Source organism: Carassius carassius, chromosome 3 (assembly GCF_963082965.1).
Source record: "Carassius carassius chromosome 3, fCarCar2.1, whole genome shotgun sequence".
NCBI classification, from domain to species: domain Eukaryota; kingdom Metazoa; phylum Chordata; class Actinopteri; order Cypriniformes; family Cyprinidae; genus Carassius; species Carassius carassius.
In genome coordinates, this window is record NC_081757.1 from 18494435 (window position 1) to 18555382 (window position 60948).

Genomic DNA, 60948 nt, shown 5'->3' on the forward strand with positions numbered 1-60948 from the left:
TTTTTGAAGTACATTCAACTTCTGTTGTACGTTTTTATAATTATGGTGAAGTACTTAATAAAGCAAATAATGATTTAAATTTTATTGTTTGGCTTTAAAAGACTATAGCACATGTGTCTTGAAAAGGCTTTCCTATAGCTCCAACAATATAACTTGGTGCTATGCCAAAGTCATGGGTTCGATTTCCAGTTAATGGATTAACTCATGATGCCAAATGTGTTAAACTAACTGAAGTTACATTTACTTTAATTTAATGGAAATTATGCCTTTTTTTCCTGCAAAAATTCTAATTTTGTGTTCCACAGAACAAAAAAACAGTAAAAAAAATTATGTTTCTCTGGCTACTAATATAAGCTAATAATAGGTACAGAAATATATTAGTATATACATGTATTTTTTTTTGTAGTGGTCAACAGTTTCATTCAAAAAATGAAAACGTTTGCTATGGGAGAATACTGTATGGAAGCCTGCAAAGCAGATTTTAGTAGAAATATGTAGGCAATTGGCATGGTACAGTGCATTACAATATATTAATATTGTATTAACACTAAGCCTGATGCAGGGGAGGAAATCAGATTTTTTGTTCACAGCTTGGGTACGGAATAGTGTTGCTGTAATGAATCTCTCTGCAAGTTTAATCCACTATCATTTGATTTGGAACAAATTAAAGATAGCTTCTGCTGGAGCAGAGTCAAGGTAAACTAAGTCTTCACCGAGCAGAGCTCTAAGATTTCACGTCAGCAGAGACAGATAATGGGTGCACTTGATGAAGGAGTCTGTCTCTCTGCGAGCTTAAGAGTACCAGACACAGACAGTTACAGTCCTAAGCAGAACCAGAACCCTAGCTTTAACCTGCCAGGCTAAAACAAATCGCTATAAATCTAAAGCCAAGGTGAGCAGACCCACAGTTACCTCAGGCTGGACTTCAAGACTTCAAAGAACACCTGGCCAAGAATCCTAGAAATCCGTCTGAGGCAAATCCAGATTTTATTCCGTTCACTTATGGAACATGTCCAACATACAAAATTAGGAGTCATTCCCCCCAAAAAAACTTTTAGCAGATATTTGGAAAATACACAGATACATGGAAAATAGAAAGCAAATGCTGAATCATGCAAATATATTTGAACAAGTCAAATGAATCACAGAACCAGTTCTTAAGAAACCAGCTAAGTAAACAGAGCAAATGGGTTTCACAGTTTAGGGATTTGTGAGAGATGATTGCGTATATTCTGGTGCGTGAGTGTAAATGATACATAATTTGTGCCATGTCATCCTTCTGGGTCCCTTTCATGTCCAGAGTTGAGTGGAAATCAAGACCAGCTCTGTGTTAGATATTAATGGTAAAATGAATCACCAGAACAAATGTGATGATTGTCCCCATGGGTTTGTGGCTGCATTAAAGGGACGGTTTTCAAAAGACTTTGAAAGTCATAGGCTTGTTGAAGTAAATTAAACTGATCCACCTCATTATGCTTCTTTGCTTTTGGATCCAACTCTTCAGAGTATGGCCAATATGGTGGCCAGAGTCCATTTGTTTTTGAGCCATAAATGTAGCACAAGAGAGCAGAGCTCCATGGTATCACTACATGTTCATAAATCCTGGAATATAATTCAAGGAATTAAGACCATTTCTGTTTTTATAGAACAACCTGTAGATATGAAGGAATGATTTGTATTTAGATTTCAGTTTTATTGTTACTAATTATAGCAATTCAATTTACTAAATTTCAGTAAGCTGGCAATGCAAAATTTTTGTATGTATATATATATATATATATTTTTTTAGGAAAAAAATTTATATTTTAATTTTAACTATGAAGACGATTTTTACTGAAACAATTTTTTATAGTTTTAGTTTACAATAACAACACTGGAAGGAGAGAATGATAATTTCTTCACAAGCATATTTAACAGTCTTTCGTTTTAGTTACACAATGCACACTTTATAAGACAAGCGAATGAATCAAACGTGCCATGGCTTAGGTCTGATTACATGACAGGATTTATTTCTAACAGTGATTGCTGTAATATTACTTAAAAGTTATTTAAATGGTGCAAAGCATGTATGGAGCCAGTGTGAAATGGCATTACAAAAAGTATGTGATGGAAAAGAAGATTAAGTCCAACATGTCTATTCAAACAGGGATAGCTTCCCTCAGGTTTAAGGCCTGTTGCAAATAGATACAGCACAGCTTATATGGCCATTAAGTCAGTGTGTGTGTCAGTGAGAGTGTGTGGCTTTATATGAGAGATAAGAGCAAAGTATATGAGACGGTTTGAGATGAGTTAAATCACATCACAGACTGCCTGAAGAACAGCCTGAGGGTATTCCAGTTTAGAGATAATGGCAGCTTTTGGAAAGCCTATGCCATAGCAGAGAAGGACAGATTGAAGGGTCATGGGTCATTTTATACATAATATGCAGATCTGAATAAAGTTAGTGTTCAAATATATCAGCTACAAGTGAATATAAATGGCTACATTAAGTCAATTAAAAATGGAGCATTTTTTTTAATCATATATGATGTCATTGTAATCCAGATAAATACTCTGCAGTGTGCACTGTTCCGTTTAATACACAGGCCTAAACTTTATCATAAACTGGCACTTAACAAAGACCATAATAGGTAGGCTATATTTTGCTGTCCTGTATGCTTTTTTGCTTACTTATAACTACAAACTTAATTCAAACTTCGGCACCCAGTACTGGCTTTGGAAATGCAAGGAATGTACACAATGAATGTACGACGATAGAAGCTGAAACATTGTGTTATAATTGGTAAAATAGGGAAGTGCAGTTTATGTACATTTGTTCTCCGCATTTCCTGCATGCAGTTCAGATGAAAAGAATTGAGTTAGATTTAGTTATTTGAGTCTTACTGTTTTGGTATTGGGACTTTCCAGAAATCCATGCATAATCTGCCACAAAAAGACAACAAACACACATAGTGACTTGTCTACACTGTGTGTTACTGTGGTACATTATGTAAAACTAAACTCGTTTTGTTTGTTGCTCTTTACCATTTTAAATTATAATGGAGCAACACATGGATATGAAAATGTCCCTGCTCTATTAGTTGCCACAGAATTAAAAATGGTTTTACAAGTCTTGGAGTTTTGCATTATGGGACGCTAATATTCTGAATGCTTAACCATGGTGCCTCTTAGTGGTATTAAGTAGTATTTCGATAGCTATTTTCCTTTGTTTATTTATATATATATGTATATGTATATATGTATATATATGTTTCCCTTTCGAGAGTACTCTCGTACTGCGTAAGCTAGCTTACGCTATGGGAAAAGGTCCCCTTTTCTCGAGAATATGAAGCCAAAAATTATCCTTAATTTTTAAATAATGTAAAACGCAGTGCTGCAGCACAGCAGACCCAAGCGAAGCGGCTCACGCGCTTATTGGCTGTGCTGCGGCAACTGCAGCAACCTATGGTGAGGCGGCGGAGAGGAACGAACCAATGGGGGCGCTTCGCGCCCATTGGACGTCAGAGCGCGCCAAAATAGGCGTGGCTGGAACTATATAAGCCACCGCTTCACCATAGGGATCAGATTTCATCTCCTTCAGCGATCTCACCTGCACTTCGCTGTCTTCTCCGGAGAAGCCTCTACACGCCGTCGAAAAGCCTCTCAGCGGGATAGCACTGCAACACAGATCTGAGGACGCCGGCTCGTGCTTCATCTCGACGCCACCTTCAGCACTCGCTTCCTGCTGCGCCATCCGGCGTGACTATATCCTTTACAAAGCTAGTGTGTTTGCCGCTACATCACACTTTTTTCTCCAGAATTCGAGGCGTTGTTTCAAATGCCTCGGGCCTGCGCTTCCTGCCGAGGCCCTCTGCCCAGCGAGGACCGCCACATCATCTGTGTCTCCTGCCTGGGCCGCGAGCATGCTGAGAGCGCACTCTCCAAGGGCGGCTGCCCTGAGTGCGACAACATGGCTATATCGACCCTGCGGGCTCGATTAGCTCAAACCAGCCATGATGCTCCACCCGCTCCGCCTCTTCTCTCTCAAGTGCCGCGTAAGAAACGCCGCGATCAGAGAATGCCTGAGCACACTGCTACACGCGAGCTCACGCCGGAACACTCCCCGCGTGCCTCGCCCGCTCTCTCTCCTTCGCCTGTCCTCTTCGTGGACGAGCAGCGCCAGTCCCTGCTCACCAGCGCCCCCTTCTCCTTCGGAGCGCCTGAGGCGGAAGAGGACAGACACGACAGCCTTTCTCTCGCCGCGTCCAGTAGTGAGGAATGGTCGGGCTCCATTGCGGACCCCCCCCCCCCCTCTACAGCACCCAGCTGCACCGGACAACGCGCTGATATCGACGCGGAGCTTACTCGCGTGCTTACAAGGGCTGTCAGCGACCTTCAGCTCGACTGGTCTCCTCCAGACGAGCCCGCTAAAAGCAGGCTGGACGAATGGTTCTTGCAGGGGCGCCCTTCGGCCCCTCCGCAAAGAAACGCCCCCTTCTTCCCGGAAGTTCACGATGAACTCACGAAGTCGTGGAAAGCCCCATTCTCCGCACGCTTGAAGACTTCTGTCTCGTCAGCGCTCTCCTCTGTCGACGGCGCCCGAGACCACGGTTACGAGAGCCTCCCCCCTCTCGAGGAGGCTATTGCTGCACACCTCTGCCCGCCCTCAGCCGCAGGATGGCGGTCGAAGCCTGTGCATCCGTCCAAGCCGTGCCGCACCACCTCAGCTATCGCTGGCCGAGCTTACACCTCCGCTGGTCAAGCTGCTTCGGCTCTACACACCATGGCTGTGCTGCAGGTTTTTCAGGCCAGACTTCTCCGTAACCTGGACGAGTCTGCCCCAGATACCTAGGACTTTAAAGATCTCCGCAGCGCTACTGATCTAGCCCTGCGTGCGACAAAGACCACAGCACAAGCGATCGGCCGAAGCATGGCAAGCCTCGCTGTTTTAGAGCGACACCTCTGGCTCACGCTCACGGAGATGAAAGACGCCGACAAATCCGCCTTTCTTGACTCTCCTATCTCGCCTTCCGGCCTCTTTGGCCAGTCGGTTAAGGGTTTCGCTGAATGCTTCACTGAGGCTCAGAAAACGTCACAGGCAATGAGACACTTCCTGCCGAAACGCTCTAGCTCTGCTGCGGGACGCCGTAGAAATGCGCCGCCCCCTCAGACCTCGAAGCCATCGCAGCCAGACTTACAGTCTCGCCCAGTGACCAAAACCCAGCACCGCTCTCGCTCTACGAGCCGCAAACCGCCAGAGAGACGGGGACCTCGGCCCAGGATTGTGCTGAACCCCGAGCCTCCGAAGCCCTCCTGACCTTCGGGCTGAAAAGACCGTGGTTAAGTCCCGCTGCGGCCGGACCACCACACAAGAAACCTCACATGCTTCCTCCAATCCCCTCACTAAAGGCGGTTGGAGATGTCTATACTGCAGTAAACGAGCCTGTTACAATGCACGCACGCCTGCACACAAACGCCGTTTTCACGGCGACCTCAATAAAGCACAAAAAGAGCTTTTTCTATGTAGGCAGTGTGCCCACTACACAGTACGCACCCCTACATGTATACACACTCCCCCAAGTGTCACAAAGACACACTCGGGTCTCCTTTCATGCCCACCTTCCCGCTCGCGCCGGAGGTGCTCTAAATGTAGCGCGCGTGCCCACTTCTCAGTGCGCAACCCTACAAATAAGCGCTGTCACCACAGTGTCACAAGCACAGCATACTCGAGCTACTGGTCCCCTCATAACAGGCGGCCAGTGCCCGAAGCACATTCAACCCATAGCCGCACAAGCCGCTGCATGGCAAGCCATCCCCGGCATATCAAATTGGGTTTTGAATATAATAAAACGAGGTTACTCGCTCCAGTTCGCTCGCAGACCGCCGCGCTTTCGCGCCGTGGTCGAAACGAAAGTGAAAAGCGAAATGACACACGTCCTTCGCGCCGAACTGATAAACCTTCTTGCAAAAGGGGCGATAGAAACTGTCCCCCCTGCGCAGCGTGAGTCAGGCTTTTACAGCCGCTACTTCCTCGTACCAAAAAAGGATGGCGGTCTCAGACCCATCCTAGGTCTCAGACGTTTGAACAAAGCGCTTATGACGCGATCGTTCAAAATGTTAACTACCAAACAAATACTCGCGCAAATTCGCCCGAGGGATTGGTTTTTCTCAGTGGATCTGAAAGATGCTTACTTTCACATTCAAATAGCACCCCATCACAGGCCATTCTTGAGATTCGCCTTCGAGGGGCAGACTTATCAGTACATGGTTCTTCCATTCGGCCTCTCCGTAGCGCCCCGTACGTTTACACGGTGCATGGATGCCGCTCTCGCACCCCTGAGAATGCGGGGAGTGCGAGTATTGAACTACCTCGGCGACTGGCTAGTTTTAGCCCATTCCGAGGAACTACTGACGACACACAGATCCTGGATCCTCAGCCATTTAGAATGCCTGGGTCTCACGATCAACACTGTCAAGAGCGCTCTGTCTCCCAGCCAGAGGATTTCCTTTTTGGGGATAGACATAGACTCTGTGACATGTACAGCGCGTCTGACGTCACAGCGCGCTCTCACTATTCAGCATCTAGCCGTGTCGTTCAAAGCCGGGTCTCTTTACCCGCTCAAACGATTTCAGGAAATGCTAGGTCTGATGGCATCAGCCTCTGCGGTTCTCAAACTGGGCCTGCTGCGCATGCGCCCACTACAGCGCTGGCTGAGAGACCGTGTTCCAGCGCGCGCCTGGATTTCCAGAGCGCAGGTCATCTCGCTGTCAGCCCTTTCCTCGCAAAGCGACGAAAGCAACGCGAGCTTCATCTGCCCCGTCAGGGCTCTCAAAACCTATATTGCGCGCTCCGCCTTATTCAGGAGGTCGGACCAGCTCTTCATATGCTTTGGTGGGCGCACCCGAGGTCTCGCCACCACGAAGCAAAGCTTATCGCGATGGATAGTAGACACTATCTCGCTGGCTTACAAATCTAAAGGCCTTCACTGCCCGTTCGGCATCAGAGCCCATTCCACCCGAGGTATGGCCTCGTCATGGGCGTGGTCCTGCGGGATACCACTGGATGATATCTGTGCGGCGGCAGGCTGGGCCTCTCCGTCCACATTTATTAGATTCTATAATCTGCAAGTCCCTGCCCTGCAGGCCAGGGTACTTTCTATATAGACGTGCTAAGCCTTATCACGTCCCCCTTTTTTCGTTCCCTATATAAAGCTCACTAAGGTTGGCTGTTGGGACTGGGATTTCTCCTGCTATAAAGCCCCGGGCTCTCGCCTTGGGCTGTGACAGGTCGAAGTTCCCAAGCACGCACGGCGTTTTACATTGTGTTCCCATAGCGTAAGCTAGCTTACGCAGTACGAGAGTACTCTCGAAAGGGAACGTACTCGGTTACTAGCGTAACCTCGGTTCCCTGAGATGAGGGAACGAGTACTGCGTAACCTGCCGTGCTATGTGCTCGGACCGGGTGATCGCTTCAGTCGATTTAAAACCTGATCCCTATGGTGAAGCGGTGGCTTACATAGTTCTAGCCACGCCTATTTTGGCGCGCTCTGACGTCCAATGGGCGCGAAGCGCCCCCATTGGTTCGTTCCTCTCCGCCGCCTCACCATAGGTTGCTGCAGTTGCCGCAGCACAGCCAATAAGCGCGCGAGCCGCTTCGCTTGGGTCTGCTGTGCTGCAGCACTGAGTTTTACATTATTTAAAAATTAAGGATAATTTTTGGCTTCATATTCTCGAGAAAAGGGGACCTTTTCCCATAGCGTAAGCTAGCTTACGCAGTACTCGTTCCCTCATCTCAGGGAACCGAGGTTACGCTAGTAACCGAGTACGATATGTATGTATATATATATATATATATATATATATATATATATATATATATATGTATATATATATATATATATATATATATGCTTTATATACATTTATTGTATTAACATTACGTTGTAAACATGTAATAGGCTACCAGACTGCTACTCATTCACTGACAGCATCAGTCCGAGTAGTTAAACATTTATATTTTAACTCTGTCGTAGTCGTAATCTATTTAACTATTTATTGAGCTTCAGTCGGAGACAAATGAAGAAAAATAAATTAATGGCCTGTAGCCTGTAGTTCACGCCGCCGAGCGCTAGGCGTCGCTATTTGAATCCTGGAGCTCCGTAGAAGGCGCTCCGACACGAAACAAAGAGCAGACTGCTCAAGCACTGACCTGACTGAACCGCCAGCTTTACTTTAAATGATGGGCAAAAAGCACAAGAAACACAAATCAGAGAAGCACACACACGACGGTAGGTCACTCACGATTCATTCACCATGCTGGAGAATATTTGACTAACGTTATAGACTGAAAACCTGCTGTAAGGTACATTATAACCTCAGATGAGCTTATGAAGCACTAACGTACTCGGACTGATGCTGTCAGGGAATAAGTAACAGTCTGATATTACATGTTTACAACGTGATATTAATACAGTAAATGTACCAATTTGAGCCGGTTTATAAAGACTAATGTAATATGTGATTTCTCATTAGATTTATTTAAAGGCTAACAAGCTGGTTAACATTTGTTTTGCTCCGGAAACAGCAGCTTTTGCTTAAAACATAAGATTAGTAAAGTCAGCACCAGAATCAGTTTTAGGTTCTTTTCCATAAATGTCTTAAATGTAATTACTGTTAGAACCAGATGAAAATACATTGAGCATCACGCATTTTAATGAACAATAATAATCAAACAATTATTTTTATTTGTTATGTGGGTTTAAAAGAGAGGATATTTTAAACTCTGATACATACAGTAGTCTGAGAGAAGAGTAGCTCCTCTCAAAAGAGACAATTATTTGTTAGTGCTAAAATGGGCAACAAAATAATATATTTTAATATGATAAAAGGTTTCCCTAGTTGGGTTTTGTAACAAAAGCCAGATAAAGAGACACAGGACATACCAGGAGTTCAAATCAGATTCAGTTTATACATTTTGGTAATGAATGGATTGAACAGTATTACAATATTGTTGTATTAAATAACAATATTGACATTAGGCAACTCACTTGTGTGTCTGGTCTTTCAGAGCGTCCTCTGAAGCTGGTGTTGAAAGTGGCTGGGAATGAGGTCACCACCGGCAGCCCTAGCCTCGAGAGCGTTTACGACGACTCTGTAGATTACGACAAACACAAAGACAAGAAAAAGAAGAAGAAAAAGAAGGATGAGAAGGACAGAGCCAGTCCTCCAGTGTCACTGGCTGAAAAAAAGAAAAAGGTGAGATATGAATGAATACTGTGTTTTAGTGCTTTACTTGTTTTGTTTACTTGCTAACGACATCCTCATATATGTGATGTGTTATGTTTTATAGATGACCAAAAAAAGAAAGGGCCCAGACTCCGATGTGTCCCAGGACAAGCCCCTCACTCCCTCACTTGCCAGAATGGAAGGTAGAGCTGTGCACCCTTTCATGGTTTAGAGCTCATCTGTTCTAATGATGTTGTTTTGAAGGTCTGTGTGCTTGTGCTGATTATCTGTTGATTATTATGGCTTTTTGTAATTCCTCAGAAAAAGAGCAGACGCCTCTACAGGAAGCTCTGAGTCAGCTCATTCGACAGCTCCAGAGGTAGGACTGAACCTGGATAACCCGTTGACAATCTATTTAGACAGGGTGTAGATTCATATGTAACTAAAGTGCACTGATATTCAAAGATTTTGAATTTAGAATGTTTTTTTTAAGTCTCTCATATCAAGAACACTGTAAAAACAGTAATATTGTAAAAAAAAAAATAATAATAACTCTTCTATATTAATATATTTTTGAATATAAATTATTTTTGTGATGGCAAAGCTAAATCTTCAGCAGCCATTACTCCAGTCTCCAGTGTCGCATGATCCTTCAGAAATGAATCTAATTGCTGTTTATAAAACATTTATTAGTATTGTCAGTGTGAGAAACTGTTATTCTGCTTAATATTCTTTTGTGGAAAACATAAATAAATTTTTTAAAATTCTTTGGTGAATAAAAAGTTTAAAAGAACATAATATTTATTTGAAATATAAATAATTAGTAACACTATACATACATTTACTGTTACTTTTGATCAATTGATCCTTGATGAATAGAAGTATTATTACAATAAAAAAACATACAGTAAGTTATTGATCCAAACCTTTGAAAGGCAGTGTATAGCCTATAACTTTGAAACCGTTCTCTAACACAATTACTTGCAAAAGTAGTATTTATCTGAGTACCTTATCGGACCTGTGTTGTGGGTATTACAGTCGCGGCCAAAAGTTTTGAGAATTACATAAATATTAGTTTTCAAAAAGTTTGCTGCTAAACTGCTTTTAGATCTTTGTTTCAGTTGTTTCTGTGATGTACTGAAATATAATTACAAGCACTTCATACGTTTCAAAGGCTTTTATCGACAATTACATGACATTTATGCAAAGAGTCAGTATTTGCAGTGTTGGCCCTTCTTTTTCAGGACCTCTGCAATTCGACTGGTTATGCTCTCAATCAACTTCTGAGCCAAATCCTGACTGATAGCAACCCATTCTTTCATAATCACTTCTTGGAGTTTGTCAGAATAAGTGGGTTTTTGTTTGTCCACCCGCCTCTTGAGGATTGACCACAAGTTCTTAATGGGATTAAGATCTGGGGAGTTTCCAGGCCATGGACCCAAAATTTCAACATTCTGGTCCCCGAGCCACTTAGTTATCTCTCTTGCCTTATGGCACGGTGCTCCATCGTGCTGGAAAATGCATTGTTCATCACCAAACTGTTGTTGGATTGTTGGAAGAAGTTGCTGTTGGAGGGTGTTTTGGTACCATTCTTTATTCATGGCTGTGTTTTTGGGCAGAATTGTGAGTGAGCCCACTCCCTTGGATGAGAAGCAACCCCACACATGAATGGTGTCAGGATGCTTTACTGTTGGCATGACACAGGACTGATGGTAGCGCTCACCTTTTCTTCTCCGGACAAGCCTTTTTCCAGATGCCCCAAACAATCGGAAAGGGGCTTCATCGGAGAATATGACTTTGCCCCAGTCCTCAGCAGTCCATTCACTATACTTTCTGCAGAAGATCAATCTGTCCCTGATGGTTTTTTTTGGAGAGAAGTGGCTTCTTTGCTGCCCTTCTTGACACCAGGCCATCTTCCAAAAGTCTTGGCCTCACTGTGCGTGCAGATGCGCTCACACCTGCCTGCTGCCATTCCTGAGCAAGCTCTGCACTGGTGGCACTCCGATCCCGCAGCTGAATCCTCTTTAGGAGATGATCCTGGCGCTTGCTGGACTTTCTTGGATGCCCTGAAGCCTTCTTTACAAGAATTGAACCTCTTTCCTTGAAGTTCTTGATGATCCTATAAATTGTTGATTTAGGTGCAATCTTAGTAGCCACAATATCCTTGCCTGTGAAGCCATTTTTATGCAACGCAATGATGGCTGCACGCGTTTCTTTGCAGGTCACCATGGTTAACAAAGGAAGAACAATGATTTCAAGCATCACCCTTCTTTTAACATGTCAAGTCTGCCATTCTAACCCAATCAGCCTGACATAATGATCTCCAGCCTTGTGCTCGTCAACATTCTCACCTGAGTTAACAAGACGATTACTGAAATGATCTCAGCAGGTCCTTTAATGACAGCAATGAAATGCAGTGGAAAGTGGAAAGTTTTTTTGGGATTAAGTTAATTTTCATGGCAAAGAAGGACTATGCAATTCATCTGATCACTCTTCATAACATTCTGGAGTATATGCAAATTGCTATTATAAAAACTTAAGCAGCAACTTTTCCAATTTCCAATATTTATGTAATTCTCAAAACTTTTGGCCACGACTGTATACTGCGGCTTATGATCATAATCCTGTCTATAACTACTGCGAATGAAAGCCAAACGCTGTTGGCTGCTGTTTATTGCAGGAAGGACCCAAGTGCGTTCTTCTCATTTCCTGTGACAGACCTGATCGCTCCAGCATACTCTCTCATTATAAAGAGACCCATGGACTTCAGCACTATGAAGGAGAAAGTGAAGAAGGAGCGATACCAGTCACTTGAGGAGCTCAAGGTAATATGTTACCAGATCACAGACTGGAACGAAGTAGTTGAATGATTGAATATGCCAGCTGCTTTCATTTGCAGAGAGTAGAAGATTTGAATTAGTCATAGAACATATGATGAAGGTCATTTAGACAAAAATATATCTTGTTCATTTTGACAAAATAGTTGACTATTCTGTACTGTTCCTCCCACAGCTGGATTTCAAAGTGATGTGTGAGAATGCTATGATCTACAACAAACCAGAGACGATTTACTACAAAGCTGCAAAGAAACTCCTTCACTCCGGAATGAAGATCTTGAGCACGGTGAGTTGGAAAAACCTGAACAATTGTATCGGAACTTGTTTTGTGAAACCAAACATGTTTTCACAGCAGAGGGCACTGGTGTGCTGTGTACAGTATGATCCTATCACTAGTGTGGTTGGAATAAAGTTCTACCTCTTTAGTTATACATATTCAAATCCATCAAACTGACAAAGTTGGGAATCTTGCACATATGGAAGTTAACTGTGTGTGTGCTTTTAGGAGAGACTGGACAGTTTAAAACAGAGCATCGAGTTCATGGCTGGCCTGCAGACATCCAGCAGTCATTCAGCAGAAGATGGAGAGGATGAGGGCGGGACATCAGACGCTGCCAAAGAGAACTCATCTGTTATGGACACAAGTGACAACTCCCAATCACCCCGTGTCGGGAACAAAGATACGCCAAGGTATGAATAGTGTGCTTCCGTTTTTCTGCTTATTATCTAGGACTAGTTTGTCTAGAACCGTGGTGGCCAAACTTGTTCATTGAGGGCCTCTGACCTGGAAAGTTCAGCTCCAAGTCTAGTTGAACACACCTGAACCAGCTAATCAAGACCTTCCGATTCTCTAGAAACTTCCAGGCCATTTCACATTAATGGTTTTATTTCATATATGGCGTGAACAGGCCTTAATCCTGCCTCATCATCAAAGGTCACCTGAGTTGAGGGTTTGGAGAAAATTTCTTCCTGTTGGTTACTTTTTTTTGTTACATAATGCATAGTTTAAAAATGAAAGACACAACATGGAAAAACATCTGTCTAAAGGTGTGTTTCTTGTGACACCACCTCCCTCGAAGGCATTCTAGATAAACCTAGATAAAATGAGGTTACATTTTCTCCATGTGGAAACGTATATCTGAAATATTCCCTGCATATGGACATCAAAACAGATATCTATATATATATGTATATATATATATATACCAGAAAATCATATTGGATTGTCTTCATATTTTGATTTCTAAAGGATAATATGACACTGAAGACTGGACTAATAGTTGCTGAAAAGTTAGCTTTTTCACAGGAATAAACCATTAAAAAATATATTCAAATAGAAAAGTTATTACATTATTTTACAATATTACTATTTTATTATGTTTTTAACCAATTCAATGCGGCAGTGGTGAAAAATATGAGATTGTTTAACAAATTACAAAAAAAAAAAAAAAGAAGATAATGTTAAAAGTTAATTTCAGACCCTTATCTTGGATATTAATTGGCTGCCATTACAGAGAATTGATTCCAGTCGTTATTTATCATGGTAGCCTGCCTGGAAAAAGGAGCGTGACTGTACATAAATGAGTGAGACAGTCAGTGAAATTATTTAAATGAATTATCAAATGCTTCTTTTCAGCTTTTGTTGTCGGTTTTCTAACTGTGCAGCAATTCACAATGGCTTTGTAACTGCATTCAGGGCTTCTGCTGCTGTATTGAAGCCAGTGAGACATTCCAGGATGTTGCCGGAGTGTTTGTTGGCTTTCTCTGTTTTACTCTCTCTTTTTGTTGCTTGCCAGTGCCTACGTAAATCGGCTTGGCTGCTGCAGTGACCAAGAGTCTTGGAATGCTTAAACATGTTGTGACTTGTAGGCCATCTGTAGCGCACGAGCTGCACGCTCTTTAAACACACACACTCCGTAGCTTTTCAGGGAGGATGACTCCTCTTCCTTCACACTACTCCACTGGGCCGGGTAGCAGCTTGACAACAAACTACACATTGATCTATTATGACATAACTTTTTATAATTTATCCAATCGCCGCTCTGACTGCAGAGTTAATTATAGACTTAGAATTCATTGAAGAAATGATGTGGCTCATATGTGCGGGATTTATTCACTTTGAAGGGGTATATATATCCAGAATTGAATCAGTGTTTGAATTGTTTGTGTAGCAGGGACAGTAAAGATGATGCTAAGAGCCAAGCAGAGAAAGACCTGGAGGAGATCAAGAAGATGGTTGAGGATTCTGAAGGGAAACTCTCAAACAGAAGCCTGCAGTGTGAGGTAAGAGTACAAGACCAGATCAGAGGAAGCATGTGTTATTGTACATCCCTCAAATGTGAGCTCATTCACTGAGGATGTCAGATAGCCGTTGATGAAGGGTCACTTTTCTTTGGGGTTGTTTTTTTTTGTATTTATTGTATTTTTTTATGAGCAGCTGGAGTTTGAGAGGAGGAAGTCTGATGGTTCAACCACTCTGGGCATTGTGAACCCCGCCGACCTGAGCGCTGGAGGTTTGTCACAATGAGAGTTCAAGAAAACAAGCAAATGTTCGACGTACGTTCAGTACAAGTGTACAGTTCATCATGTTTCCATGTTAGATCCAGGATACTGCCCAGTCAAATTGGGAATGATGGGAGGGAGACTGCAGACTGGAATCAACACCCTTCAGGGTTTCAAAGAGGACAAGAGAAACATGGTCACTCCAGGTAATATATAATAACTCTCCGTTCATTTTCTCACTTCTGTGTATCAGTCTCAACGCTCGGTACTCATATTCATTTTCCTGGAAAAACAACTTCATGGAAAAACTGTCTCGCTCTTCTGTGGCCTTACCTTCAGTCATGTGGAGAAGATCATGGGAGCGCTGCCTTATAATCTCTGTTTAAAAACCCATAGTTCAACTGCCAGAGGAATGTAATATTGTGTGCCAGAAAAATCTAATTGTTCCTGCTTTCAATAGGAAAAAAAATCACTGCTGAATCAGTGGACTTAAGTTCCTACTCATCTGTATTTTTATCTGTTAGCTATCTGTGGTGATTGTAATTTTTTTTTTTTACATATTTTTACCCTGAGTATTAGACTTCTGAGTGCCATTTGTTCCACACCACGCTACTGAAGTTCACTGAATCTGTAAAAGTCCCCACATGCCCATCTCTCTCTCTCTCTTTGCAGTTGCCTATATGAATTACTGCCCATTCAGCTCATATGCTCCTACCTATGACTCCAGTTTTGCCAATATCAGCAAAGAGGACTCTGATCTCATTTACTCCTTCTATGGAGAGGACAGCAGTCAGCCAGAATCTGAAAGGTGTGTGTATAGAATCAGCCAGATAATGAAACATATCCATCGATCGGTTTTTAGATGACCAAGCCACATGCATTTGTGTTATTTTGTGAACCTCTCAAACAATGAAGCCCTGATTCACACCCTTCCACCGTTCCCCTTGTGTTCCACAAATGTAGTTTGGATGTGTTTATGTGTAGCATTGCAGATTACCTGGCTAAATCGGAGGAACACATGAGCAGGTTGGCAGATAATGTATTGGACGCTTTGACCAGTGGAGAGCACTCAAGACAGCTGAAAGAAACAGAAACTGTAAGAAACCTCACTACACACTTAATTATCTGCATGGCGAAAAGAACACACGATATACCACTTATATTATATACTGTGTAATATCTATTTTGCACTCCTCAGGGTAATCTGCCCACGGAGGAGACTGCAGAGAAAGTAGACGCAACAGATGATGCTGAGGTAAAATGCTCTCATGTCCTCAGAAAATAATAATTCAGATGTCTAGAAGTACATACTAGTGTATAGCTCACATGAGTGGAAGTAAAGACACAAACCTGCTATTTAAAGGCAGCGTCAGAACCGCATGCTCTCTGCTCTGCAGCAGCTGTGTCAACACCAACCAACTTTCTCACTAATGGAAAGAATATTGCCTAGACGCACACAAACACGCTCCCCTGTCGGTTTTGACTTCCTCCTTCACTCACACTAATCTGTGTGTGAGGGTGCCGTAGACGTAGAGGAAAGGCAATCATGAGTCGTCTATGAACATACTGTAGCATTAGTCCGTGTGTGGAAGGCCGTCTTTGACAGTGGTTGTGTTAGCATACCTTAGCAGGGTGGTGCTACTGTTCAACACTGTTTTTAGCCGTCCAAACTTCACAAATAGCATAGGTTAAAACTATGTATTATACACTGGGCCAAGACAGCTGGGTTAAAAAAAGAACAAGAGGGGATTTTACGTTCTATATGTGACCCTGGAGCACAAAACCAGGCTTAAGTCGCTGGGGTATATTTGTAGCAGTAGCCAACAATTCATTGTGTGGGTCAAAATTCATTAGGATATTAAGTAAAGATCATGTTACATGAAGATATTTTGTAAATGTCCTACTGTAAATATATCAAAACGTAATTTTTGATTAGTAATATGAAGTTAAGGACTTCATTTGGACAACATTAAAGGCAATTTCTTTAATATTTAGATTATTATTTTTGCACCCCCAGATTCCAGATTTTCAAATAGTTATATCTTTGCTAAATATTGTCCGATCCTAACAAACCATACATCAATGGAAAGCTTTTATTATTCAGATGTATACATCTCAGTTTCAAAAAAATTATTGTGCTTCGTAAAATTTACAGAATGGAAATTAACAAATAATATGGCAGACAGTATAATAAAATAACCAATTGTGAATATAGCCATTTTATTTATGTTGTATTTGTCAAATGAACAATAATAAATTCTGTGTGTAACGGGTGCGAACACTGAACTGAATGCAAATTCACTGTGATCTAACTAGGGCTGTAGCTATCGAATATTTTAGTAATCGAGTATTCTACCAAAAATTCCGTCGATTAATCGAGTAATCGGATAAAATGTGTTTTTGCTTAATTACAGTGTAATATTAATTATGCAAAAGAAAATAAGACTCCTGGGTCTCTTAAAATGAACAGCCAAGTTTCCTTTTTTAGAAAAAAAATATTTTTATTTTTTAAATGCATAGAATGCAATGCATACATCAAAAATAAACATTATTACCCATTGTTTCTCTGTCTGTACTTGTACTGTGAACAATGACAATAAAGTTGACAGATGAATTAAGTGCATTTAAGTGCCATTCAGTTGTGGTTTTAAATAAAGCATTTTCTGAGATGCACATTAAACATTAAACACATAAAACATTCATTTAATTTATCTTTTAATTATTAAAAATTAACCTAACTTTTTGGTAAACAAAGGGGATTTACTATTTAAAATAAAACATGGAAGAAATGTTGTGAGATTAAACCTTAAAAAAATAATGTTTTTTTTTTTTAGTAGGCTATGTACATTCTGCTGAACAATAGTCTTTAACCGGACTTTTATTTTGACGAGTTGACGTACATTTACAGTTCTGTGTATGTGACGTGACGCTAGTTTTACTCAAATCAAACGGTCAAATGCTCATGAAGTGACTGTCAGAGCAGTTCTGCAGATGTTGTTCATGTGTTCACGTCTTATTTAGGGAGACAGCAGAAGCTGAAATTACCGGAGCGTCACGCGCGCTTCAGTGTGTTTAATAAAGGAATACGCGCTTCTGCTCCAATCATTAACAGAGACACGCAGAACATGCAGGATTCATATTTAAATAGACTGTTCCGGCTTAATATTTACAGATATTAGTCCATATCGTGATTTGATGTAAGTGCAATGACCTATTTTTGATTAATTCAGTCAAAATGTGGCAAATTCCGTGCCATTCCGCGGTAAACTGTAAATTCCGTTTTTATGACTGGATTCCGCGATTCCCTCCGCGTTTTCTGCATCGCGGAAATCATAGGGCCCTAGTTGTGGTATGCCAGCTCTATCTTGCAATGGACACACACCACGAAGTTCTCTTTGCGTTTGCCCGCGCGCTCAAATGAAAACACTGCTGACTCCTTGCAGTATGCGATTTCGGACGCAGCGCTTGTGTCTCCTTCTGCTTTGTGGGTGACGTAAACGCGTTGTGTCACGTTAAAAAAATCATCGCGAAAGAACCTGACGTGAGATTTAAAATAAATTAAAAGAAGCTTCGAGGCAGAGGAATTTGCCTCGATCATTTTTTGTAATCGAGTTACTCGAGTTACTCGAGGAATCGTTTCAGCCCTAGATCTAACTCACAATAGTAAAATCAGCTTCCATGCACTTGATGGACTTCTCTGTGCAATAGTTAACATATAGATACAATAACATTCAAAAGTTCAAAAGAAAAGAAACTGAAACTTTGGTCGAACTGACACCAATAGTATTTCTGATGTTCAATCCATGCCCTCCTCTTCACGCCTGTGTGTGTAGGTTGTTGTGTCAGAGCCCAGCAGTGGTGATAGTGTGACGGCTCTTGGTTCTTTGGGTTTGAATCCTGACCTGCTTCCTGAGAACTCCGACTCGGAAGGTAAAATCCCATTATTACATTTTTTGTTGTTTGAAATATGGATCATAATTCTTTTAGACATTTTATGTGTGATCAAACTCTGGAAATCAAGGCCCCAAGTTTTTTTTGTTTTCTTCAATTTATTAATGAACTCTTCTGGAGACACATCTTTCATGTGTATTATGCTGAATGAATTCATAATGATCCTCCTCTCTCTGCAGTGGAATGGAACATGTCAAATCAATAACACATATGAACCCCTTTCCCACCTATTAAACAGACTGATTTATCACAGTGAAAATTCCTCTTCCTCCATTAGGATCAGAGCATTTCCAGCAGAAGCTGGATGAGACAACAGTGTTGCTGAGGGAGCTGCAGAAGGTTCAGAAAGAAAGACTAAGCGCTAAACAGCCGCCAAACATCATCTGCTTACTGGCTCCTACTGCTAAAGAGCTGCAGCTTGGTACGAACACACACAAACAAACACAAAAGATGACCTGTGATGACCGTTCACTGCTCTCACGCTTTCAGAGACCAGACAAACACTTATTGGAAGGGATGTTTTTTGCCTGCCTCATGAGTTTGTATTTTTTTCCTTACTCAAGAAGTTTTAGTGAGTCAGTATTGTTGCACATTAACACATCTGTGGGTTTCAGCAGCGGTTTAAAAGCAGATTTTGTATCCTTCTTGCAGCGGAGAAAGTTACAGGTAACCTGGCCCAGCTGACCAGTCAGGTGACCCCTGGTGATGTGTGCAGTGTGTATGGTATCAGAAAGGCCATGGGGATCTCGCTACCTGACCATACTGCACAGGACTCGTTCATACACCTGACCGCAGGTAACACTAAGCAGCTTGGTCTTTTATCAGTTTTGTTGGTGAAATAACTGTTATGACAGTGCTCAGGAAACATTTATCTAAAGGAATGTGTGTTCTGTGTTTCAGTGGGAGATATGACTGAACCCATGGAGGGAGTGTGTTGAGATCCTCCATCACTGCAGTCGATCAGTTCTGCTTCTTCCATGTCATCCCTCAATGCTGCTGTTTCTAATTTACTTTTCTGTTTCATTAAATAAGCATCTTTTTTTAAGCATTTTGTGTTTTTTTTCTTAAGTTTAAAAAGCAAGTTATATAGCAATAAACAGTAAATAAAAAAATAAAAAAAAATTTAAAGGGATAGTTCACTCAAAACTGAAAATGTACATCATTTACTAATCCTCATGTTTTGGCACACAAATTAAGTTTTTTTTTTTCTCATCATTTTTGTCTTTCCACTGAAAGTCCACACAACCAAAACGTAACCACTTCTGAATTCACTCAAGACTTCACAAGAGCAAATTTAATTAAGGATTTTAAGAAGCACATCCATAAAGCTTTTCAAATATAGCAGATGGAAGCTCACATGTGCTTGCGAGCACTAACCTCATTCGTTCTCATACATCAACACGTTTAGAGTTTCCATTAACCATATTTTAAGTGCTGTATGTATGTGCGATTATCAATGTTTGTACTTTGATTTTGAAGACTAATGTCGGTCTTACGGGGTTATAATGAGATGAGTAATTGAGTAAATGAACCGTAGCAGCACGGGTAGTGTTTGTAAACTTTAGAATAAAATACGAAATGGTTTGAAAATTCTAGATTTAACATGAGAGCAGTTGACAGCGGCTTGTTCTCTCGTCTAGATTCACAAATCCTGTCATGCTTTGGGAGAATTATGTGTAAACCTTAAAGGAAATGAAACCAAGACCTCTGAATGTTGTTACATGTCGGCCCCGATGCTTTGATTTAAAGCCAAACTAAAGGTTTTTTGTTGTTGTCTACAAGGAATCATGGGTAATTCTAAAGGCCTTCATGTTTGGCAATGCCAGATTTATATAACCTCAAATGAGAAACATTTGCAATTACACATTTTAAATTAAAAGTAATTTTCCAAGTCTGAGATCTTCAGTAAGGTTCTTTTCCTCACAGCACTGGGAAATCATGCTGATTCGTGTTTCACGAGGACCCCTGGAGATTTGCTACTGTGGTAAGGCAACAAATCATAAATCTATGATAAATGAACTTGCTATAAACATATAAAGTGTAAAATGATTTATTCTGTAGCAATGCATACAAAACAGAGCATTCCTCACAAACAATGCATTACAGAAAGGCAGCGCAGAATCTCAAATCATGTAAATTCAGTCACTGTAACACTCTGAAAACCCAGAGAGGCGCATAAGATTTTCAATCTCAATTGAACATGTATGCCTATGGCTTCATCAGACAGACACTTCCCACTTTCACCAAGCATTCTCACAGAATAGAAGCAGAGACTGTCTACTGCAATGTAAGCTAAGATGCATGAATACATCCAACTTCAGATGAGTGAAGCCACAGAGCCATTTGGTCAAGATCTAAGACTAAAAAAGATGAAAGCACACTTTCACTTAAAGTAAATTGAATTTTCATTGTTGATATTTTTTCCCGGTATATGTAAACATTTCTTAATAGTTTTCGTTTGTAGCACGTTATGAAGCTAAGGAAGGCTCATCTCCAACATTCACAATCTCAACTCGAAGGCAACAGCACATCAACGCTGCTTGTCAATATTTGACATTCAAAACACTTGGCAGATGTTTTTTTTAAAGAAAAAAAAACAAAAAATCAAATCATCCACCATCTTGTTGGTCCAAAAGTTGACAGAAAGGTTTATAATAAGATACATATTATTTTACATGAGTAAAGAAATTCTAGATATCTTAACGTCGGCGGTGATGAGTTTGTGTGAGTCACGTGTTCCCTCTGCCTGCAAGCCAAAACCGTCCGACCAGCTCAGTCATCCCAAATCAGTCTTAATCCAACAGGATCAAGGCCACTATGACAGCAGTACCCAGAAAGTCTGAGAGCAATACCGAGAACCAGTATTTTCCTTCACCGAGCTCAGTTTCCCATAAGAGTATGGCAAAGTTCAGCTTGTGTTCATGTGAGATGTGTGTATGCATATGCTGCTGTATGTCGGAGAGTTTCAGTTCTCCAAATGCTGCCAAAACAAACTCCAACATGTTCGAGTTTGAAAGAATGTGCAGTTCTTTAGACATGCTCTAAAGAAACAAATCCAGTAGCAATAAAACATTCTTAAATGAAAACAAAGAGATCACATATAGGTTCCGGAGTCTGTGTGTATGTGTGCGTGTGTGTTTGAAGCTGTCAGCGGCAGAGACTTCAGTCTCAGCTCAGACCGATGCCCTGCTGTTTGCTGGAATCTGTGCACACAAAGAAGGTTTTGAGCTCTCCTTTGCCCTTCACATTGATCAGGCCACGACACTCACATGAATAGCCCAGCTTCTGCAGGACATCAGACGTCTCCTCTGTCACCTGCAACACAAACATGATCACCTTTTTATTCTATTTTAATGATTAAGCTATTTTGAAAATCTAAAAATGAAAAGAGAATCATGATCATGAGGTGAGTACTGTAAGAGTGATTCAGTGCATACCTGTATTTTACCCAGCTCTCCGGTGCTTTCCATCCGACTGGCCACATTCACAGTGTTTCCCCAGATATCATACTGTGGTTTCCTGGCTCCAATCACCCCTGCAATCACCGGGCCATGGTTTATACCTGCTCAAACAAACATGCACAGATCAGTGAACAAACTCTGCAAACATGACATTTATATGATGTTTAAAAATAGTACTACTCGTGCAGAATATTGCATTCCCACTTGCACTTCACGAATGACCCAAACTGAGTTCAGCATTTTCTGCAGTCTTTATTTATTTCAATTAACTTGATAAATCTCACTAAAACATTTTGGTTTTATTCCAATTAGCCCTAGACGGTTCTGTGTTTAGTGTCAGTGACATCACTCTTTAAACATCAAAATTGTGGCTCACAGACATAATTTGCATCCACTAACTTGAAGCTAAAGAAAAGGCAACACATTCACTATTTACTACAACTTTTCCCTCAATAAATTCCTATTTTGTTGCTTATTAATAGTTAGTAAGGTATTTGTTAAGTTTAGGTATTGGGTGGGATTAGGGATGTAGAAAAAGGCATTAATATGTGCTTAATTAGTACTAATAAATGGCTAATACTCATGCTAATAAGCAACTAGTTAAAAGAGCCTAAAATAGTGTTACCAGTAGATCTAGTGAGACAGTGAGTTTGATCCGCAAGCGGCTGCTGGAATGTGCTTTTCCCTTTTTCTAATAAAGTCTTTTAGATGGGATTTGTGTCTGTTATTATAATTTTTATCAGATCTCTGCCACAGATGGGCGATATGCACTCAGACTTTAAATGGAGCGTTTATGAAGTATTTCATGCCAGTTCCCGAGTGCATCTGTTACCCTGAGCAGCTCAAGATGCCCAAGATCTCTCTTATGAGCTGCCTCTGTGTTCAGTGAGATTTTTAGCTACATCCTGTACATATTGTTTCATTTTTAACCCTTAATGCAGAAGTAAAAAAAGAAATATCTACGCAATACCTGGAGGTAAAGTGTTTTTCATCTTGAGTCTGACTAAATGCAAGTATTAATTAAAGCTGCAAGCAGCAATTAAAGTGCCAAGCACACAACAGAGGTAAAATGAAGAGCTCATGAACGGTCTTTAATTAAGCAGTAAAGACCAGGGTTCTCCGAGAGCTACTTTACTGCAGACATCAGGTCCAACCTTGTTTCAACACAACTGTCTCTAATTTAGTAACCCTGAACACCTTCATTAGCTGGTTCAGGTGTGTTTGTTCAGGGTTGAAGCTGAACTATGCAGTATGGTAGCTCTCCAGGACCGGGGTTAGAGACCCTGTTAAAGAGATTTTTGCATTTTACTAAAAAATTTTGACCGACACACAAAAAGGTCTTTTTTTAATATCTTTTGACCAGTATGTAGCACTGTGCCAAACCTACTCATGTGCCCTCAGGTCATGCTTGTCATAACACATACCAAGTTTGGTCAGAATCTGCTGAAGTGTTCCAAAGGTATAGTCTCATATCCATTTTTGCGCAAACTTTTGTCAAATTGGTTAACATGCTTTATGAAAATGGTGTGGTATATCAAAAAGCTTTTGGTTACTTTTTGCCAGAATGCTCTGAAGATGATCTGAATTTGGTGAAAAATTGGACAAACCATCCAGGATGGTTCTATATTCTATATTCTAAATTGCAAAAAAGTTTTACTCGTAGAAATTTACATTTTGTTATGCATTCCAACCAAGAGATTTTGCTTTTAGACCGTACGGTTCAAAAGTTATAAGCTGAAACATGAGTGCAAATGTGTCGTGTTGATGGCGCAAGAGTTTGTTAGAATCTCAAAATTTTATGTGGTTAATTATGAGACTGTCCTCCATCTGTGTACCAAATTTCAGAACTTTACTGTATGCAGTTCTATAAGATAAGATTCATAACAATACGTTAATTTGTTTGTAAAATAGCCTACAGCATTTGTGGAATGCCACTCTGAATCTAACAAAATCAATCTTGTGATTTTTGGTCAAGCTGTAACAGGTGGTGGTACTGTGCCAAAACTACTCATGTGCTCTCAGGTCATACTTGGTATAACATGTACCAAGTTTCGTCAAAATCCGCTGATTCATTGCATTGCTATAGTCTCATTTCTATTTATGCATGAATTTTGTCAAATTTGTTAACGCACTTTGCTAGAACAGTTTGGTCTATTGGAAATATTTTGATAACTTTTTCCAGAATTGTCTGAAGATGATCACATTGTCTAGAATAAGAATGAAAACTTGATTTTTCTAAAAATGTTCCAAATTGCGAAAAATCTTAAATTGTAGAAATTTACTTTTAAGTATGCATTCAACTCTTTGCATTCTCTTTCAAAATTTTCTGTGGTTAATAATGAGACTGTCTTCTATCTGTGTGGCAAATTTCATAACTTTCCTGAAAATGGTTCTATGGGCTGCCATAGACTTCCAGAGCAGAAAAGGAGGAGGTGAAGATGGAGAAGACAGTGAAAGAGAAGAAGAAGACAACTAACGTATACAATATGTGCCTAAGCACCTTTGGTGCTTGGCTCCTTATTTAGACTCCAAGCAATAACTGAGTAATTAACAACAAAGTAGTATTGAGGTTTCATTGATCAGACTTACCAACACGAAGCCTGAATGTGTTGAAGGAGTGTCTGTTGATGCCGTCCAGCTTGCCGATCAGAGCAATGGCGAATTCCACCATGTTTCCTATCTGAGCATTTTGCCTCTCACGGTCCTGAGGACACAACAACGCTCAGTCAACCAAAACTATGTAAATTATGTAGGTTGAAGGACACTTTTGAAAAATGCTGGGTGACCAAGTCACAAGAGCTGGTCACTCTTTTCATTTTTCATAACAATACAGTCAATACAGTTTGCACAAATGTATTATTTAAATTCATAAATTCTTTCAGCATGTTAACTTCTCAGCTATGTTTGCTTCGCATGCTCTTATGTAAATAATATATAAAAAAAAGAAATTCACTATAATTTCTGTTAAGTCAAGAACGTGGCATTGTAATTAGATGCAGCAGTGTATACTTAGATTTAAATAAGAAGAAATTAATCAGTCTATTTTGCGTTAAATTGTGGTAGATTGGTTAATATCAAGCTTTTGAAATGCAGTCATATAAGATTTTTGCTACTTATTTTGAGGTTTAAATATTTTAATAATTGTTGCTATGTACCAGTCATAACAGCAATCCTGATGCTATACATTTATTAATACAGAACTAACAATGTATCTTTTTTTAAAGTAATAAGTAACCATTCTAATCAGCTACTTAACTGTAATTTACAGATATGTTTAACACCCTGCCTACACTCAAAGAAAGATGTGCCTTTCAATGTAATAGAAGTAGATATTTTCTTCCATATTGTGATTACTGGGGAAAAAGTGTAGGGCAATGATTAGGTTTGATCCACTGGTTGTAAATTATGATGGAGGCAGTTCTGAATGGCAGCTTGCAGTCGACTGTAAGAAAGGGGCAGAATTTAATCTGACTAAATGATTGGAAATTTCCAGCACGCTTTACATTTACATTTATTGTGGATTGAACGAATTTATGTATTTTATTCACAAAAGTTTTTGCCGTTCATTAAGTAAATCTTCTGTTTTAGTAACCCTTGAGCTAAGTCTCAGGATATGCAAATACTGTCACTGATTGGTGTACAATGACAGACAGCATACTCAAACTGCCTGCTTTCCATTTAGCAGCAAAGATGTGAGATAATAGCTACCAAATGTCAGAACTATGACAGCAAAAGCTTACAATTTAACAAAATGAACTGGTTTCTAAAACTACAATTAGCATGGGAGAGCATTCTCCTCCACTTTTTCTTGAATATTAAATACATGAGAGGTGAAGATAGTTGAGAAATGAATGCAGTGTAATCGTTTATGAATTTTATGAGTTCTTGTGTTTCCCTTTGCTCTGGATGTTAACATAGTGGTATGTGATAGTGCAGAACCTGGCTGCTTTGTTCTGGAGGTCCACTCAGTCCTGCAGCAGACATGTACGTGCTGCCGATGGTTTTAATCTTCTCCACACCACTGAACTTGGGCTTAGACAGCAACTGCAGGTAAAGTGAGGAGGGAAGGGCCAAGTGGATATCAGTGTTTCTGAGCAGTAGAAATGCATGCCATGGTGTATTCTTCTTACATTAAATGACAGAGATAGAATGAGAGAATAATAAGGAGTGAACGAAAATGAGGGAAAGCAGCCATACCACACTGAATCTCAGTACTAGCAATATGTGAAGCTGCCAGAACTGTTGGCCTAAACATTTTTATAGTCAGTCAACCCAGGGCCTTGTTGTTGTGGTGATCACAACAACAAAGGGTGAAGTCCTGGCCTTTTCCCTACTGACTCCTCAATCCAAAATCAGTTCACACAAAGAAGCAGTTGAAGTGATATGAGTGTGCATTTACACAACGGCTGACTCATTTCATTAAACTACCCCAGTGATAGCTGAGGTGACACCCTTAGAGTCTATTCATATACAATGAATCATTCATTCAGGGAATGACAGGAGAATAAAGACAGTGGAATAAGGAGATCAGCGAAAAAGCAGCACAGATGCATATACTTGGAGACATGAGACATGACATCACTCTGACCTCATCAAAGTCGGCGATGATCTCATTGAGGAGCCTCAAACACTCCAGTCCTTCTTTATTTATGTCACACTCAGTGTAGAACTCTTTGAAGTCTGGCACCGAGGCAAACATCACACATACACAGTCATATGACTTATAGTACAGGTCCTGGAGAAGAGGAACAGAGAGACACATGCAGCAAGAGATCAGTGCTTCTGTGTCGCAATAATTCACATGATACAACAGAAACAACAAAAAATGGTTTATGACAGGACATTCACAGACTATGTGTGTATATGTGTACAGGTATGAGGAACCACCGATACATGACATGGGTGTTTTGAGTAACAGGACAAAACTCATAAATCAGAGAGGCACAAAACTGAATGTACCAAGACACCTGATGAGTTGTTTCCCAAATAAAATCTGCATATTATAACAGTAAGAAAAGGAAATAATAATCAAATTCTATACATATTGGGCTATTGTTTAACAGGTCAGTAATATTTTTTAAAGACATTAATAGAAGGACATTAAATTTATATCAAAGCTGACAGTAAAGACTTGCATTCTTACAAAAAAAATACAAATTCTAAAAATATATATATTTTTAATTTTTAATCTGTTTATCTACAAATATTTGTTTCAATATTGATAATAATCATAAATGTTTTTTTGGGCACCAAATCTGCATATTAGAATAATTATTGACAAAAATACAAATAAAAAAAATCTTACCGATCCGCAAATGGAACCAGCAGTGTGTTAAATTAACATAAAATTATTTCTAGAGCATGACAAAAAGCAAATAAGACAAAACCATTGCTCTTCTAGACAATACTACAGGTGCTGGTCATGTAATTAGAATATCATCAATAAGTTGATTTATTTCACTAATTTCATTCAAAACGTGAAACTTGTATATTGTATTTATTCATTAAAGGCAGGCTGATATATTTCAAATGTTTATTTCTTTTAATTTTGATGTTTATAACTGACAACTAAGGAGAATCCAAAATTCAGTATCTCAGAGAATTAGAATATTGTGAAAAGGTTCAATATTAAAGACACCTGGTGCCACACTTTAATCAGCTAATTAACTCAAAACACCTGCAAAACCTTTAAATGGTCTCTTAGTCTTGTTCTGTAGGCTACACAATCATGGGAAAGACTGCTGACTTGACAGTTGTCCAAAAGACGACCATTGACACCTTGCACAAGGAGGGCAAGACACAAAAGGTCACTGCAAAAGAGGCTGGCAGTTCACAGAGCTATGTGTCCAAGCACATTAATAGAGAGGCAAAGGGAGGGAAAAGATTTGATAGAAAAAAGTGTACAAGCAATAGTGATAACCGCACCCTGGAAAGGATTGTGAAACAAAACCCATTCAAAAATGTGGGGGAGATTCACAAAGAGTGGACTGCAGCTGGAGTCAGTGCTTCAAGAACCACTACACAAAGACATATGCAAGACATGGGTTTCAGCTGTCGCATTCCTTGTGTGAAGTCCCTCTTGAACAACAGACAGCGTCAGAAGCGTCTCGCTTCAAAAAGGACTGGACTGCTGCTGATGGTCCAAAGTTATGTGCTCTGATGAAAGTAAATTTTGCATTTCCTTTGGATATCAGGGTCCCAGAGTCTGGAGGAAGAGAGGAGAGGCACACAATCCACGTTTCTTGAGATCTAGTGTAAAGTTTCCACAGTCAGTGATGGTTTGGGGTGCCATGTCACCTGCTGGTGTTGGTCCACTGTGTTTTCTGAGGTCCAAGGTTAACACAGCCGTATACCAGGAAGTTTTAGAGCACTTCATGCTTCCTGCTGCTGGAGATGCAGATTTCATTTTCCAACAGGACTTGGCACCTGCACACAGTGCCAAAGCTACCAGTACCTGGTTTAAGGACCATGGTATCCCTGTTCTTAATTGGCCAGCAAACTCGCCTGACCTTAACCCCAGAGAAAATCTATGGGGTTTTGTGAAGAGGAAGATGCAATATGCCAGACCCAACAATGCAGAAGAGCTGAAGGCCACTATCAGAGCAACCTGTGCTCCCATAACACCTGAACAGTGCCACAGACTGATCGACTCCATGCCACGCCGCATTGCTGTGTGTAATGAATGAATATAATATACAAGTTTCACTTTTTGAATGGAATTAATGAAATAAATCAACTTTTTGATAATATTCTAATTATATGACCAGCATCTGTATACTAACATTTCTTGAAAAATGCAGATCAGGGAGGAACAAAAATCTTTGTGAATAAAAACTCACAAATCACAATAATTACTTCAGGCCTATTTTCTAACCTAATTTTTTAAATCTTTCTTTTTTATGGTTTGGTTCAGTATGGACTGTGGTAGAAAATGGTTGAGAGGGTTACTATAAAACACAGTTTTATGGTAAAGTGTGGGAGGTCTGGTATTCTCAGTATAATGTACCTTGTTATCTTACAGTATGATATTGGAATGGTATTGCATGATATTATCTTGTGTGGTTTATGGCAATGTTTCCCAACCTTTTTTATCTAATGCACTGCCACAGCCCTCTTACAAACATTCATCTTACGCATATTATAAAAAGATCTGCAGAACCATGAAATTATTCAAAGTTACTAATTTGAAAGAATTAACATTTGCCCAAGTACCCTCTGGAACCGGCTTAGGTACCCCTGGTTGGGAATCACTGGTATATGTCTAGTCTTGTATGGGAGGCATGAGGTTATGACATGAGACGTGTTATACAGGCTCATCCCACACATTTGAAGCCGGTTCCTACCTTGTATTTCCGGTTTAGTAAAGAGATAGTGGACAGCAGCCCCACCTCATTCTTTTTGTTCTCGCCCACGAAGAGAGCGGCCACGTGTGCAGGGAGAACATTCTCCAGAAGGAGACGGTTCAGGTTTTCGCACAGCTCGACTTCTTCCTTATCGGCCAGGTTCTTGTTCTTCAACAGGAAGTCCTGACGACAGCAGTACTCATTCTGAGAGGAAGAGAGAGAGGACAGAGCAAAGAGTGGTGTAATTCTCTGTCCTGACAGTATGGCACTATATGTGTGTGTGGTATGAGGTGTGTACCTGGCGGGATATGAGCAGCATGGTAAAGAGGAACAGTGTGATGTAGATGCAGCTCATGAGCTGTGGGTGCTTCATAAGTCCTGCTTTGCACAGCATCAAACTGTCATCCACACTACAACAGACAAACGCTGGGAATGATTATACTAGGGATGCACCAATATTACAATTCTGGCTAATACTGATCATTATTTCCATGTTAGGGCCAATAAATTGCCGGTATTCAAATTCTATTAAGTCTAAATAAATGTAAAATAATACACTAAAATCAACTGTTTTAGAAGTCCAATATGAAACATTTCCTAACGATTACCTTTAAGAGTGTTATTCAAACGTTAATAAATTAACTTTAAGTGTTAAATGATGGCTGATTTAAATAAACATCTACGATTAAATATGCAATAATAAAAATGATATGACAATCGACTGCATGTGTGTTTATGAGAGTGTACCAGCTGTGGTTCCTGTACAGGAGGCAGGTGTAGCTGTTGAAGAGATTTTCCTGAGAGTAGAAGATGATGATGTAGGAAATGGTAGAGACGATGAAGAGAAAGGCCACCTTCAGCTCCAAACTCACCCTCAAGAACACGCCACAGGCAATCAATGCCAATATACAATTATATACAGAATACTGGAAAGATAAAATCATACAGAAACCAAATGAGTCATTTTTGTACAGTTTTTTCCCCCCTCAACAAGAAAGTTATAATACTCACACAATCTCAAATCAGGGATATGACACATCCTCATTTACACAGATGAGAAATAAATACAGTAAATAATGTAGTAAATAATGCTAATAATTATTAATATATATCAATAATATAATCAATATTTAAATAATGTTAGGGTTGTAATGTGGATTTATAGTATTCATAATTAGCTATATATATATATAAGTATGTCTCCATGTAGCTATCCAATTTAGCATGTGTGTTATTTATGTGGTTGCTACTCACAGGCAAATATGAAAGGTCATTTACAGGAGAATCAGGATTGATGCTGTTATTTTGTAGCAGAGTGTGGCATAAATTCTCTGTGTTTTTAAAATACTGTGGAGAAAAAAAAGAAAGTTTGATGGGCAAAGATGTTAAGAGGCCAACCTACAACATATATCAACAATATTCTCTTAGCATTAAAAAAAGCATTACAAAGTTGAACATGGCGATGATGACTATGACTGCGGTGGCCACGGTTGCCAATGGGAGGCGCATAAAAGGTCTCTTAACCACTGCTTCTGAAAGAGCCGAGAGCCACGTACATGATTTTAACTTCTCTGGAAACATCCTCTGAAAAATAGAGAAAGAAAGAAAAAACAGCTGTTAAAAAAAAAGCCAGAATGTGTTGGAAAAAGCAACAGTGTGTTTGAATTGGGCAAAGAGGACACTGGGAGGGACACTGTGTGCATGTCGCAGTATGTATATGTATTTATGTTTGTGACACTGTAACAAATGTCAGTCTGTTTTTAGTTATTTCACATTCCAGTATAAGTCAGTGCCAACAATTGACAAGGCATATGACATTCTCCACATTACAGCACTGTACACAGCAACACAGAGGCTCTACATGCTCCAGCATCTATAAAACCACAGGGGGGTGGACCTTTATTGTGTTAGGCACACAAAAATACCCCAGAACCCATTAGACCAACTAATGCCGCGTTTCCACCGCAGGAACTTTACCCAGGAACTAGGGACTTTGGCCTGATACTCTGTGTGTTTCCACCTCAGGAACCAGGAACTAAATAAAGTTCCGGGTAAAAAAATGCCCCTCAGAAAGTCACTGCTGGCGAGGTGGTACTTTTTCAAAGTTCCGGAACTTTCGGGGGCGGGACTTGGGCGCTAAACATCCTGATTGGTTGAGTTCACGCAGCATTGGTTGAGTTCAACCACCATTTATTCGGATCATTTTAAAATATTACTGTTATCGTGTCATGAAATTTAATTTTAAAAGTATTTCAGGCGAGAATGTAGTTGTTTAAAACTCAAATCTGTGGTTTATTTATAAAGACAGCGCCTATTTAAAAATGTGTTTCACCGATCTCAGAGAAGGTGAGCTCCACGTGATCAGCGAGAGCTCAGTGATCATCTATCCGCCGAGAAGCAGCCTCACCTCGGCTAGACCTTCTGATATGTGCCGCTGGCTCTGATGTCTCTTTAGTGGTTAAACATAAAATATAATTCGTTTTGGGTAAATCTAACAGGTTATCTTTGGTCTGTATTCAGTTTATCTATATGTTAAAATGAAAATACAAAAGGCAAATTTATATAATATTTTGTTTCACTGTAATGGCTGTATATATACACATATCCCTGAACTAACATTTCTGCAGCTGTTGTTATGTTTAAATGAAAACGAAAGGAGGCAGTGTTATTTGATATCCTTTTTCGTTTTATTGTAAATACACAGAGAGGAAAATTGCAGTAGTCAAGGCGAGCTGACTGAAGTTATCAAGTACGCTGCTGTTTACAGATTTACCGGTCTTGCATCGTCGCGGACATTACACTCCCGAGTCGAATGCACAAAGTCTGAACTACCAAGGATGCACTTCCAAAATCAGCATACTTTGTATTGAGAAACGCGCGCAGACCTACGTCACCAGTCTATTTGCCTAATCTTCCCGGTACTTTACACTGCGGTGGAAACGCAGAAAGCAACAGGTCTGGGGGGAAAAAAGTTCCTTGGAAAAAAAGTTCCTGGTACAAATGTTCCGGGTAATTTCGGTGGAAACGCGGCATAAATGTCTGTGCTAAGGCAAAGGAAGGCAGTGGTGGTCTAACCTGTATATGACCTGCAAAACAGATGCACAGAATCAAAAGCAGAACACACGCCAACACCGCAAACGCCAGCCCCAGATTTTTACGCCTGTGAGAGAAAGAGAGAGAGACAAAGAAAAAGTCATACACTCTCAGGGCAAATGGCTGTGACATATAAATACACATTCAGTATTAAAACAAGTCTGCCAATGGTGTTCAACTTTATTCTTGACACTTACTGCTGGGTAACAAACATCTGGATGATGAAGATGCATAAAAAGATTAAGGTGGCACAGCCAATGTAGTATTTAAAACTTGGCATCTCTATAGTCCTGTACTGAGAGAATCACACACACATGCTATTTATTTCTTTATTTTTTAACATGTGGACAACACAGTGTATGAAACAACAAAAATATCCAGCAGAACAACAAAAGTGTTCAAGTTAATGCCACATTAAATTACCTACCTGCTTTTCCAGGTCTCTTTTAGTAAAACACAGTGTGAGGCTGTAGGTCTCTTCAGACTTCACCCACTGACTGCACACACAAAGACACACACAAAAACTCTCTTCATGGGTTTTATGCATACTTAATGTGCAACTTTAACCAAGCTTGACTTAATTCCATCCTAAATGATTTAGCATGCTTGTTAAGACTAACTTGCTGGAGCTCAAATCATTGATGGTGGTGGTCATCTTGTCATGAAGTTCTTCGTCAAACTTAGTCTTCTGTGATTTATTCCTATAGAGACAGAAGACACAGATCATAGACACAGAAACACACTTTTTACCCATGACATAACACACACACACACACAATGCACGTCTATATATGAGCACTGTGGGATAGAAAAGATGTTCATAGCTGTTGTCATGCTGTTATTGAGTTATATTTGACTGCAGCCAGTAGAGGGGAAGCTTGGGTGTATATGTGTGAAGTTTGTAGTTATAAATGACTTGACTAATTTTGTAGTTAATGCTTTGTATAGTTAAGGGATCTAAATAGACCATAAGATAGAAAATGTAAAAAAAAAATGTGAGTATTGTTTGTTTTGTTGAGTATTGAGAATGTGTATTTGGATCGTGGCAGGCAGGATGCCGTGTGTTAGTTTAAACCCCTGAGAGAGATTGCAAGAGTCCCCTTGCAATGTGCCTCAACATGGCTCAGGAAGGAAAATGCAGTTTCCTTTCTCTCTCTCTCTCTCTCTCTCTCTCTCTCTCTCTCTCTCTCTCTGCAAGCAGAAACCCATACGCTTGTCTAAGCCAAAAGTATGCTGTAATCTGGAAACACATCACAGATGTACTGTGGGAGTGCAGCTATGGTCATGCTAACCGTATGACCGGTTAGCAGTGTCTCACTAAGCGTTTGCATAGTTAGTGTGGAATCTACAGGCCCCATAGAGCTGACTGAGCCAGTATGGCTACACTCACTTATATGTGCTCAAGGAAGGAGCAGGTAAACTGAAGGGCTCCTCAAGAGACTCATCAAAGCTGTCAGAGAGCAACAGTGAGAAAGACATCTTCAGCATCACTGCTTTAGTCAGCAAGACAGAACCAGAGGCCATACAACTTGTTTGTTTTTGTTGTTGTTTTTGTTCCACTGAGACACAGACAAAACAGACAGATTGATGATACAAACACAACTCACCTTTCAGTAATTTTGGTCGGTACTGGTCTAAGAGGGATATCCTAACGACAGAGACAAACATGAGAAGAGTTGCTTTCATCATAAAAACATGTTCTGCATACAAAGATCATCTTATTGATGGGATAATACAAGGCATATGAACGGTCCAAATAATTATGTCTTTTGATAACCTTTGACAGATTTGTGTGAAGAACAGAACAAATAGACTAAATAAAACTGGCATTTTGAACTGTTCAATCCATCACACAAAGGTTATTTCATAAGACTTTGAATATTGCAAACCAACCAAATGGACTGCTTTCACGCTTTTGGTCTCTTTATGAAGCTTGACTGTCATGGTCATAATAAAAAAATACTATATATTGTATAATTTTGGTTTTGAAGTTGTTCACACGGTCTACCACAAAGTCTGATCCACATTTTCCACAATTACTGGATGGTTTCAGAAACCTTTTTTTACTATCATTTGCCTAATTAGCCAAAAAAGGAGCTTTGTATGTCAGACATAACTTGATAAGGCTTTTTAGCACAGAAATTTTATTGACTATTTGTGCGGTCTCATTTTTGAGCGTTTATTCTTTAATGTGTGTGACTCTGACCTTGCAGCGACCCTTTCCATTGACCATAGCATCTGTGCTGAATTCCTCGCGGCTCTGCAGATGGGCAAAAGGTTTGACAGCCCCCCACGACTCCAGGAAGCGTGTCATACGCACAGATGCTCGCATCTTCAAACCATCACGAGGCTTGGTGACATTGGGAGCCATCAGTGATGAGTCTTTTGACTAAACACACAAATATAAACAACACATCAACATGATCAGATTCACATACAGTGACATAAATATATACTGTGTGTGGCAGGCACACACTGCTAATGCATGATTAAAATGTTCTACCCGCGGGTCTATGACCAGGTACGTCTTGACGTTAAGCTCTTTAAGGTAGGGGTCTCTCAGGTGACCATTCCCCTCCTCCACCTCATACGCTTTGTTCAAGTGCTTCAGAGTCGCCTCTGTGATGTGAACTCGTCTAATGGAGAAAACATTAATTTAGCATCTCAACATACAAACAGTTTTCTATATGAAACTTAAGCAGTTCAATTTATTGTTCATACCCTGGTAATCCACCTGACTCCATATGATTGGCTAGGGTGACATCATGTGACCACACATCAAACTGCCATTTCCGTAGGCCAATCACACCACAGAGGACGTTTCCAGAGTGCACACCTACTCGCATGTTTATATCCACACCTGTGGCCTCACGCACCTGCCTGCAAGTGATGATTAGAAAAATATTCAGCCTGTCATCTGCCACATATCTTGGCCAGAGCTAGAAAAAAAACGCTATATAGAGAAATGCTGTGCTAAGAATAATTTACATGTTTTAGAAACATATATAGACTTACTTGATGGCTTCGCACATGTCCAGGCCCATCTTAACACAGTTTTTGGCATGATTTGGCAGGGAAACTGGGAGGCCAGACACACAGTAGTAACAGTCACCAAGAATTTTTATCCGCATACACTCATTCTCCTACAGGGGAACACACACAACACACAATAAACGCTAGTCCTCTTCAAACTCATCAATGATATTTGTGTTTAAGAACCAAACTGACTGATGATAAGATTGAATTATAACAAACTGAATTATACTATATAATAATCATTTAATCACACACAGTGCCATTCAAAAGTTTGGAGTTGGTTTTTAAAAAGAAATACTTTCATTCAGCAACGATGCATTACATTAGTGTGTAGAAAGTTAGTGTGAAGACAATTCTAATGTTACAAAAGATTTCAAATAAAAGCTGTTATTTTAGACCATTTATTTATCAAGAAATCATGAAAATACTGTACAACAGTTTCCACAAACATATTAAGCAGCACAACTGTTTTCATCATTGATAAAATCATTGAGCACCAAATCAGATCCAGCATATTAGAATGATTTTTGAAGGATCATCGAAGACACTGAAGACTGAAGTAATGGCTGCTGAAAATACAGCTTTGCCATCACAGGAATAAATTACATTTTAAAACATCAAAACAGCAAACAGTTATTTTAAATTGTAATATTATTATTATTATTTTTTTTTTGATCAATTAATTTTTAAGCATTTTTAAGTGGGCGAAATTACAGTGGTGTTCCAAATTTTGGGATCAGTAGAATGTTTTTTAAAGAAGTCTCTTCTGCTAATCAAGGCTGCGTTTATTTGATCAAAAATACAGAAAAAACATATTGTGAAATATTTTTACAATTTCAAATAATGATTTTCTATTTTAATTTCACTTTTAAATGCAATTTAATTCTATTTTAAATAAACGATGTTCTTTTTAACAATAATTAAAAAGATAATTCCTTAAAAAGCATTAGAGGTTACAAAAAATATTAAGCAGCTGTTTTCAACATTGATAATGCATCAGCATATTAGAATGATTTCTGTAGGATCATGTGACATTGTATAATTTTATAAATACATTTCTAATCAAATCAATGCCGCATTCATTCATTCATATATAATTAAACTTACTTTTGCAATCTGGTCAAACTTCCCAAAAAGTTCATTCAGCATAATCACAAGCTCCTTAGGAGAACAGTCACTGGCCAAACGTGTGAAACCCACGATGTCAGCATATAGGATGCTAGCAGAAAGCAGACAAAAAGAGACACTGTTATGTGTTTTTGTAGGAAATTTTAGAAGTGAAACAAAGGGGAAAAGCATGCCTGCAAGCAAGTTTGAATCTCAGGTCAGGGCAAATAGGAAGAGGAGACATTTAGGAGTTGACCGGGGTGCTGTCGGTGGAGGTTAGGACCCGTTCATGAAGGGGAGCCATTGCGATATTTCTACAGAGGGGGACCCCCCTGGAATGGAGGGGAGTGAGTGAATATGCTGTCCAGGGGGCACAGAAACCAATAGCGGCCAGTTGATATGACTTTGCTGAGTCGTTCTTAATGAAGAGAACAGCAGCAGATCAGTGTCAGCTGTCTAAACGCCCAGGAACGAATAAAAACTTCATAAACACGGCTCATGGAGGTTAACCTTTAAGACGCAGCTGTTCTCAATGCTGACTACAGGACCAGACACACACACACACACAGTCCATGTCATCACACTCCTAATGAACGAGCTCTCAAAGAGAGCAGATCCCATGAATTTCGGCAGGTGAACAGCTCTGTATTGAGTGAATCTGTGATCTATCTGAGCAGCTGTAAAGAGAGGCAAACAAGCTGTGGGTCTATCTAAATATAAACAGCTGCCTGATAACCGAGCATTGTGAATATGGGACAAAGAATATTAACAGATGCATCCCATCCCCCATTGCAACTCTTGGGGTTGATGGGAAATAAAACTAATTAAATGAGAGGCCTCATGATGAGCACCCTGAGAGTCAGGACTAGCAGACTGACCATTCATTTACGATCAGGACTTGATTAATGAGGAAATAATTAGAGCATGGAACAGCACACAAACAGCTCCAGATATGTATGACTGTGTATATGTGTATATGTGTTTTCACATGACGTCTTACCTGACATTCTCATGTCTCTTCACATAAAGACTGTGGAAGTTGTTGTCACGGACCATACGCTGCTGTTCCTCTCTATCTTTACACTTGCAGCGCTCCATTATGGCCAACTTCATCTTCATGGAGATGTACACAGGAAGCACTGACTGTAAAAGGTTTTCCTACAACACACACACATGCACATATTTAAATATAATACCTGTGATATCATATATCCAGTTATGTAATTAATGTATTTGAATTTTTATCTCTTAACTTGCGTGTCCTATTCTTCCTTAGTCTAACTATTCTTTGACTGTAACAGCTTAAGTGTCAACAGACTAAGAGATCTGGACTATGAGAGGGTAATGGAAAACTTACAGATTATACAATATTATTCAGAAGAAAAGCATGTGTTTGCTGTGTCTTGTAAGAACACTATTGGCCTGTGTGTGAAAATGTTTGTCTCTAAGGTTCAACATTATCACACTGTTTCTGAGATAAACTATACTGAACCAGTCATTAAACTTTACTCTGCTTTTCACTGTTCTCCCTACATGATTTCACTTCCTCAACAACACTCAACACAAACCGAGAAACAAAAGTTTAAAAAGAACACAAGAAGTTTAGCCTATTTCAGTAGAAACCCTCTTAGATTCACTTTTCAGCGTCTACTACAGCCATCAGCTGTCAGATCTGAAGATAAATGAGATATTATACAAAATCATAAAAAAGCCAATATTCAAAGTTAATTTGAAGTGAAGGTTGTGTAAGCCTTATGTAGTTTGAATACCTCAGTAAATGGAGAGAAATTTTTGAAGGATCTCAGTCTTTTGTTTGAAGATAGATTTGATTGAAAGCTATGTGGCTGCTAGAGGTGTGCTAAAGTGTTTGTCAGTCCAATCAATTAAAAACATATAAAAGAAAAGACTGTAGGACTGTGCAAAGTTATATGGACTTAAGACTAAAGTATACTAAAGTTTAAAAGCATAGGGTAATCGTAACAAACAAATTTCAATTAGTGCATAGTATGTAAAAGCTTTAAGTGCGCAGCCATTTTTCTAACCATGTGTACTCTGCATGTTTAGCTCACATATGCGCCTTTAATATTTTTGCACCAATTATTGTGTCCAAAGGTGAAGACACTGGCCCGGGACACATTTTCACACTCGAAAAATAAACATGAGATGGAAAAACAAACAATTCCTGGACATGAGAGCAACCATATGTTAACAAGCACCTCTAGTTTAAAAAAAGTACAAAGAAATCGGTCAGAACTTCTGGAGAGAAACAGCACAGACACAGAACAAAGATTAAACTATCTAGTGCTATTTCCAATCTATGTGTCTGTCTGTGCCCATCTGTGTTACCACCAGAGGTGTAAAATACGTCATATTACTTGATTACTGTACTTAAGTATTATTTTGGGGGATTTGAACTTTACTCAACTACAATTTAAACTGACTACTTGTACTTTTACTTGATTACATTTCTTAAGAAAAAACAGTACCTTTTACTCTTTACAATTTAATTTCATCTTGAAAAGTACATTATATTTTTATTTCATCTTATGCACATTAAATATGGTAAACAGAAGCTCAAACGTGTGTGCCTGATGTGAGAACTAATGATCATTGTTTTCATGCATCAAATTCACCCATTTCTACTTCAATTATGACTTTCATCAGGTAAATGTCTGGCTTCGAAAGTTCACCATCAAATCTGAGGAAGCATATTAAGGTAGCAAAGTCGTGTTTTCCCCCAAATAAACATTTAAAAGATTAATTGTCCTTTTAAACAGTGACGTTGAACACAAATAAAGTGGCCTTTAACAACGTTAACGTTTTATGACTCTCTTCATTAATTCAGCACATTCTTGTATTCTGTCTGGAATATATTTTCTAGCCTCTCCATCACATCTTGCTCTTGAAAGGGATAGTTAACCCACAAGTTTAAATTCTCTCACCATTTACTGAACCTCTGTCATCCCAGATGGTTATGACTCTCTTTCTTCACATGAACACAAGCAAAGATTTTTAGTCCATGTAATGCAAGGGGACAGGGCCACTTCAGAAACCACACAAAGTGAACATGACCATCAAGATTAAAATAATCTAAAATAATCTTCGTTTCACTGAAGAATATAGTGATTCATTAAAAGGGGTTGCATGAGTTACTGTCATATTCTCTTTGTGTATAGTTTTTGAAGTGTCATTTTTGGATGTCCCATACACTTGCATTATATAAAGAGAATTTTCTTTTCTTCTAAAACTCTTAGTTTGTGTTCATCTGATAAATGAAAGTCACATAGGATGGCATGAGGGTGTTTCCTTTTAATCCCTTTCCCTGTATTAATACCTGAGTACAATTTAAAGATGTACTTTTTTACTTTTACTCAAGTGTGATTTTGACCAGATACTTGTTCTTTTAATTGAGTAAAATTTTCACTGAGTACTTGTACTTTCACTTGAGTAAAATGTTTGAGTACTTTTTACACCTCTGGTTACCACACACTATCAAATGGAGGACATTTTAAAATGCTATGTGCTAGACCTTCAGGTCACGTATTCACACTTGGGCTTTTGAAGGGTTACAACTGAATAATGTGGTCTCAATTTTGAAAAGAAAAAACTTAACCCATGTTTGTACAATAATAACATAATTACACAGAGGATCATTTGCATTTGTTTCGTCCTATATGTTTGCTTTGTTGGAGTGAAGGTGTATGAGCACCTGCTGTCTCTTCTCAATCTCCAGTTTCATGCGAATGCCAAGGCAGCGAAGAGTATCCAGAAATGTCTGCAGGAGCGCTTTCTCCATCAGATCCTTATGAAATGCACCAACCATACTTCCACAAACAAACACCACAGCATTTGACAGCAACTAGAGAGAGATAGAGGGAGAGGGAAACTGACTTTTAACATATCAACACTGAGGTGTTACATCCTTTTCAGCTTCTTTACATACAGGTTTGCTGAAGCTGAAAACCTGCTTTCTTTTCAACCAATCAGAAAGCATATTTTCTTTTACCTGATTGGTGATGTGGTGCCTGGTGAGTTTGGGGGGTGACCCACCCACTGTGAGGTACACTGAAAGAACAATGATGTGAGACAGAGAGGAGATGATACTCAGGGCCACAGAATAGCTCATCTGGAATGGCAGCATTGTGTAGACTGTAATGATAATGAAGAGGAAGAAGGGCACCTGGAGAGAGTAAGATGAAGAGTGCAAGATTAACATTTATTTAAGATAGGGCTGTCACCGTTAACGTGTTAAAGCATGTGATTAATTTTAAAATCCTTAAAGGGTTAGTTCACCCAAATATTAAAATGATGTCATCAATGACTCACCCAGATGTAAAAATAAAATGACGACTTTATTCAGCATTGTCTTCTCTTCCAGGGTCTGTTGTGAGCGCGACTGCTGTGACTGTTGACGTACGACGCTGCTGACGTGTTTTCTTTGTTATTGAGCACGCCAGAAAACACGTCAGCAGCATCATACGTCCACAGCGCCGTGAACGCGCTCACAACAGACCCGGAAGAGAAGACAATGCTGAATAAGATCATCGGAAAGAATCGTGGAATAAATTGTTTCCTCAAGAATATCAAGCAGCACAAATTTTTCTAACATGCTGTTTATAACATTATTTTTCTCCAATAATATTTTTCTCTACAAAAAGGGGGCCGGCAGAAAAATTTGGGAACCATTGGCCAACTCAAACACAAAAACAGTGGAAAAACAATGGCACAATAAAAATAAAAACTTTTCAGGTCTATGTCCAATCCCTCACTTTTTCAGGTTATATAAGGTTAAAAAAAAATTCTTATATCGCAATATAATATCGATATCATCAGGACTGTGTAAAATATTGTGATATGAATTTTAGCTCATATCACCCACCCATACTATCAATTACTGCTGCCAATATTGCATGTTTCAATGCATGACAGAGAACACATAATAATGCTCCTTAAGTAAAAAATACCTTGTCATGTGAAATCATAAAATATATAAATTAATAAAATATTATAACTAGTGTGTGTTACCTGGTCCCATGGTTGTATTGGTATGTCGGATTCTGTGCTGAAAATAAAGGTGAATCCCATTGTGAGGTGTGTGGCCCACACGGCAAGGCCAAGTAAAGTTCTCCATCTCTGAGAGAGGGTCTCTGTACACATTAATATAAACACAGCCAGAAACAAACACAACGCTCCTCCCACAACTCCCACAAATATGCCATGGACCGTTGCATCCTGAAAAACACACACACACACACACACACACACATGGAGAGAGCAAGGTGTTAGGGACAAACATGCATATCACATATGAGCCAGCGCATTCAAGGGGTTGAATGGAAAAGGCAGTGTGTGTGGAAGCGGGTGTATGTTCTAGAATGCATAAGCTTCAGGGAAAAAAAGAAATCTGTTCAAAAGAAATTTGTTAATGCTCTCTCTGAAAAAAACACTGTGAATGTTCGTGTGTCTACATGTTTGTGTAAGCAGACTTTCATGGAAACATTAGTTTTGCACATTAGTTGTCATAGAGCCATTAAGGCACTTTTGCTTCCCACACCATTTCTTCAATTTTCCCGCTTAAAGCAGAAAAACACAAACATAAAAAACAGAAGCCAAAAATCGTTAAAAAGCTCCAGAGATCACTTAATTCCTGTCACAAAGAAAACTACACACCATCTGAGTGAGCTTTTTTTTTGTTTATATATATATATATATATATATATATATATAGGTGTGTGTGTGTGTGTGTGTGTGTGTGTGTGTGTGTGAAGGTGTGTATGTTTCTTGTGTGTTCTTGTGTGCCTGCAGACTGAGGGAGGTATTTGAAAGTTAGCTTAATTAAGAGTGGCTGACATAACATGAGTGGAGGACTCATGGTGGTGAGTGTGTATATTGGTGCGTGGGTGTGTGGTGGGGTCGACCTAGTGCTGTGATTTGCCAACATAGTTAGGGGCTTGTAGTCTGATAGTGTATATACATATATATATATATATATATATATATATATATATATATATATATATATAGATCCAGTCTGTATCCAGATCAGAGGGTCACTGCAGTCACCCGGATCCAGTACGTATCCAGACCAGATGGTGGATCAGCACCTAGAAAGGACCTCTACTACCCTGAAAGACAGCGGAGACCAGGACAACTAGAGGCCCAGATACAGATCCCCTGTAAAGACCTTGTCTCAGAGGACCACCAGGACAAGACCACAGGAAACAGATGATTCTTCTGCACAATCTGACTTTGCTGCAGCCTGGAATTGAACTACTGGTTTCGTCTGGTCAGAGGAGAACTGGCCCCCCAACTGAGCCTGGTTTCTCCCAAGGTTTTTTTCTCCATTCTGTCACCGATGGAGTTTCGGTTCCTTGCCTCTGGCTTGCTTAGTTGGGGACACTTCATCTACAGCGATATCGTTGACTTGATTGCAATTAAATGCACAGACACTATTTAACTGAACAGAGATGACATCACTGAATTCAATGATGAACTGCCTTTAACTATCATTTTGCATTATTGACACACTGTTTTCCTAATGAATGTTGTTCAGTTGCTTTGACGCAATGTATTTTGTTTAAAGTGCTATATAAATAAAGGTGACTTGACTATGTTGGCAAATCACAGCACTAGGTCGACCCCACCACTCACCCACGCACCAATATACACACTCACCACAGTGAGTCCTCCACTCATGTTATGTCAGCCACTCTTAATTACCACTGAGCTACATCACTGACTTAACTTTCAAATACACCCCTCAGTCCACAGACACACAAGAACACACAATAAACACACACACACACACCCACATACTTCCATCACCCAATGGGCTTTATGAAAGATCAAATAAATAGTAAAACACACACACATGCCCACACAAAGAGAGGCACACTGATTGTAATTCTGTTCCTCCCACGGCCGGTTGGTGCTGAGAAGAGGAGGTTACAGAAGTTCACACAGATGGTATAGTGCTTATCTGCTAAAGAGAAGAACAACAGTGGTATGGAAGGAGCGTTCCCGGCCCCCTCTTCACATCCAGCTGACTCCAAAGAAAGTTTATGTGTGAGTTTATGTGAAAATGTGACAAGGAGAGTGAGGGAAAAAACAATCTGATGGACCTGGCATAAACTGCCAATTATTACAATTAAAACACTCAGTTCCCTGACATGGATAATGCCAGTTCACATGAGCATTGTGATCATCAGACTTCAGATTAGGCAACTCCAGAGGATCAGCACCTCAGACACTGCAGGATTATGTAAGAAAGGTTGCTTCAGTCATCCGAAACCATGTGAACGACAAAAGACAAAACTGATCCAGTTCATGTTGAATACTGTCTTTGCTGTGGCAATTAACGTCTTTCCTAATTTTAAATGTGCACACTTGCTCTGGGTAGGTGTTTGACCTTGGGCTGGCTTTGGATTGTGGGCATGTGTAAGCATGTAGTGCATTTGTATGAGTGTGGCATCTCACCAGTTTCAGACTGAAGAAGAGCACTAGCAGTGTGGCACAGGTGAGCATGCTCAGTCCCAGCAACAGAACGAATGGCTGGTATTGGCTAATGCCAGAAAATTTCCTGTACAGTGCTTCCTGTTTTAACATCTGCTCATTCAGCAAGTACTTCCCTTTTGCTGGCATTCTGACCAACGGCAGTGCGGCGACTGAATAATACTGGCCAATCAGAGCAGAGCGATCAGATGGCACGGAAATACAGCACCTCCCATCCAGCAGAGTGCAGCTATGCTGAAATCCCCATAGAAACCACGTGAGTGTGTGTGGGAGGTCATTCCAGTGCAGAACACTTCTGCTCTCCCCTCCAGAGCACCATTCTGTGCATGTCCTTTATGATCCTTCTTCTTTCTGTATTCGCTCTTTCAGCACTTTTCGTCGTCACTCTGGTGCCTCCTGGTCCTGTTGGAGAGGGCTTCAGGATACCACATAGAGGGAATGCAATGTTATTACTGATTCTTCCACCATCCGAAAATTCCTGTCATACACAAAAAATAGAGAGAGTTATTTATTAGATATGCTACAATGATTAGACTAATCCAACACCTCTATAGTCATTCTGACCCACTGAAGAGCCAAGTAACTACAACCAGGAACTTTTCATTTAGAAACTAACTCGGTTTGATTCAAAACCTGTTGAATCATGCACATTTAGAGAGCATATTTTCAGGTCAACTCCTTGATCTCTATAAACACTGCTCTGTTCAGTCATTCCCACACTGGAAGCTCTCTGTGTCTGTAAAAAGGCTTTTGGGCAGAGTTCAAGATTTGTGTGGATTCAGTCCTCTCTTCATTACAGAGCCTAATGCTGGTGGCTGCTGTCCATGGCATCTTCAGCCAAACCTCAACTACAACTCACACTGAGACCAGCAGAGCTCTCCAAAGAAAAACCTGAGTGAACACTGGACACAGAGTATGTGAACTCTGCCTTGCTGGACACATAGAGACCTCGATGCAGAGAGTGCTTAATGGCATTACTGTGCTTGATGCAGACTGTACTGTACAGGAAAGGAAAACAGTTTAAAAAGTTGGGGTGTGTTAGATTTTTAAATAAATTATTATTTCACTTCAGCACGAAAGCATTAAAGGGGTCATATAATGCTACATGCACTTTTACAAGTTGTTTGAACTGAAATTTGTGTTGGCAGTGTGTGTACACAACCCCCCTATAATGATAAAAATCCACCAAGTGTTTTTTTCTGTAATCTTTTTAAATGTTTTCCCCTTTCTCAAATCAAGCCGTCTGACCATGTGACGTCACACGGTCGGAGGCCCCTCCCATGATTGTTTGATTGACAGCAGCATTTCAGCACAGACTGGACTTGTGTCTTACCTAATATTATAATGTTGTGTAATCTACATATAATACTATAGACAGCCAGTTTTACTCATTGAAAGATTTATTTGTGATAAAATAATAACTTGATAATAGTATTAGTGTCTTACACACACATGCTGCACAGTTAATCTAAATCATGCATTAAATTACTTTGATTAAATTAAATTAAATTGAGTGCTGTCAGCTATTATGGCTAATTTGTTAAGCTTCTTGTCAGGTGTCTTTTTTAATTATATGATGTCATTATGTTGCTGTTTTGCCGCCATCCAATTGCTGCAATGCTGAAAGTGGTTGAGTGTCAATACATCTACTCTTCATGGGGAACACAAGAACGCACAGAAATCTTAGACTACTTAATCCAGATATTTTAATAAAAACCACAATATCGTTTGAATAATCGAATTAGTCCGAGATCAGTTATCAGATTAGAAAATCTGGCATCTTACAAACCATCTCAGATGTATTAAGCGAGGTACGAAGAATGGGCCCCTGCATGTTTGCCTCTCTCGTAAATACTACATGCCCGAATCGGTGGGTGGGGCTAAACAGGCAGCGATGTAGAAGCAGGTGTTGATCTTCCTCTGTTGGAGGCAGTGTTAGTATAAGGTGCTTTTAGACGAAAAAGAAAGTTGAGTTCTGAAACGTATAGTTTGTTTTTATAGTACAATGTTCTCTTATATGTCAAAAGATCAAAGTTTATGACCCCTTTAATGTATTTTTGATCAAATAAATGCAGCCTTGGTGTACATACTTTAAAAGACTAAATCTAAAAATTTAAATATACTAGTTGACCTCCTTTTTTAACAAATTGATCAGTTCATCGTCATTTTCATCATCATGACCTATTCCTGATCGAAATGTGCTACAAACACATTCTCTGCTGGAGGAAGCAGTCCACAGAGGAAAAAGAGCAGAAGAGTCTCTGTAAATACGCTGTGTCCAAAGGTCATGATTTCTCAAGGCAGGTTATTAATGTTTGAGGAGCGCAACCAGATGATCGTGGAAGCGTAAGCAACAGCTTCATATCTGAATGCACACACACCATGAAACGCACCTACTGTATGAGTAACCATCCAGAGTATTCAAGTGATGCTAAACCTGGCTATGCTGCTGACGCATTCCTGACAACATGACTCGAACTCAAAAGCAAATATAATAATAACATTTTTGTCTGTGTTTTCATTTCCTGTAAACTCATTGGATTACTAAATAATTATTAGAAGTATCCTCTAATATGATTACAAAAGCTTAATGCTAAAGGACACGATTTAAGGTGAAAGACACAAAGGAACAGAGATAGTGAAGGACTGCAAACTACACCATGGAGAGAAATAAGCTCCAAAGTTCCACTGAAGTGCCCCTAAAAAGAAGCATAGAAAACAGTAGAGAGAGAGAGAGAGAGAGAGAGAGAGAGAGAGGGTGAAGTGATGCTCCGTGATTTTCTCTTTGTTGAGGGTCATTAAAGACTGAATGACAGCACCGTGTCACTCTCTCACTCTCCCAGACAAATGCACCCAAGTCAACAAGCGGCCTTTATATTCCCAAACTAAAGTTACCATGGCAAAGGAACAATCCAACAGGGCAATAACAGAAAGAAAGAAAGAGACAAGGCTGGGAGGGAAAGAAAGAATGAGAGTGAATAGTCTATCCATGCGGAAACAGGAAGGGTAAAATCCTCCTGGCTGCTGCTGTAGTTCCTGGAAGTGCAATGCAGAAGAGTGCTGAAGCTCTGAACCTACACAATGATCTGACGCTTAACATGAAACAAGCACAGCACTATAATCAGGCCGCCTCCTCAGGGTCCAACTTTATGCAGTTGCACATAAACAGCACAGCAGACTGCAGCACAGACCAGGGAGTGCCACACATCTCTAAGGCTCCACACTAACAATAGAGGAATTTATTTTTCAAGGAAGCAATCATTTTCATATCTTTAACCCATGATGAATAATATACATTTTGTACAGGTCCATTATATGTCATACATAGATTACAATTTATAAAAAAATACTAATAAATACAATAGAAATGCTTATATTGTTACTGAAATGTGGCATTAGTAGCCTAGAGTGTACTGAGAATCACTTATGTTTACTATTGTCCTCCTGCATTATCAACACACTGTTTTCCTGTTTAACACTGTAAAGCTGCTCTGACACAATCTGTACTGTATAAAGCACTATAGAAATAAAGGTGACTTCACCTTTCAAACTTCTGAATCCAAAGCTTTAAAGCAAAATATATATATATATATATATATATATATATATATATATATATATATATATATATATTTGTGTCCTATAGAAGAAAGTCGGGAATGATATGAACGATATGAGAATTTTTACTCTAGGGTAAACTATCCCTTTAAGCCCTCTATTTTTGATTATTTTAGAAACAGTAACAAAAAATATTTCAATTGATATTATTTCCCACTTTCTTATTGCAAAACATCATAAAACATGAAATGCCCCTCTCTCACACTCATCTTTCATCTGCACTTCTGTGGAAAAACATGTGATGGAGAAAAGAGAAGATGGAAGTGCATGCGTGTCCAAATCTCAGAAGTCTGAATGTGAATTTTCAAGAGCTGCATGTGATGTGAGAGCTGGTATTGCCATTGGTCAAACCCAGGACAGTGGCCTTTCATCACATAAAAGCCCCATTCTCTGCTTTAAGCCAGCAAAAACTATTAGAAAACGAATGATTTACACTTGTTATCTATCTGCTTTTCATCTCTCTTTTGTTGTCCATTCCATCATTCAGAGCCGCACAATCCATTGAATTTTTAAAAATGCTGAATTATAGGCTAATCATTAAGGTTTTAATATGATTGTGATATGATTTTATTCATTCATCTGTGAAGTTTATAGCAATGCAGAGACCACAGATGTGCACATATATCTTCCGGTAGGGTATGTACACTAATCACATCATACGCATAAGATAAGCAAGTACGCATAAGATAAGAGTGAGAAAGGTTCTGGATATGTCATGAATTTACGTACACATAAAAACGTTTATTGTTAAAAAATATCTGTTTTCTATTTAAAATATTTTTGAAAGGTATTTTACTCCTGTGAAGCCAAAGCTGACTTTTGTACATGTATGTGTATAAACAGAAGAGTAATCATAGAATGCTTACTAGATCACTCTCATTCTAGTAATCAACAAGGCTGCCAATCTGAACAGTCTAGTTTTGATGTGAGAAATCATATACTGTGTCTACTATTTGCAGCATATTATTTAGACTATATCCTCATATATTATTATCTGCCATGATTACACATGATAACTGATTTAGCAGCCAGACACCTCCCTCAGGATTTCATGTTTACAATGGCAACCTAATTGTCATAGCGGTGGAACTACTGACCTTTATCATTTACTACCTGCTAAAGTAATTGTTTCATCTATTTTGTAAGTAAATATATGCCAAGAACAACAATATAAATGTAGGTCAGACTATCAGTCACAGTGGCAAACGAGTGACTAAAACGAGGACAATTAGAATATAGCATATGATAAAAAAGTATTGAGTTTTATATTGAGAAAATGTAATCCTTAAACACAAACAATTGTGTCTTTGTGTGACAGGTACAACTACCCCTCAAAGTGAATAAATCCCCAATATGGGGGATATTGAATTAGCACTGATGAAGAAGACTAGGATGACAAGACTGATTAGATTATATCAGATGCTATCCGAGGCTGGTTTGGCTAATCAGCGCTGCTGTTTGCAGTGTACACAGGAAGTGGAGACTGTCAAAGGCACATGCCCCACTTGGGAACAGTAAATTAATCCTGTCTTAATCTGTTGTTGGAAGTCTTCTGCTACAATGAAGGGCCGAATGGCATCAACTTTGTAAGATATAGTTTCAAATGAGATTTAGGATAAGATATTCAGTTTAAATGTATTTGTGCATAAGAATGAACTAATTGCATGCAGACTAGTTAATTCCCAGGAGTACTGAAACAATCATTTGACTTACTAAAAAAGTCATACCAGGATCAGGTATGGCTATATTCACTGTGTGACAATACGAAAAAAAAAAAAAAAAAGACACAAAAAAAATTATTCAGTATAGATTTTGCTATACCAAGATTTTCTAAACTAAAGCCAGTACTCCTCTTGACTTCAGTCAAAGTGAATGTCTGGTGTGGGTTATATAACCAGACGGTCAGCTAGTTATTAAATTCAAGCGTTCACACAATTTTTCCACCCTAAAATGTGAATGTTTACACAGTGTGTTCAATAAAGACATGAAAATGTACCATTGTTTATGTTTTATTTGTTTCAACAGACTGTGTTTGTCTATAACATCGCGAATGCCAAGCAATATTCAGCTTATGACAGTCCTAACTCACATAAATGCACTGGTTTGACATATAAACATTATAAAAACATAAACTCTGTGAAATATGTAGAGCATATTCTGGAAAGTAACACTGTACTGCAGGTTCTTTTATTACTGTTAACACAATAACAAAAGTGCGTCACATGAACCACACGATGAGCAGATGGGCCTACATCATTTGATGGTGACTTCACAGAATGTAGACCAGTGCTGGGCAGTAACGCATTACTTAGTAACGTGTTACTGTAATTTGATTACTTTTTTTAGTAATGGAGTACTTTAACATGTTCTAAATAGTAATTAGAGTATAATTACAAGCCGAGGTCTCTATATGTTACTGCCGCGTTACATATTAAAATATCTAAAACAAGTAAATTGTTATTCATCTATTGCACAAAAGAACTAATATAAAATAAAAATGATTAACAGGCCCAAGCGTAGGCAGAGTTTCTATTTAGACTATAGACGGTTTCATCGGGTGCACACGCCTGGCCCTAAGTTAACTTCCGGTCTGTGTTGTGTATATCGGTCTGGCTAGCAGTGCCGTCTACAAACGCAGTTAAAGTCAAGGTGATGAGTAGACTGAAGTTGGGCTCAGGTGCTCATGTGGTTGTGCTGTGGGATGTGTTTCCATACATTTATTTATTTGTGGAGACTCGCCACGATTTTAAAACTAATCAATTTTCAAAAAGGCTTCGTTGAATAAACATGAGTAACGTTACGTCCTGCATGTTTACTACTAATAATTATTCCTTACATTTATATGTTTAAATATCAAAACGAGACACAGGTGTTTTTATATCACTATTTCTGAAGGAAGACTTGCATGTTATATGCCTGATAACGCAGCGTTTGTGAAGGTAGCTCTGCTTTGTTTAAAACCGCTATTTCTCACGCTTAAAAGCATCTCCAAATAATTAATTTGCAATTTCATTAAGTCCACCTGATTTACGCAGCAAACATATTTTGTTTGTTATCAAAAAATATCTACTCTAGAGGGACTTGGCTGTTGTTATTGATTCTATTTGGAAGTCTACCGGATGTGAAGTTAGGGCCACAAAAGCGCACATGCGCAGTAACGTTTGTTTATGTTGTTGCCGTTGAAACCGTCTATAACACATGTTTGCTGCGTTGAGCAATGTTGATGTCTGGAATGCAATGGCCAGTCAGGAGTGCAGTGCTGTATGAGCTTATAATATGACAAAACTAATTTAATTTATGTAAATGTAAATTTTAATTACTGACAAGTGTCATTGAACAAAAGTGCAATAACTGAACATTTTTATGTTTTAAATTTTTATGAGTTTTATAGATATGTATTTTCAAACAGATAATTTTTTGTTGTGAAATCTTAGACTGCAAATATCCAGTTTTTTTAAAATACAGCTTCAAGTTTTCAAGATGAAAGGAAATCGGAACATGTTTTATATGCATGTTTTATTCTAAAATTCCAAACAGAGAAATTCAGATCGTACAGAAAGTAGGTCAGAGGTAATCTACAGGGAAGAATAGACGATCTCTGAAAAGTCAAATTAAGCATTTTAGCCAATTAGTAGTTTTCCGGCGTGAGTGTGCGGTTAAAAATCTACATGATCATGAATCACCCACAGGTAGTGATTCTTAAACATTTATGGTTTATATACTTATATGTTAGGTTAGCATTCTCAGCATGTGAAACATTTGTTTAAGTCAGTACTTAAAAGTATGTAAAGCTTAATTAACTGTAACAAATTAGCAAAAGTCAATCTGTCATACCAAACAAGACCACAGAAGGACACCAAAGGACTGCATGCACAGATCCATGCAGAATAACTAAACACAACAAAGTACAAATGAAAAATGAAACCATTCAGAATGTGTGGAGACTCAGCGATCATAAGGCGGATCAGTGTCATCAGTGAATAGTTCCTCTGTTAGAATAAGCAAATTGATCCTTAGAAACTCCTCCAAAACAGACTTCTTTGGCTAGCATCCACTACAAAATACTTGCTGTACATTAATATTTTTTAACTATATGAATATACCAAACAGTGTTCAAGCAGAAATATGATGTTATAGCGATCTGTGCGATCAAATAGAGGCATGCACTAATGCAGTAAAACATGTCGGCAGTGTGAAAGTATTTAAAACTATCAGAGAAAGATGAAGAAATCATTACAAGCACGAAGCACCGACAGCGAGAGACTGTTTAGTGCACTGAGGCTGGTGGTTCGCAATTTGCGAAAAAAATCGCAAATTAAAAAACAATTAGTAAATAAACTGCAGAATGTTATATGTTGTAATGCATGCACAAACTGCATGTATGCTGACAGCGCTGCACAAGCTCACGGCACCAGGGCTCACAGTCCAAAGCTCAGTCAGTTCCTCAGTAACATTTCTTGGTGATTTTTTTTTTTAAAATACATGTGACAATGTGATACGTGCAACAAACATCTTCCCAAATTTGTAATGAGAGTCATTTATAAATCTGCATGCTGTTGTTAACAAAAATAAGCACGAGATCTTCCTGTGAGTTTCTGCCAAAATAAAAGCTGAGAAAAATCAACAACTCCATAAACATTCAGAAATGATAGTATTGTAATTGTACTGTTGTTCTGTAAAATAGAATGAAAAGTAAGACAATAATAATGATAATAATTACTTTACAACAGCACTATTAATACATTTATTATAACATTCACACACAGTGTTCAAATTGGGATCTGTAATATATTCTAATGTTTTAAAAGAAGTCTCTTCTGCTCAACAAGGCTGCCTTAATTTGTACAGTAAAAAATACATGCCTGATTCAAGTCAAAAATGGCCCAAAAATATCATTTTACTAACTTTTTATTTTTAAGTAAAATAATGCTTTGTTGGCATAATGTCACCTAGAATGTAAAAATAATATTATAAGTAAATATTTTTAAATTGTTGTTTTGTAATTAGTGTTTTTTTATTTGAAAAGCAGGACAAAACAGTAAAAAGCACATTTTGGCTATTTAACTTATGCAATGGTGAAAAAGAATTGGCAAAATAGGCCTACATTGGGGAAATAATGCGGAAGAACTGTGTTCGGTTTTCGGACTAGTGTTTCATTTTGTTCGACTTCAGACAAGAATTTTCATTTCGGTACATCCCTAGTGATTTGCAGTCATTCGAAATGTCATAGCATTTTATATTAAAAAAAATAATTGGTTCCTTGTGCCAAGTAGGCCTACCCTTGACTAAAGAATTTTTTCTAGTGACACGTTTATATTAAGATCTTTCCACAGGAAATAATGGATTGATCCATGTCATACAGTAATTGTGATAATTCTCCCAAACTCCTAAACACCTGAAATGAGCCTATATATATATATATCTATATATATATCTATATATATATATATATATATATATATATGGGAGATTCATGATATATATATTAGTTTAATGTGTATTAGATTGAGCAGAAATTAATGGTTATACTGTAATGTTTATTCACGATGCCTTCAGCTCAAAACACAGTTTACAAACATCAGTATGGATTCTGACCACAGATGTCTAGACGGGATGCGAGCAGTGAGACGTGTTGCAGCAAAATACAGCAGAACCTTTTTATTATAATCAATACTGTCTACACTGAATGCGAATTTCCTAACAGCAAATGGATTCCCCGTTATTCCTGACGTAGTCCAAGCTCTTTGCAACGGGCTCTTTGTCACTTCAAGCAGTCGCGTCTCTATAAACACGGTGCTGCGCCCCATCCAGTGTAGGAAATATCAGTGATTATAATCAATGGGCTTATATGGGGATTATAATCTACTGTCTTTTTTGCCTCACGCCCGTGTCATGTGTCGAAGCGAAAACTTGAAGCTGTATTTTTTAATACTGTATATTTGCAGTCTAAGATTTCAGAACAAAAAAATTTGTTGTTTGAAAATGTCTATAAACCTCTGCCATAAAAATATTCAGTTGTGTCAAAAAAGTTCAAAAAAATCTAATTCAGAACAATGTTAAATGTCAAATAATATTCAGTTTTGATAAATGACACTTCTCAATAATTCAAATGTATACAATACAAATTCAGTTAGCTCTGTCATATTAAAAGCTCCAAAGTGCTGAAATGCGTGTGCTCATAAATCCTCTTATTATAACCCACAAATTGTAGACATTATGAAAGATTTATTATGCATATATTCTTGTGTTATAACAGAGCCTTGTGAGATGTCATCATTTTAGAGATTATAAAAGTGGTGCCATTTGCTGACATTCTGCCATGCCAAACCATGTACACAGCAGCCTATGCTTACTTTAGCTAAAAATGACAGTGTTGTGTGAATAGCACTTTTCCTTTTCTTGTCTTTTTATTAAAAAAAAAAAAAAAAACCTACCTATGCGTTCTATACTAGACTAACTGAGACTTGTCATGGCACTTGTACACTGTTGTTGTTCTCTTGTTGACCTGACTGCTTCTATTGTTCTCATTTGTAAGTCGCTTTGGATAAAAGCGTCTGCTAAATGATTAAATGTAAATGTAAATGTAAATGTGAATATTGATACTTTAATAACACATATTTATCGAGAGAGTTTATGCTGGGATTACATGCAAATTTAATGGATGTAGTCACAGAAAAGAAGTAATGTAACTAGCAATGTAACTAATTCATTTTGAAATAAAGTAATCAGAACAGTAACGTGATTAAAAGGAGTAATCAGTAATTTAATTACATTTTCAGAGTAACTTGCCCAACACTGATGTAGACTTATTTTTATCAAGCGATCAACTCTGCCTCGTCTGTCTCTGCATTCTCTCTCTCTCTCTCTCTCTCTCTATCTCACAGATGAGGTGTGGTTAATGGCTCCCTGAAGACAGCAAAATCTTTTTGAAGGAAACATGTTCCAGCATCACTCTCGTAAAGAGACATCACTGTTATGCTTTGGAAATAAATGTATGACGCGTCTGACAGAAACGGTTCTTGACTCGTGAACGAGTCATTATCTGGCTCTGCTCGGTGTTCATCTTCAGTTCTCTCTTCACATCAGTTCAGTCAGTGTACTGTTTGAGTAAATGAATTACCCCGGGATGTTGGTTTGTTTGAACTCAGAGGAAGTGTCAGCTACATTAAAAAAAGTTAACAGCTTAAGTCATTTGTGGATTAATGAGTATTGGAGATGCGAACCGTTTAAAACGATTCAGTTAGATTTGGTGAACTGGTTCAAAAAGATCCGGTTACATCGAATGATTCGTTCGCGAACTGGAAATGACAAACTGCTTTGTTTTGAACTGTCTTACAACAGACACGGAAGAGAAGACAATGCTGAATAAAGTCATAGATTTTGCTATTTTCGGACCAAAATGTATTTTCGATGCTTCAAAAAATTCTAACTGACCCTCTGATGTCACATGGACATGGACTCTGGTTGGTTTATTGCATGTTACGCCCAAAACACCCATTACTCATTAAGAGAATAGGGACAACCCGTTTAGACCATGCACCCGGGTGCGCCAACCGTTTTTTCAGTCGTTAAAATCCCAAAAGTGGATTTTGACACACCCTGAGTGCACCTGCGCCGTGCGCTTTAAACTTTGCATTTAGATCGTTAAAATAGGGCCCTGACTGTTTAGTTTAGTTCATTTGTTTTGTTTAAAAATAATTAAAGCTGCTGTCCGAAAAGTTTTGCCTCTTTGTTTTATTTCATTCACATGTGTTTCATAAACACATAATCTTTTCTGGATTACAATTTGACATCGAAATGATACATTTATTTATTCTAGCTGCTGTATGAAAAGGCTATAAACGATCTGCTACCTGCAGGATCCTCACATGTGATAGCCTATTACCCAGGACAACTTCTTTATGTTTACAGACGTGACTTAATGACGCGGCAGCATGCTTGAATTTCCCGCTAAAACCTACCCGTACCACGCAAATTAGAAATCATCGGGCTAAAGTAAGATGGTAGTTTTGAACACTGGCTGGTTATGTGCTTGCTCAAATATTGAGTTCGGATCATTTTTAACCAAACAAAAAATGTTGAGAACTACTGCCTTAGAGCATAGAAAAGCAAATTAGCCCCATCTTGTTTTAAACTTGAATTTCTACCTAATCCATCTCCAGTGGTATGGCTGCATTTCCTGGTAGGCACTAGGATGAGTACAATGTTTGATTTTGCAGTAGGTGGCACGCAGTCGATTTCAGCATATTGCCTTATCGGGATGGAGTGTTATAACTCTCACATTAAGTGTTGCCAATCTGTTCACAGCATCACATTTCATCCCACGAGTTAAATTAGTTTTGCAATACAGACACAGTAGTGCAGCAATAAACACTATAACCATAGAAACATATGAAATTGAACATAAAAGGGAAACAGACTGTAAAGATTATAATGACCTCATATGGCTCCACCCAGAACAGCTTCCTAAAGTAAATCTGTCCATTCTGCTGTAGGATTCACACAAATCTGTTCTTAGCCAGATTAATCCTGTGCCACACAACATACATCGTCTTTCTTAGAAAAAAATAAATATATTGGTAAATATTATATATTTATTTGTGCTGCTCATTTCCCCTATTTCTACATTGACACTATCAGAAAAAGGGTACAAAGCTATTATCCTTTAAGGTGCAAAAGCTAAAAACATCTTTGTAACTTACGTACATATAAATGGTGTTTATATCTTTTTTCATGATGCACTTTACAGTGCTGTAATGCCTAAATTTACTTATTGCTTTTAAAACTATAAATTTTTATCATTTCATTTTGTTTATTTACACAAATCATACAGCATATTAATAATACACAATTTGCCAAGCTGTGACATTGGAAGGGCTGTGTCAATGTGAAACATGGCGGAAACACTGTTATACAAGTTAATCTCATATCATCTAATCTATGTAGAGATCAGAGCAGAAAGCAAGTCTGTAGCAAATGGTGCTGATCTCTCAAATTCACAGTTTGCTTTACATTTAGTTGTGATACCATTTACAAATAAGTTAAATAAATAGATATATTTTTTATAATCGTGAATTCAGCTGTAGTTATTTTGGTTTACTGCTCAGAATATAATTATTTTGTTTTGTTTAGACTACTTCCATGTTATGTCTACGACTCTGAATGCATGACATGTTATAATAATGAACGCACAATGAAAGGCACCATTATGACAGACTGCTGAAAGTATCTGCACACCCAACCGGGTCAGACTAGTAAATTACAAATAAACGTTCACACTCTCTGCAGAATATCATTAGCTGGGGCGATGTGATGTGTAGTTCAGGTAAGTGTTGCACAGGAGGGCATTATTATCCTCCATCTGAGGTTAGAGTCAGGGCACCCAGCCATTCCACACCTCCAATATCTGATTACTGTGCGTGTAATTATATGTGATGTAACTACCGGCGATCTGGTCTTTCTCTTTCATTAGGAGCCACCATCAGGACTAAATGGCTGACTCATCTCACTGTCTGTCTTTCTGCATGTGCACTGATTTTCATTTCTGTCTCCTAAGCATCCCCAGATAGTTTCTCAAGGTCTGAGCATAATGTTTTTCTTTGATAACAGGGTTCATAATACTAGGGATGTGCAAAAATATTCTTTTTAAAATCAACCAGTCAGTGGGTTGCCTGAATGACAGGTCAATTAATATAATTTAGTTGGTTTAAAATACATTATTTTTATTAAAGTCGAATTCAGGGGTCTCAAAACTCATTTTTAAAAGTTGGACACTTTTAACTTAAAATGCTTTTAAAAACAGTTTGAGGCATAACATTTTATCAATTAAATGCATCCTGGCTGTTGGTCAGCTAACCCATTAGTTTACTATTGTGACTTCTCCCTACTTAATACTGCCTGTTCTGTAGAAAAGAAACGACAGGATATTCTGTTTTAGCATGAACTCAAGTCTGTTCAGAATGAAGCTCATTCTCTGATATACTCCATGCATCAACTGTTTTCATTCTCTCCCTTTTCTGTTCCAGTCAATGAAAGCAGCCGTTGTGTTAGAAAGTGGTGCCCCGGTGTTGCATTACGCTGTTTTAAATAAGTGTGCATGTGTGTGCACAAAATCAACAGTGTTTTTGCAGGTGTGTGCAACTGTGTGGAGCTATGCAGGAACATTCAACATTCATGTTTCCCCTGCACAATATCATGATTCACTCCCTTTTCTGTGGTGGATAGATACTAAAACCCACACAAAAGTCAGATTATAACTAGGAATAAGTAGTTTATTCACTAACATGCTGTATCAGTTTAGCCAGTTATGTGTGTGTGTGTGTGTGTGTGTGTGTGTGTGTGTGTGTGTGTGTGTGTGAGAGAGAGAGAGAGGAAAGCTGAAAGGTTGATTATTAGCTAAGTGAAAATGGCAATCTTGTACATTAATCACCTCCTTTAACACCCTTTTTCTGGTCACTCTTTAATTCCCACACACAGATAAATGCACTAAAACACTTTACCAGTAAGTACAGTATCACAAATTAAAAATACAATTTCTTCCCTTAAAGGCAAAGAATCCTTAATGACAATTGCTGTAAAACTGCAGAAAAGTGAGAGCATGACATCATCTCCAATCTCATGTTACAAAAAAACTCACAAGTCGTGTTTAGATCACATGCTTTCGCAAACAAATACACTTCAACAATTTAACCATTAGCCACACACATGCATGCTAGGTGATGATGTGAAAGACGTGGCGTCAACATAAAGCTGATTTTTGTATTGTTGTGCTGATAAAGGCTGTCGGAGTGAGTGGGCACTAGAATAATAAGTCGATGAAATACACATCACGCGCAAATGCAGAAGACAGAGTCCACCATTTTCTGAGCTGAGAAACTCATCAAGGACAACCTTAGATGTCGACTCAATCTAACCACACACCAACCCATTTCCTTAGCAACCGCGAACCATTTCCCTAACTACAGGGCTGAAGGCAGTGCAGTACAGGCGTCAGATCAGTGAGGTACATCGCTTCGAACAACAATGAACCTTTTCTGAGAGATTTCACTGGAGAAGGACTGTTGTTTTCTCAGGCTCTGCAAGTCACTTGTCACAGTACAAAGATAAGTGTGTCTCAGACGTGTCATGTGACAAAATACGGGAGCCACCTGGACTCCTACAGAGCACAAACACACAGACTATATCACTTCTTCAGGTGCGTTCACACATAAATAGGCTCCCTACGGTTTGAGAAACCTTCTTTTAAGTAGAAAAACATCAACAGAATAAACACGACAAACCTGAAAAAGGATGATTTAAAGGGATTATTCACCCAAAAATGAAAAATGGACATGGCAGACAATATACTGAGTTTTATATGGATTAAAAGACGGCTGTTATGTAGACTTTACGATGGTACGTACTGTTTAAAGGTACTAGATTGCATCATTTTCAAAACTGTTTTATAGGGTTTTTGTCAGCTGAAAGTTATTGGAAAGATGTTTTGTCGGCCCAACAATCGGTATGTTGTTAAACAATGGTACAATCTATTAAACGCACTGTATTTCTATCCCTCACATCAAGAGCCACAATATGTAGGAGCCATTTAGCATACATTTAATTAATTACTCAATCTGATGTCATTCCCAAAAGTATCTAATTTTCTTTCTTCTGTGGAGCACAAGATGATATTTGAAGGACGTTTTAACCATTTTGTCCATACAATGCACGTCATTTGTGTCCAAAACAAGAAGTAAATAAGTAATGAAACTATTTTCATTTTTTAATTGAACAAAAATCTCCTTACATTAATAAAAATGTGAAAAAATGCATTGTGGACAGCAGGATAGGTTTTTCAATGTCTCTTCATAATCCACACCATTCAGGAAAGAGAATCCCTTATTAAAACCCATTCACAAATACTCACTGTTACAAATACACCCAAATCTGCCAACCCCAATATTACATATGCATAATAACAAATGCAAAACAACGCAAAAGCATGCAACAATTGGTGTTCAACGTGGACTGAAGAAAACAGCAATCGATAAAAAAACACCACCGCGGCGACACACCCTCTATACAATGCTTCATATAAGCACCTGAAATACCTTTCAATGGCAAATGATCTTCAGAAAGAGCTTCAAGTGTCACATCCACTTTTAGGACAAAGAGACAAGAGCGTCAAAAGGGTCAAGAGCGGGAGAAGTTCCACACAGTCCACACTGCACAGGGATAACGTCCACACCTCTGCGTCTCAGAATGAGAGCGCATGTGAAGGAGAGACAGTGAAAAAATGAGAAGACAAGGCTAGACAAAACATTACATCAGTGCTACGAGCAAACACACTTCGCGAAAGAATGTTCAGAATGCATATGACACACAGATACCACTCCTCCACCCTATACTATAATCATAATATTTTAGACATTATCATGTACTGTTTGTTTATATGTAAGCCTTTGTGCCTGTGGGAGAAAAAGAGGTTTTTTAAGGGGGGGGGGGGGGTTGCAGGAGGGGATGGGCAGAGGATATGCATCAATTAAACAGACCGGTGCGGTCCAGTAGATGAGGGTAAAGAGGGAGGGAAGAAAAACAAAATGAGAGAATAAGAGAGGGATTACAGGAAAGACACCATAACAAAGACAACAGATACGCTTTTTTCTGTCAACTCAAGTGTGCTTTATATGAGAGGATCAGATGGTAAGACGTGGCAAATGAAATCACCTCTTCATCTCTCACAGGCCAAAGATCTGACATGACTTGTACGATCTCAAAAACTGATGAACTCTTTGAAGTATTCGGCTTCATAATAAAGTCTCTTACAGAGTGTATCATGACCTCAGATGTGGATTTTCAAGAGGATAGTATTATGTGAATGCCATAGACCTTTTACATGGTAAACTGCTAAAGAGATTTTTAGGCTTCTAGGAAAAAAACTGCACTTACATGTGGCCATTACATTAGAGACAACAGAGTAGTATGCAACACATCTTGCATTCTCTCTTCTAGAGAAGGTTTACCAAAACAACATGAATTCCACAATGACAATTCTGGTTTGGTAAATCTAACACAGCACACTTGTTTGAAGTACAGATGAACAAATGGGAGATTGATACATGATCCAACCCTTTCTCTCCTGTCCAAGTCTTATTGGAATCCAGTCCTCTTTCTTCGTCAAACATTTCTGAAGGTTATCCTAAAATGCACAGAAGACATCAAAACAACACACACACATAAAATGCCATTCAAAAGTTTATGATCAGTAAGATTTAAATAAATAAATAAAATAATAATGAAATTAAA

The 60948-nt window shown here is 38.9% G+C and overlaps 2 protein-coding genes across 6 annotated transcripts; one reads left to right on the top strand and one right to left on the bottom strand.

The window, feature by feature from the left end:
* Positions 1 to 8113: 8113 nt before the first annotated feature.
* On the top strand, positions 8114 to 19537 carry LOC132122165 (bromodomain-containing protein 7-like). Its single transcript, XM_059532114.1, has 17 exons — positions 8114 to 8267; positions 9047 to 9234; positions 9329 to 9407; positions 9526 to 9583; positions 11885 to 12029; positions 12217 to 12327; positions 12547 to 12731; positions 14213 to 14324; positions 14479 to 14554; positions 14642 to 14749; positions 15216 to 15351; positions 15528 to 15639; positions 15742 to 15798; positions 18377 to 18473; positions 18772 to 18915; positions 19146 to 19289; positions 19395 to 19537. The coding sequence occupies exons 1-17, from the start codon at positions 8216 to 8218 to the stop codon at positions 19430 to 19432; spliced, it is 1842 nt and encodes a 613-aa protein (XP_059388097.1). The 5' UTR covers positions 8114 to 8215; the 3' UTR covers positions 19433 to 19537.
* A 991-nt stretch (positions 19538 to 20528) lies between these two features.
* On the bottom strand, positions 20529 to 59907 carry adcy7 (adenylate cyclase 7). 5 transcript variants are annotated; one of them, XM_059532068.1, is made up of 27 exons: positions 59754 to 59907; positions 44011 to 44524; positions 41560 to 41766; positions 40541 to 40714; positions 40244 to 40393; positions 37535 to 37692; positions 36535 to 36646; positions 35407 to 35534; positions 35113 to 35271; positions 34895 to 35027; positions 34598 to 34780; positions 33999 to 34039; positions 33782 to 33841; positions 33012 to 33092; positions 32819 to 32888; positions 32589 to 32686; positions 32374 to 32458; positions 30745 to 30882; positions 30553 to 30645; positions 30046 to 30224; positions 29597 to 29708; positions 29299 to 29502; positions 26544 to 26690; positions 25895 to 25999; positions 24545 to 24659; positions 21932 to 22056; positions 20529 to 21809 (listed from the first exon to the last, which is right to left on the bottom strand). In XM_059532068.1, the coding sequence occupies exons 2-27, from the start codon at positions 44173 to 44175 to the stop codon at positions 21663 to 21665; spliced, it is 3369 nt and encodes a 1122-aa protein (XP_059388051.1). In that variant the 5' UTR covers positions 44176 to 44524; positions 59754 to 59907; the 3' UTR covers positions 20529 to 21662. The 5 variants fall into 5 exon arrangements, with proteins under 5 accessions (XP_059388051.1, XP_059388067.1, XP_059388059.1 ...); XM_059532084.1 differs by having other exon boundaries at positions 29344 to 29502; positions 59754 to 59905; XM_059532076.1 differs by lacking the exon at positions 59754 to 59907 and adding an exon at positions 51590 to 51613.
* Positions 59908 to 60948: the final 1041 nt, after the last annotated feature.

Excerpts from the sequence above, each read along its gene's own strand:
- LOC132122165 (XM_059532114.1), top strand. The coding sequence starts at position 8,216 with ATGATGGGCAAAAAGCACAAGAAACACAAATCAGAGAAGCACACACAC. Across the intron at positions 14,325-14,478 it reads ACAGAAGCCTGCAGTGTGAG|CTGGAGTTTGAGAGGAGGAA; the intron begins GTAAGAGTACAA and ends TTTTATGAGCAG. Across the intron at positions 15,640-15,741 it reads AGCTGAAAGAAACAGAAACT|GGTAATCTGCCCACGGAGGA; the intron begins GTAAGAAACCTC and ends TGCACTCCTCAG.
- adcy7 (XM_059532068.1), bottom strand. The coding sequence starts at position 44,175 with ATGCCAGCAAAAGGGAAGTACTTGCTGAATGAGCAGATGTTAAAACAG. Across the intron at positions 36,647-37,534 it reads AAGAGACATGAGAATGTCAG|CATCCTATATGCTGACATCG; the intron begins GTAAGACGTCAT and ends GCTTTCTGCTAG. Across the intron at positions 35,028-35,112 it reads GAGTCAGGTGGATTACCAGG|ACGAGTTCACATCACAGAGG; the intron begins GTATGAACAATA and ends TTTCTCCATTAG.